The sequence below is a fragment of the Cupressus sempervirens genome, chromosome 1 (assembly GCF_028749045.1).
Source record: "Cupressus sempervirens isolate cs-2001-9-10 chromosome 1, ASM2874904v1, whole genome shotgun sequence".
NCBI lineage: Eukaryota > Viridiplantae > Streptophyta > Pinopsida > Cupressales > Cupressaceae > Cupressus > Cupressus sempervirens.
Window position 1 is genome coordinate 27141750 of NC_143118.1, and position 72089 is coordinate 27213838.

Here is a 72089-nt window from a genome sequence, read left to right on the forward strand (position 1 = left end):
TTAAGCATTTCTACATTACTCAGCTTCCATTGTCTTTTAAACACTTGGCATCCACTAAAGTATCCCTCACTTAGCTTCAACTAAAATTTCTCTTCACTTGACTTCTACTACTAACTTGGTTGCAACTAATCATTTGGCTTCAATTGATTTAGGAAATCAACTTGGCATGTATTGGAATTTCACTCGGCATCTGAAGGCAACTTGACAATACTTATGAAATCTTAAAATTTTAACTTTGCATCTCTATTCATGATGATCTATCCTTTTCAACACTTGCTTGTCTTGGAACTGATGTATGATAAAACTTTCTATTTTAGTCCCACATACTTTATTTTACTTAGTTGGATGAAGTGTGACCACTTGAACTTTTAGGTGAAGTGATCCCTTCATTTGATGTGCTACTTCCATCTTTCTTCTTTCATGTCTTATTCATTTCTCCTCTAACGTTTTCAACACCTACCTTTTCTTTTGCTTTTTTGAACTCTGAATTGGGTGCCTTTGACCTTGTTGGGTAGTTCCTATTGATGTGACTAGTTTTTAGACAACTAAAACATGTGTTTTGGCTGAGCCATCTACTATAGTTTTTATTGAAATGTGTTCTTATGCAGTTTTCAAGGATGTGTCCATATTCCTGATGGTAGTGATAGTTATACCTGGTGTTGTAGTCCCAATTATAGTGATGTCCATGATTATTTCCCCATGATGGTTGATTAGGTGTCCACATGGGCTTTTATCTGCACTCAAAATCTTTATGTCCATACTTCTTACAATTGTAGTAGTGACCTTCAATTCTTGGTGTTTTGATAGTCCTAGTCCTATAGTCATGTGCTTGATGTCTTTGCTTGTTGCACTTGTGACAGTGACCCATATTCTTATGTTTTTCATGCTAATGGACATTCTTGCTCCTGCACACATTAGACTATGTCCTTTTTTACCACAAAAATGACAAGTAGGTTTAGTTTTCTTACCTTTGTCACTTCTTTCTTCTATAGTCTTGGATGACTCTCCTTTTTTAGTGTTGGTGTATCCTAGTCCTGAAGTGTCATTACTGGCTCTTGGTGATTTCAATAGTTGTTCAAAGTATTTGATGGCCTTGTTTGGTTTGTTGAAGCTCTCTACAATTTTCTTCTCTCTTTTCAAGTCATTTTGTAGTTGTTCATTTTGTATCTTCAGTGTGGAGATCTCAATATCCTTGACATTCAGTTCATCATGTGCATTCATCATCTGGCTTAGAGTTTCTAGCTACATGTTTGAAATTCTTGCAAGCTCAATTGACTTTTCTTCCAATTTTTTGGCAAGGCTTCTCTTGTCTTCTACTATCATAGCCTTATCTTCAATGGTTATTTTCTTCTATTCAGTTACTTCACAAAGCATCATGGCTTGTGATTCTTGTTCAATCTTGAGAGTTTTGATCTCTTCTACTTGAGCTCTATTTTTCTCCATTAGGTTTTCTATTAATACATCGAACTCCTTGGAATCTCCATTTGCAAAAAAATTTGAGTTGTCAATCTCCTTGTATTGTGTATCATTCTCAACTATGGCAATTTCTCTTCTTCTCTTTAAAGATTTTCTTAGTTCTTCCCTGGCTTCTTTGAAAGTATGTAAAGAAAGTTGTATATCAATCATCTAGTTTTGTATGACCTTCCCAAGTTTTTAGACTTCCATTTCCAAATCTTTTCTCCAAGTTGTAAGGCTCCTCCTTGTGAGAACTAGGCTCTAATACCAATTGTTGGAATTCACAAATGGGAAGATTTACTTCTGAGAGGGGGGTGAATTATAAGTAACTAACTTTAACCTTTTAAAAAATTTAACTGAGATCATTCACATGCATCTAACATATCTACTTAACATAAAAAATAAAGACATGCATGAAAATAGATAACACAAGATTTTGGTCATCCAGAAACCCTCCAAAATGAGAAGGTAAAACTAGGGTGGGGATGACACCCACAAATCATCACTACAACAATATGTAACTATTTAATGTTACAAAGTTTGACCACTTCCAATGGTCTACCCTATGAAAGGCCTGCCCTGTTAAAGGCTTTTCACCCTATTAAAAGTGACCTGGTTAAAGGATTTACAAATAGTCACTTGAAATGTTACCCTATTAAAGGATTTAGCACCTTGTTGAAAGGCTTATAACATGGCTATTAGACCAACCTATCTCCATGGGATTTTCATTCTTAATACAATGGCTAGTAAGTATTAGAATATGATGGCCTGATGACTGACAATCTTCAATTGTTGATTCCAAATCCTTGTTCAGCTTAGTCTGATATGATCCTTCCTAATCTAATATGTCTCTACTTGAAGTCTTGATACTCTATTCTAACCAACTAAATTCTATAATGTAGCTCTTTCTCTAAGTCTTGTTAGAAGTTGTAATCTTTCCTTGGTGTGTTTATAAACCAAGGTTAGAACTCCTTTCTTTATTGTTGTAATATATTAGGATATAAGCCAAGGTATCCTAATATTATTTTCTTTTTTGTCCTTTTTCCACTACATCTTATTTTGTCATCTAGTGGAATATGTGAGGACAAATATTTATTGTAATTTCTAATTTTAGATTATTCCTCCTTAAGAGGAATCTCACACTTGTCCTCACACACTTATGAATGGTGGCATTCATATACATGGGAGTTACATTCTAACTCCTCTCTCTCATCTCTATTTAAGAGATGACCCTCTTCTCTCATTTCACAATGAGGTTTCTTCCTCTTCTCAAATATTGTATGATCCATTGCTCTCTTGCTCTCTCTCTTTTTCTTCTTAGGCTTTTCATGCCTCATTCATAATGTCACAAGGGGTTTTCTTTGCTTTCCCCTTTCCAAATATCTTGTCTCATGATTTTGGATCTTGAAGCTTTCTCTCTCCTATTTTATGGTAATATCTTTTCATGCATTAACTCACTTAGATTCTTTCCTGGTTTTTTTCTTATTTCCATATTTCTTTTTCCATTTCTAACATGGTATCAGAGCCATTCAATCTTTGTTTTTAGTTTTTGCATGAAGGTATGATTCGAAGGAAACTCTTGAGAGAGATTTCACTAATTTCTTCTTTAATCTTCTTAAGTTGGAAGAAATTAATTTTTTTTTTTTTTTTTTGGATTTGGCTGGTTTACCACCAAACCCGATTAACTTCTGTTTGCTCTAATTTGTGTAGGTTAATTCTTATCTTCTATTAGTTTTCATCTAACCCCCTTTGGAAGGCTTGCCGGCAAAGGATTTTCCTTATTAGAAACTCTGTGCTCTTTTGATATCTGTCTTGCCTATCCTCCCTTCTTTTTTGTATGAGGATGGCATTTGTCATTGCAGAATTTTTTAAAAATTCTCATAGATTGCCATATTCTCCAACTGAAGCTTTTCATTATCTTGCATGAGTAGAGAGTTTTCATGTCGCTCGTGCTAAGATTTCATCTGGGTTCTCTGATTCTAGAATCAGAACTTAATCTAATTGGTATTCTAGGTAGGGATGTTAGAAGTTTAATTGTAATTTCTGCAAACCATGGCGAGAACTAGGTTCACAAAGTAGGATGCGACAAGCACCAAGCCTGCAACCAATTGAAAAGAGTGTGTCCCACTTAGGGAATTTCTCTTTGTGGTTTGTGCATAGAAATGAATTATAGATTGCAAGCTTTTCAAATGTTGTCTTTGATGTTCCTATTTTAAAGTTCTCATACACCATTGCTACAAGAAATTTTTTGGCAAGTATTGAACAACTCCTCATTATTTGAATATGTGGAGCTTGAAACATTTCATGTATTGCAACTTCAATGTCTGCCATGCCAACCAAATTTTTCAATGTACCCACCCCACTGTGTTCTTTTTTTGCAGTCTTTGGAGAGTGAGAGAGCACTGTTGGACTTGGAATTTTGCAAGCTCTGTAGCACATCTACATAACTCCAATGCTTGACGAGCATCACCAGAAACTGCTGCAACCTTTCGTGAAACAAACTCTATAGCCTATTTTTCAAAAGCCTCAATTCCATTCAGCCACCTAGTAATTATCTCCTGCAGTTCCTGGTAAGAATAGGGGCCAAAGCACAATCTTTGCATTCCCATATGACTTGCTATACGTGGAAGCAATTTCTCAGGCAGATCCATTGTATTTGCTATACCAATGTCTATCAACTAAGAATGGGCTCTAGTTGGCCAATCAAAAAGGTTATACAGAACCGATTGATTTCTAGTAACTAGTAAATCAAGCTCATCTATTAGCAGAATACAGGGTTGACATCCATCCTTGCTTGTCTATTTTGATTTTGAGAAACGCTGATTCAAAAAATGAAGGGTTTTTTTTTTCCAGCTTAGTTTATGCCTAGTCAATGCCTCATAGAGAACCTTGTAGAGATTCTCTGGCTGGGCAAGTTTAAGCCCATTTATCTCTACAAATCGGTAGGGCTAAATAACCTTAGCATCAACTTTAGCCTGGATCTTCTTCATTATTGTTAAAAAAGTTGCTATCTTTCCAGTCCCTGGCACCCCATGTATGTAAAGACATCGACCCAGACATTGGTTACCAGTTGCTAGTGCTCCCATCAGAAATCTTGTTATCTCGTCTATTTCTCTGTTTCTGCAAGGTAGTGAATCGAGAGAAGTAGCCAGCATAAGATTTGCCTTTGCTCTGTCAAGAGCAGTTTGCCTGCGACACCTTGTGCTATCTGGAATTTTCTTTGTCATTATTTTTTCTAGTCCACTAATGCATCTCTTGTATGTATTCACAACCTTTATAGACAGTGAAGACTTCTGGCTGCATGGAGTCTTAGCTATTGATTTTACTTTTACATGCTTTTCCATAAAATCCTCTTCTTCATCCTCAAAGTCATCTTCATCTCCCTCGGTGCATTACATTCTAAGAACAGCACAAAACATGTAGCCAAAATAGAAGCTCTCTTAGCGCCAGAGAAAGCCATTGCTAAAGATGTTAGCTAGGGCTAAAACCGGCACCAAAGATCGCAAACCCTCTTAGAAGCAGAGATCACCAGAGCGAAAATAGCAAGAATAAGAACAATCAGTTTTCAGATAATGTTAAGTTTATCTGCCACTTTGCTGTATTTATCTGTGAGAAATGATAGAGATTTTGAATATCTCTGGGCATCATTATGAAGTTTCAATATTCCCACTCTGTAGTTTATAACAGCTGTTCTGACAGTAACTATTTTTGAAAATTTTGTTTGATTCTTTTTTTTAAATTTCAGAGCCCTATTTCAAGCATACCCTCAGCAGAAGCCTCGCTGTTAGAGTAGATAATCCAAGCAATTTTTTCTTATATTAATATTTCTTTTAAGTAACATCTTCTTTTAATTCTTTTTTATTCTTTTCTTTTGCCATCAAAATTGTGGTGTAAAAATGATATCACTGAATTACTATTTAAGACACTTTGTCTTTATTCATCATATTCATTCTTCTTGATATATTTTTTATAGATGTATCGTCTCAATGTTTTTTGTTAAAGGTAAATATTATGACTTATCGTATATTTATTTAAGTATATATGGGTGCACACATATATATCCAAATAAATATATAATTTCATTTATGACTATTATGATTGAGAACTTGTTATATACCTTCACAAAATGAATTGAGTACCCATGTTTACCCTTAATGGAGTTTTATACCTGATATCTATATTTAGTTGATCTTCCTTAAATCATTTTACTTAATTGGATTATGAGTAATCTTACACATTTGCCTTCATTATGATATTTTGATGTGCCCATAGTTGCACTTTTATGCTTTTATAGCATCATTCTATGCCCATGTTGGCACTTTATGGTTTTATACCATTGATATACATGATTTATATGATATTTTTTTTGAGTTGCATAGGGAGCCAATTCTTTCAAGGATAAATATGTAGGTCCCCTCAGTATAGCTGATACATAGTTTCCTTATCTGGCCCATGGAGTATACCTTCATCCTATATTGGTGTGCACTCATTTTATATGGAGTTTCCCTCCATTTGGTTCTATTGGTTCCACTTTGAAAGATTAATATTTATATGGAGTTTCCCTCCATTTGATTCTATATGCTCTACTTTGAAAGGTTGATATTTATGGAGTTTCTCTCCATGTTGTTCCATTTTTGTTCCTCAATGCGAGGATGATATTTTATGGGAATTTCCCATTTCAATCTCTTTATCTCCTTGGTGTATGCTCCTAGTTGTGATTTATTCATGGTATGACTTCCTACACTTTGCTCATTTTTGAGTGTATAGGTGACAAGGCTACCATATCTTGGAGCACTCCAATAGTGAAGAATCTATTTGAGAAAGTTGTTTTGACCCATCATATTTTTTTTCCTCGTGGCAATGAAGTTGCTTGTCCATGATGGATTTCCAATTTGAAGGCAATATGTTGTTATATCCTCATAATCCATTCTTTTGATTATCCTAACAAAAATCATGATAATTCTACTTTGATCAGCATGTCTCTCTTTTATGTTATTTTCATATATTAATGTGATAATGATCTGCATACTTTATTGCTTAGATCATGAGTCATGCATGTTATGGATTGATCACCCATTAACTTACAGTGGGATGATTCATTAAGTGGACTGTCTATATCCACATGATTGATGCAATGTTGATGCACGTATCATTAGTTGGCCTTGTCTGTGGTCATTTGTGCATTAGTATAATATTCTTTTCATGAGAGCATTGATCAAGCTTTTTACTCAATTTGTCCTTGTTGACAATTTTTTGAGCATATACTTTATCTTGATATCAGGTTATCTCCATTGTTTTGTGGTAACATGTTTTACTCATTGTTTCTCTATGAGAGTTTTATTATCCTTATTCAAAAGGATTTTGAATTTGTATATATGATGGCATTCTACTTGTGGATATTTGTCTTGTTTTTTGTTCTCTACTTTTTTTCAGGTGATCCATCAAGGAACCTTCTCAAATTTTCACATATGAAGATGTGTCTATGCTTCCACTTGATCACATTCAAAGGACTCATGTACTTCTCTTGGATCTGCAAATGTACCATATGGCTTGAAGACAATCAAATTACTTCATATTGAAGATTAAGTTGCAAATTTTTGTAAATTATGGGTTTAATACCCTTTGATATAATTACCCCAAGTAAAGATTAAAGGGGGGTGTTAGAAGTTGTAATCTTTCCTTGGTGTGTTTATAAACCAAGGTTAGAACTCCTTTCTTTATTGTTGTAATATATTAGGATATAAGCCAAGGTATCCTAATATATTTCTTTTTTGTCCTTTTTCCACTACATCTTATTTTGTCATCTAGTGGAATATGTGAGGACAAATATTTATTGTAATTCCTAATTTTAGATTATTCCTCCTTAAGAGGAATCTCACACTTGGCCTCACACACTTATGAATGGTGGCATTCATAGACATGGGAGTTACATTCTAACTCCTCTCTCTCATCTCTATTTAAGAGATGACCCTCTTCTCTCATTTTACAATGAGGTTTCTTCCTCTTCTCAAATATTGTATGAGCCATTGCTCTCTTGCTCTCTCTCTTTTTCTTCTTAGGCTTTTCATTCCTCATTCATAATGTCACAAGGGGTTTTCTTTGCTTTCCCCTTTCCAAATATCTTGTCTCATGATGTTGGATCTTGAAGCTTTCTCTCTCCTATTTTATGGTAATATCTTTTCATGCATTAACTCACTTAGATTCTTTCTTGGTTTTTTGCTTATTTCCATATTTCTTTTTCCATTTCTAACAAGTCTTTACACCCTTCTGAACTTCGCTAACATTCTCCCATAAACTCTCACTCATACATTCCATATATCTCTCTTGCACTCACATGAATTATGGAGTTTCATCATCTTTTTAAAGGCTTTAAAGACTTAGGGTTAGGTATGAATCTACGATCAATATTCATTCTTTTTTTCCTGCTAAATTCTTTCACTTTTCCTATTGGTTGCATGCTTTCTCCATTTTTCTTATTGGTTGCATGCTGATTACATAAGGAATAAAAAAGATTTGATCTTATCTTCAAGATCCTTTGAAATTTATCTTGATTCAGCTCAAAAATTATTTACATTTGATTTTTTGAAGGCACAAACTCATATGTTGATTCTATGTTACTCAACACTTACTAATTGTTGATGCTCGACACATATAGCAATTCTGTCTCGCTCAGTATCTATAGTAACTTTGCCCTAGTTGGCATCACTTATCACTCGACACTTGATACTTTCTCAGCACTTGAAGTTTACTTGGCACCTATTGAATTTCTATCTCAGCACATACTATAGCTTGGCATCTATATTATACTCGACATCAACTTGAGAATTGGTTAAGTGTGTTGACACTCAATTGTCAAAACCAATCTGAGACTAACAAATGTCTAGTATAAATTGAAACCACATAGGATGGCATAATGTGTCCTCCTGTTTATTTATTACTTAATATAATATCCATCATGAGTTTAAATTATATTTTAGTTTAATGTTCTTTCTTACATGCATTTATTGTGATACATAAGGATTAACATCTTGAGTGCACTCTTATGCTTGCAAATGCATCTTGGCTATAAAATGTCTCTCATTTTGGGAATAAATTGGATATTATTCTCAATTATCTCAATGATTATTTATCTCTTTAGTTTTCCTCCCTTTTTATACTATGGTGTGCACATATTGTATACTTGATATGACCACTATGTAGGTATAACATCGTATCATTCAATCTCCCTTTTCATATCTCTATGGATTTGCATTATTTTATGATACATTCTTATTTTTGGCATGTGATACTTTGTTTCATGCAATATATGATTGTCTTTTCTTAACAATTTATTTTTCAAACCTTAAATATATATGTTTGTCATTTATTATTCATTTATAGTATCATTCTTTCTATATAATTTACTTAATATGTGATATATTTTCTAACATATACGTTACACCTTTTGTAGTTTAGAAACATATACCCTCAGGGGCATTTTGAATTCATTCTTGGAGGGCAAGGTTACTTTTAAATTTGTTCTCTTTTTTCTAAGGGTCAACTTTCCTTAATACAATGGCATTTATTTATCATGTGACATTATTTTCCTATAAAATGTTGTTGTCTTGATTAATATTTATTCTTACATACAAGAGGTGTATGTTACAAATCACTGCCTCTTCTTTAGTTATAGAACTATGTTCATTATAAACATTTTCGCTTACTATGTGATTTAAAGTCTACCATCCATCCTTAGGAATCCCTATTTCACCTAGAGACGAGAGACTAAATGGGTACATTTTTATCCTCCTCTACCTTTTTTTCTAAATCTCGAAGATTTTATCTTTGTTCAAAAACTCCTTTTGAAAGTAAATGTATTGTTAATAAGATATCTTCCTTTCAAGGGTCTCTTCTCCTAGGAAAAATATCCTTTCACAATTATCTATTTTCCTAGCTTGTAAGAGTCCATGCTCTTCACTAAGTTTATGACATTCATTATTATTTTAGGATATCTCCTTGTTTGTATAAGTATGCATTATTTATTCTCTTCCTTATAATTTATATGGATACATGACCATTATAATGAGGGGGGAATACATACAACCTCACTTGTATTATATTTATGCAATTTCACTTTTTGTTGTTGTTGTAAGCACTCCTTGATGGGTATAAGTGATCCTTGATCATCTCTAGGATTTATATTTACATACACATATCTCTATGGATAACATACCTTATCCATCCATAGAGAACACATATAAAATAAATCCCTATGGTTAAAAATAGATCAATTCATGGTGAGTGCACATACACATTTTTTTAATGGATAACAGAGCACAATTGATTCATGAGTGCACATATACATGCATGAAAAGTTTTGTGGGATTGGCTATTATACACATAGCTTGCTAGATGATTTAATCTTATCATTTGTTTATTTTTGTGGTATCTACTAACAAGTACATAGATCTACTAGACTATTTAATCATATCCCTTTGTTGATTCACTGTAAGAAACACAAATATTACCAGGTAAGCTAATCGATTTTGTCTTTATCTCATGGTAGTATACTTAAATCATGGTAATAGAGTTAATCCTTGGATTTCATATCATATTTTGTGATGCTCTTATTTTTCCTATGTGATCATTTATGCTTTTGCAATAGCTCGCTAGACATGATATTAGTGGGTGAGGCATTTCTTGGTCAAGGTCTCTCTTGCTAGTTGATTTGGAGTTTTTTTTAGTACTAATATATTCATGTGTATGTGTCTTTTGTTTTTATATTTTATTTCTTGTACCCTTGTGCATGGATGTAGAGTAAGGATCTGTAGTTTAGGGGATTATGTCCTTAGACTTAGTGATGTTCCATCTCTTTGTAATTTTTTGCCTCATTCATCATTTCTCTCTTCTTCTCCCTCTTGCTTTAATATGAGTAAGAATTTTCTCATAATCCCACTAAAGTAGGGGTTAAATGTGCCATATTAAAATATAAGCACCTTATTTTAAGACCTTTTAGCATTCCTTAGTGTGGTTTGGCACATTAGAACCTTCTTCCAATCTTGCTAAATTCTCTATGTTGGAACTAATGTCTAAGATTGGATTCCTATTTATTCTCCCAACCACATAAATCATTCTTAAAATGTATTTTCAACTATTTCCCCACATATTTCATCATTTTTTCTTGATTCAACATCATTTCTTGGATCCAAAGCCCATATCTAGGCCTTTTATCCTATAGGTCAAGGATGAGCACAATGCTCACCTAGGATAAGGGAAAGGGTAATCCCTTGCCTAGGTGATAAGGTATTCCCTTATACAGATGATATTTATAAATAAATTTTGTGCCTAATGTCAAATATTAATTTTCTTAGCTTCCCGAGTCATCCCTTCTCAGGGTTTGATGTAAAATTGATGTAAAAAAAGAAATTATCTCCTCATGTAGGCATATTCCATATACAAAATATCCATGCTAGAGATATAAAGATGCATTCAAGGAGTTCTCAAGCAAGAAAGCATGACATCATTCATCCAAGTATTCAAGATCTTCATCAACCATCATGCATTCTCACTCCTAGATATAGCTTCATAATGGAGTTTGGCCATCAAAGAGGAGTTATAATTTCACACAAGAATTTAACATCAAGGCATATAAAAAAACATACATACATAAGGCTTTTACTTACATTATATCCCTTCTTGGTTTTTATGTTGATTCAAAGCTACTACAATAACATACTTGATCACATATTAAACATAGTTGCATCAACATTGACATGATATTATACATTGTTCTATTTTATTCTATGACATGTTAGCAATAATTTATCATTTTAATCTCAATTAAATTTTGGTTCCTCAGCTTATGCTTGAGTGAGGCATGTTGTAATGTAGAGCCTAATAAAACTTGTAGGTTTATTCGGTGTGGTTTCCCCCCAGATTATTTCTATGGGGGTTTTTGGGGGGTAGTACCCCTAAAGCCAAAAATGACTCTATTATTGTAAAAGGTGTCATCTATTTTTTTTCTATTGGACTACTTATTCTAGCCCTAATTTTGTAAGTGACAAAAAGCTTGTATAAAATGGCTTAAGGTTAGGGATTTCATAATGTATGATTATATTGTAGTTTCTTACCGTGGTATTGAGTTGTAAGGGATTGTGGATTGTAATCACTAGATAGTAATAATATTGAACTTGTTTTTGGTAGATGTAGCCTAGGGATTGGGTGAACCACATTAAATCCTTGTGCCTTGTGTTAATCCTAACAAGTAGTATCAAAGCCAAACTATTGTCATTTTTTCTTTACCCAAACTATCATCATTTTTTTTAGCTATCCTCTACAGGAAGATCTCACGGTTGAGTGGGAACGATGGAAAATGAGGGTAAGATGAAGGTTGAGAAGTTTAATGGGAAAAATTTTTAGTTATGGAAAATTCAAATGGAGGACTATCTTTATCAAAAGTATTTATGGTGGCCATTGAAAGGAAAACCAAGAAATAGGAAACTTTGACAAATGAGGAGTGGAAAATTTTAGATAGAGAGGCACCTCGAAGTATTCAATTATGCCTAGAACAATAATTGACATTTAATATTACAAAAGTGAAGATGATGGAGTGTTTATTTAATATGAATATGGCAAAAGGTAGATCTATTGGAGAACATTTAATGAGTTTAATATTGTAACTACTCAATTATCTTTTGTAAATTTTAATTTTGATGATGAAATTAGGGCTCTCTTGATTTTGTGTTTTTTGCTTGAAAGTTGGAATGACTTGGCACTGGCTGTGAGTAATTCTATTTTTGAATCTAATACCCCAAAATTTGATGATTTGATTGGTTTTATTATGAGTGAGGAAAGTCATAGAAAAACCTTAGGTGAATCTGCATCAACAAGTGTTTTGAATGCACAAACCAAAGGTAGAGTGACTATGAGAGAGTAATTCTAGAAATAATGAAAAATCAAAGGAGAAGAGGTCTCAATCCAGAGGACCAAGAGATTGTTGGTACTATGCAAAACTAGGGCATAAGAAGAAAGATTATTGGACTCAAAAGAACAATGAAGGACATAAACCAGATGAGAACACGGAGAAAAATGTGGTAAGTAACAAATCCAAAGAGGATGTTTTTCTTTTTTCTTTAGAGAGTGTTGATGATTCTTAGGTTTTATATTCTAGGGCTTCATTTCATGCTACACCCCATAGAGGTTATTTTATTGATTATGTCCAAGGGGATTTTGGGCTTGTTTATTTTGGGGATAATGAACTTTGTTAGATATTAATTTATAAAATGGGAATCATTGCCTATGACATGAGGTAAGACATGTTCCAAAACTAAGTAGGAATTTAATTTTAGCAGGGAAACTTGGTGATGAGGGTTGCATAGTTAATTTTAATGAAAAAAATTGGAAGGTTTCAAAAGGTTCCCTTGTAGTAGAAAAAGGTGTGAAAATAGGTACCTTAAATCTTTGTACAGGTCATATTGTTCCTTATACTTAAATTATTTCAAATAAAAATGAATGTTCAAGACTAGTTGTTGCAGTTGAGCAGAGAGAACAAACAATTGTTGTAGATTATGATACAACATTATGGCACAATAGACTTGGTCACATGAGTGAGAAAGGTATGAAATTACTTCATTCAAAGAAATTTTTACCAAGTGTGAAATGTATCAATATGAAATTATGTGAAAGTTGTGTGTATGGAAAATAAAAGAGAGTGAGTTTTATGAAGAGTGGGAAGGAAAAGAAAAATGAGAAATTAGTGCTTATGCATATAGATGTATGGGGACTAGCTCAAGTATCTTCTCTTGATGATTGTCATTATTATGGTACATTTATTGATGATGCAACTATAAAAGTATGAGTTTATTTCCCTAGACATAAATCTAATGTATTTCAAACTTTTAAGAAATGGAAATGCTTGGTTGAAAATGAGACTGGTGAGAGATTAAAATGTCTCAGATCTAATAATGGTGGTGAGTATTACAGTTATCAATTTGAAGATTATTACTCCAATAATGATATTCAAAAACATAAAACTATTCAAAGGACTCCACAAGAGAATGCAGTGGTTGAGCACATGAATAGGACAATAATGAAGCATGTAAAGAGCATGAGGTTTCATGTTGGGTGGCCGTTAAACATGTGAGAAGAAGCTATGAATATTAATGTATATTTGATTAATAGAGGTTTTTCTACTCCTTTTGGTTGTGGTATTCTAGAGGAATCATGGACTAGTAAGAAGGTTAGTTACTCTTTTCTCAAAACCTTCAATTGTGAAGCATTTCCATATATAGATTCTAAAAATAGAGCCAATTTGGAAGCTAAGTCAAAAAAAATGTATATTTGTTGGATATAGCATTGATAAATTTGGTTATAGGCTTTGGGATCTTGAAAATTGTAAAATTGTAAGAATTGGGGATGTCATATTAAATGAGAAATCATTATACGAAGATCTATTGCAGCAACATGAGAAGAAAGAAAATGATTGTGTAGTGTTGGATGATACTCAAAAGGAATATTTTCTAGTAGTCCATCATGCTCTATAGTGAATGTTAGATGGTTAACAAGGCTAAGTAGACTCCAAAATGATTTTCTCCCTCTTTGTGCTTTATTTTACTAATTAATGCTAGTGAACTTGAATGTTATGATGCAGTTGTGCAGGTGGATACTAAGATTCAATGGTAGTCTTCAATAACAAAACAAATGTACTCCTTGTTGAAAAATTAGACTTGGGATTTATGCAAGTTGCATGTAGGTAAAAGGGCTTTACAAAATAAATGAGTTTACTAGTTGAAAAAAGAGGATGAAGGTAAGAAAATATTTAAAGCTAGGTAAGTTGTAAGAGGATTTTCACAGAAAAAAGAGCATTAATTTTGATGAGATATTTTCTCCTACTGTTAAAATGACTTCTATTTGTATTATTTTAAGTATCGTGGCTATTGAAGATTTTCATTTGGAGTAGCTTGATGTTAAAATAGCATTTCTTCATGGTGATTTATATGAAGAGATATAAATGGCACAACCACAAGGATTTGAGGTCAAAAGTAAGGAGAACTTTGTGTGCACATTGAAGAAACGCTTATATGGCTTGAAGCAAGCACCTTGACAATGGTATCCTAAATTTGACAATTTTATACATGAGCATGGTTACAGTTAGTGTCATTTTAACCATTGCATTTATATTAAGAGGTTAGATGATGAAAACTATAACATTTTATGTTTATATATTGATGATATGCTATTAGCTATGTCTAACATAGATCACATTTAGGGGCTGAAATGATAGTTAGCACATTCATTTTCTATGAAGGATTTGGGAGCAGCAAAACAAATTCTTGGTATGAAGATTTGTAGAGATAGGAAATGTAGTGCCTCTTGTGTTTGTGGTATGGACTTTGTTATATTTTGATGTGAGAGATTCTTGATACTCTTGTTGTGTTACTTTTGAGATGACCTGATGGTCGAATTTTATACTTTGATTTTATTATCATAGATGTTATACTATTATGTTGTTCAATTTATCATATTTGCATGTTGATGCCATTTTTGAGATGATAGTAGGTCTATGATGATATCTGGTTATCTAATATTTGGACATATCTTTGATTCTATTATGTGATGGATTTTATGCTATGGTGACTTACTTCATTCTTGTTTCATTTTGCTTTGTGTGAATGTGAGTAATGTAAATGGATTATTTAAGTATAATTGATTAAATGGTTAAATTAGGTATTTAATACATTTATTTCTTTGGCTATGTTATTATATGAAATTGCACTTGATCGTGTGTTTTAGTGTGTAGAATTTATATCCCTGGTAGTGGCACATGGAGTTAGTGATTCAGTTGTTCATATTTTACCAATGTCATCCCTGTATGGTCGACGTATCCTTAATTAATTGTTTAAATTAAACCTTTCAGTGATTATTAAGTCTGAACTCATTTTCATTATGTGACTAAACTAGTGAGCATGTCTGTGCATTTAGAGGTTTGCATTGTCACGAAATTTGTTAAGGAAATTTCTATGATTTTAGGTTTTCGAGCTTTAAATTTTATTGAATTTAATTTTTGGTAGCTTTTTCATCGATGAATTCCTATTACTAGGAATAGTCTATATTTGTTTGGGTCGATTCGGAGTCTAGCTAGTCTAAATAGCTATTTTTCCTAATCAATTATTCACTCAAAAAGTGAATAAGTATTGAAAGAGGAATTTAATACCTCACTTCTCACTTTTGCAAAATACAAAATTGAGAGCTTTTTTGAGAATCCTCTTCTGAAGGATCACATTTTCATTTTTTGTGAGAGCTACAGGTGTGAGATCTTCGTGAGGTCAATCTTGTTGGATCCGCCTCAGGGAGACCTTGTTGTGTCATGATTTTTGGCAGTTTCCACAGGTGATTTGTTTTATTGTGTTGTTTCCTATTTCATCCCCTTTTTCTATCAAGTAGGGCTTTCCTATTTTCTTGTTTTAGCTTTGTTTCTTTATCGATTTCTAGTAGTTGTTTGTTTAGAGTTTGATAACTAGTGTTCCCCTCCATTTCTATTTGTTTGTTCTACCCAGTTGGTTAGGTATGAACATTTTTCTAATTTTTGGGATGAGGGTTTGGAGGTTTGCACCGTTATGCTGGTCATTTTTGCATATAGTATCCAAACCCAAAATTTATTGGATTTTTTAGGCTTTTGTGCCCTAAGACCAAATGGGTTTTAATTTCAAAGTTTTCCAATTTTGGGGGTTTTTACCTCATTTTGTGGGCTGCCTTATTTTCTTGGGTTCTCTTGGCATGATGTTGGTTGTGGACCTAGATCATCTATTGGGATGTAGTTAGATCATTATTGCAATTTTTTGTTGCATTGGGCTGTGTGTCACATATATCCTCCTGAGCTTATTTTTGGTTGAGTGATATTTTTCTTGTGTTCTCATCTAGTCCTTGTGTAATGATCTTTGTGATAGTGGTGTGCCACACATGAGTATGTACACGTACATTTTTTGGGTGATTTACGAGGCTTGATCTTCATTGGACTTGCCAAAAGTTATGATCATTTGGGTTGGTTGGGAATATGCATGCCTACAGGTACTCATCATTGGATGAGCATGGGTAGGGTAGGGTAGCATATGGAGGGGGCTTCTATCTCATAGCATGGTGATCGTTGCCTAGTGGGTTAGAAAAGGAAGTTTTAAATAAGTGATAACTAAATAAAATACTGGGTGGTAATAAAATTTTAGATAAAAAATGTTTAGTGTGAGAGCCTTCAATTGGGGAGTTGAGCTACATGATTTGAGCTTGGGCCCCACAATGCCAAGCAACTCTCCATGATGTCAACACCTACATAGTAGCCCATTGAGTGTCTTACCAAGACCTATAGTTTATACATTGCCTCTGGTCTTGGTTTTAGTCATCATACTATCTATTGTGAGTGTTAGCCATGGATGTTTGCTTTGTGTGTTTGTGGTTGGATCATTAGCTCCATTAGCATGGTGGGAGTGGACTAATGGGTTACACATGGTTGGGAGGCATAGCTACCTTCACCACTACTAGGGACTAGTGTACAAAGATGGTCTATTATCCCAGTGCGATCGTGGTTGGATATTTTCACTTGGTACTTTGGGTTTTGGAGTATGCTTTCTTGTGATATATGCTTTTATTGGAATGCTTCTATATCATGTTTAGATGATGTTAGTTTTGATGCATTTCCTTATTATGATTTTTAATATATAATGTTATGATGCTATCTTCTTAGTTGGAGAATCTATTGCTTTTGGTTTAGCATGTTAGATTTCCTATTCTTATGATGTTATTATGCTTTAGTAGTGATGTCCTTATAAGATAGCTCCAGCTATCTAGTTGATATTTTGGGATGTTAAGTGTAGGGGATGGCTAGGGCCTTTGAGGTTTCATGATGCTATTATAGTTGGGAGGAATCATGCACTTATTTTGGTTGTTTTAGTTCATTGTAATGGTTTTTTAGTACACTACAATGTTACCTTTAGTACCTTTTTTTACTACTTTTTTCAAATTTTTGGTGTGGTTTCTGTCTTAAAGTTTAGCATTCAAGTGTCTATGCCTCAATTGTTGGATCCGGTACTCCCCGATGTGGAGGAAATTTAGTTCTTAATCTTTTAACTTTTTGTTTCTAGCATGTTTTTTTGGATCCTTGCACAAAATTTCACTTTCTCATGTGAAAATATAAAATTTTTCATGGTGTGATGGGTTTTCTCACACTACTTTTGGCACTTCCTTGCACAAAACCCCACCCCAATTTTGAGGTGTTTTGGCTACTAAGCCAAGTACTTCCTCATGCCATTTGGTTCATTTCCTCACGTGAAAGATAGTTTCTTGTATGGCATTCTATACTTCCTCATGCAAGATTTATGTCTTCTATTGGTCCTTGCATGAAAAATAGGTGGCATCTCCACTGGTTTTTAGGGATCAATTTTTTTTGTTTTAAGTATCCTTTAGGTTTACTAAATTTTCCATGCTTTGACAGATCTTAGATTCTTTGTTCTGTTGTCATCTTTGGCCTTCACTTCTTAGTTTGTGTGTGTGAGTTTAGTAGTGGCATTTGGAGATTGACTGGTTGTTAGGATTGTGGTTAAGTCTTCCCTTGCAATCTTTGTGATCCTAGTATGTTGAGTGTTGAGTACATCCATACTTTTTTTTAAAAAATTTATCTTGGCTTGTATTGAATCCTTGTTCCAAAGATCTATGAGTGGGGCATTATATCTAGTATCAAATCCCATGTTGCAACATTGGGATCTCTCTGTTATGCTTCCACTATGTTTGTGTTTTCTGGTTGTGTATTATTATCTTATATTTTCTTATTTTGATATCTCCTTGTGGTTCATGCTTATGACTCTAAGCTTGTGACATTTGTTCTAACCCTTATCTTGTGACTCCATAGTGATGCCTCCTACACTTAGACCTAGTGTTCAAGGTGGTAAATAAAGGAATAATCATGACGAAGAACACCAGGAAGAGGAAATTTAGGGTCGAGAGGGAGAATAGGGTAATAATGAACATGGTGGCATTGGGGCATTAATGTCGATGCTACAAGAGATCCTAGCTCGCTTAGGACCTTGTGCTAAGGAAAACCAATGTGACGATGGTTGAGAAGAGGAATCTCATCATGGAGATTCCCATAGGTTTGAGCATAGGGAAGAGGAACATAACCATGAGCATGAACATTCTAGTACACCACCTAAGGGAAGAAGGCATGGATGGAGGGGTCGTTCTTGAGATGGTGATGTTTTCACTTGGGTTGAAATGATTTGAGAACTTCAGAGGTCCAAACTACCATTATTTGATGGCCAAGGGGTAGGACTCAAGGCTAAGACCTACTTACTAGACATGGGGCATTGCTTCTCCTTACTACCTTATGGGAGCAATGTGAAGGTCTATTGTGCAATCACATAGTAAAGGGAACATGGTTCTATCTAGTGAGATATGGAGTGCACGAAGTTTCATATTGATGTAGCAAATCTCATTTGGGAGATCTTTGAGGAGAGGTTCAAGGAGAAATTATTTTCTCCACAGTACCATGAAGCTCGTACTGATGAGTTTCATGATCTCAAATAGGGGAACATGACAATAGATTAGTATGAGAAGTATTTCCTTGGGTTGAGACAATACTCAGGTTACCAATATTATGAGGCACTCCTCACACAACATTTTTTTAGGGTCCTTTGACACTCTATCATTGGGGATTTCCATGTTCACCAGCTAAGGACACTTGCCCATGCCTTGGAAAAGGAAAGAATTCTAGAGAGTAATGTGACTAGAGGGTTTGACAACAAATCTAGTTCTAAGAACCAAAGTACATTAAACTTAGGGTAGGATGCAAAGTTCACTCAGTTCTCATGGAAGGTCCAAACCTAATCAGTACCCTCTCATGGTGGATATTATCGTGGGAATCAAAAAAGGGGTTTTGGAAAAAGGATGGAAATTCATCAAGTACCTCTAGAAAGAAAGGAGATGACCAGAGTCATTGACAAAAATGGTAGTAGGACCACCCTCCTTAGAGTGGTTATCAAAACTCTAACAAGGGTAGTGCACCTTATCCTAGTGTTGCATAGGATGGTCATGGAACAAGTTCCAGCTTTGCAACAAACTATTATTCATGTGCCTAGCCTGGTCATAAATATTTTGGGTGTCCTATCAAACTGTCTATAGGACCTAGTAAGAGTGCAGCCAAATTAGGGCCTATTGTGGGAGATGCTAGAAGGAGCCATTGAGTCTTTGCAACAATTGATAACCGTCAAGCTGAGCATCAAGGTATGGTAGTCAAGGCTAGAGGTACATTTCATGGTATTTCAACTTTAGTTTTTTTTGACTCGGGTGCTTTAGATTTTTTTATTTCATCATCTCTTGTTTAGTGATGTGGACTAGTGGTAGTATGTCAAGTCGATAGGTGGTAGGTTAAGTTAGCTATGGGTTCTAAAGTGGTTGTATACTCATTGGTCAATGGTTGTAGTTTAGATTTGGGGACCTTCACCACCAAAGTGGATCTTTTTATCATATCTCTAGCATTATACAACATTTTTTTGGGCATGGATTGGTTAGCCACCCATCAGGAAAATATAGATTGCTACCATAAGTCGGTGTAGTGTGTGGATGACATAGGTGGGTAAGTGGAAATTTTAGGGGTTTAGAGACTAATCTCACTTTGGATGATCTCATCTAATTAGTTGAAGTGGAGTGTGTGAAAGGATTGTCAGTTGTTTCTTATTTCTATCAGTGATCTTAAGCAAGCTAAGAGCCATACAGTGACACTTAATGATCACCCACTCCTTTGTGAGTATGCAGATATGTTTCCTAATAAGATACTTGATATGCCACCACAGTGTGACATTAATTTTTGGATTGATCTTGTACCAGGAGTAGAGCCAATTTTATGAGCTCCATACTACATAACTACTCAGGAGTTGAGTGAGCTTAGATTGTTGTTGGAGGAATTTTTGTCCAAGGTTTATATTCATCCTAGTGTATCCCCATGGGGTGCACTAGTCATCTTTGTATTTATGCATCAACTACCGACAGTTGAATAAGGGCAATTGAATAAGGTGATGGTGAAGAACCAATATCCTTTGCCGAGGATAGATGACTTATTTGATCAAATGAAGGGAGCACGAGTGTTCTCAATGATTGATCTTAAGTTAGGATACCATTAGTTTCATATCCAAGAGGTTGACATTCATCAAACATCTTTTTGTACATGCTATGGACATTATGAGTTCATGGTTGTACCCTTTGGGTTAACCAATGCACCATCAATGATTATGAGTTTGATGAATGGAGTATCTTGCACGTACCTCAATCAGTGTGTCATTGTATTCTTGGATGACATATTGATCTATTCAAAGACTATTGAGGAACATGAGGTCCATTTACATCAGAGGTTGTAGTGCTTGAGAGACCATCAGTTGTATGGTAACTTGAGTAAATGTGGATTCTTCCATTCGAAGGTAAAGTATTTGGGGCATATCATCACTGGTGATGGAATTCTAGTGGATCTAGAAAATATTTGTGTTATCATAGATTGGCTAGTACCCATTAATATCTTAGAGGTTTGTAGTTTCATGGGATTGGCAGGTTACTACCATCACTTTGTGAATGATTTCTCACGAATGGCTCATCTCATCACTTCTCTTCAATGTAAAGGGAAGAAGTGTATGTTTGGTTAGACCAGTGCAAGATGGTATTTAATGCTCTTAAGGAGTGTTTGACTAGTGCACTAGTCCTTGAAGTGTCTAATCATGTAGGTGATTTCATGGTTTTCACAGATGCTTCATTGGAAGGCGCAGGTGCAGTGTTGATGCAAGATGGTTGAGTGATTACCTATGAGTTTAGAAAAATCAATGACCGTGAGCTTAACTACTGCACTCATGATTTGAAACTTGTGGCCATAGTGCATTCTCTAGCTCATTGGAGGTGTTTTCTTTTGGGACATAGGTTTGAGTTGCATAGCGATCATATGAGCTTATAGTATATCTTTACTTAGCCAAACTTGAATGCACAACAACATTGCTGGATACAATTCCTCTGTGAATATGAGTTTTATGTTTACTACATTAAAGCAAAGGAAAATGTTTTTGGGGATGCCTTCAGCATGAGGTGACATGAGATATCGGTGTTGTCATTGGGAGTGGATTTGTGAGGCCATATCTTGGAGGCCTTGCCTAGTGACACGTGGTATCAGGAGGTGAGGGCAGAGATCAAGTTTGGATGTACCCTTGGTGGAAGATTTTTAGGTTATTTTCTTGAGTCTGATGGACTATTGCAACACTTGGGGCATATCTATGTACCTATTTCTGGTGATTTTTATACCTTGGTTTTGTCAAAATTGCATCATGCACCATATTCCACACATCCTAGTGTCAAGAAGATGCATATTGATCTTAAGTAGTTGTACTTTTGGGTAGGGATGAGGTGCAATATTTTTTATTTTATTACTCAATGTCTTGAGTGCCAAAGAGTGATGGCAAAGAATCAGCATCCAATGGGTCTTTTGCAACCACATACCATTCCAGAGTGGAAATGGGATATGATATCCATTGATTTTATCACAGGATTGCCTATGTCATCATTGTCATGCCCTAAATTTAACAAGGTAAAATGCAACCAATTTTTTTTGTTCCTAAAGAAAGGAAATAATAGATAAGTTTAATACATACTACATCAAATACGTTATGGAAAGCTGACGACTAGGTAATGTTGAGATCAAGTCTCAAAGTTGCATGAATAGTTTACTAGAGTTATAGGGTTTTTAGTTTTTTATTTTAAAAAAACTTGATTTGGATAAGGTAAATGGGTATGGTTAAAGTATGCATAAAATATTTTTCCCTTGTTTCAAGGTTTAAGAAAATAGTTGAATTATGATTACATTTCATTAAGCTTTAGAGTTGGTACTAAAAACACATTGCACTAGATCAAACCATAAGTGGTTGTTCTATAGGAACTCATAGCAAGGTTGATCGAGTTCAATTAATTAAACCATAGGTTTGTGATTTCAAAGGTATGTCCTCAAGTCAAGGGGTATTTAGAGTTTCCAAGTTCCCAAATTGAATTTGAGATAGTCAGGCACAATTTAGTAAGGTTAGAATCATAAGTTTCACCTCTAGACATTAGGGTGGGAACTCACCTCTCCTTGACACATTAAGGTTTTAATCCAAATTAACAACTTAATAAACCTTACTTAACCATATTTAATCACACATCATTATGTTTGATCAATTATATGAATTACATTAGCTGTTAATTCGATACCATACATGTATTGTAATATATTAGATCTATCCCTTGGAGGAACTACATCTACACTTATAAGTTAACCTATCAATTTAATAATACTTGGTTTCCATTATGAATAAAACTAATAGAATTTATTAAGACATCAACTACTTACCATTAAATCAATTTTGACACAAAAATCATCTTCTACCATGGAGCTAAAATGTGTCCTAGATGTTATTGAGGAAAAGTTTGATTCAAAAGAGCCTAAGTCCATGTGTAGTACCTATAGTGTTGGCACCAAAGAAAGATTGGGAGTGGAGAATGTGTACAAACTCTTAGGCTAAAAATATAATAACCATCAAGTATTGGTTCCCTTTTCCAAGAATAGATGATCTTATAGACTGTTTGAGTGGAGCTTAGTACTTCACAAAGATAGATCTCAAGAGTGTCTATCACTAGATACAGATACAAGAGGGAGATGAGTGGAAGACTACATTCAAGACCAAGGATGGTCTATATGAGTGGTTAGTCATGCCCTTTTGACTCACCAACATGCCAAGCACCTTCATGCGGCTTATGAATGAGGTACTAAAGGAATTCTTAGGAAAATGTGATATTGTTTATCTGGATGATATTTTAATTTTTAGAAAATCTTTGGATGAACATTTATTGCACATTCATAGTGTCCTTAAAAGGTTGAGAGAAGAGAAATTATTGATTAATTTAAAGAAGTGTAGCTTCATCAAAAAGGAGTTAGTCTATTTGGGGTTTTTTATATCAATTGAGGGTTTCAAAATGGATCTAGAGAAGGTAAAGACCATCCTAGAATGACCTACTTCAAGGTTTGCTAGTAAGGTGAGGTTAGTCCATGGTTTGGTTAGTTTTTACAAGAGGTTCATTAGAAATTTCAGCAGCATATGTGCACCCCTAACTAAAACAATGAGGGGGGATAGAAAAGAGTTCAAGTGGACTACAAGAGCTGCAAAGAGTTTTGAATTGTTGAAGAAGAAGGTGATAGAAAAACCTATGTTGGCACTTCCTAATTTCAATAAAGTGTTTTAGGTGGATTGCGATGCTAGTGGTAGTGCTATTGGGGTTGTATTGAGCCAAGAAGGTAAGCCTATTGCCTATTTAGTGAGAAATTGAATGATGCAAAGAAGTATTATGTTTATGATCACGAGTTATATGCAATAATTCAAGCCTTAAAGAAATGGAGGCATTATTTATTTCCAAAAGAATTTTTCTTGTATACTAATCACCAAGCATTGAAGTACCTAAATAGCCAAGGTAAATTGAATCAGAGACATTTGAAATGGGTAGAGTTCATGCAAAGCTATACATTTGTGTTGAAACATAGAAGTGGAAGGTCTAATAGGGTAGCAGATGCATTGAGTAGGAGACATTTTTTGTTGAAAATAATGTAGGTTGAAGTGGTTGGGTTTGATAAACTCAAGAATTTGTACCCTAAGGATCCTAATTTTTCTAAAGCATGGAAGGCTTGTAAAGAACTTGTTACTCTAGACAGGACCAGGTGGCTAGATTATTTGATTCGGGATGGTATGCTTTTCAAGGGCAATCAATTATGTATTCCAAGGAGTTCTATGAGGGAGAACTTGATCAAGGAGAAACACAGTGGAGGAATGGCAAGACACTTTGGTCAAGATAAGACTGTTGCCATTATTAGAGAACATTATTTTTGGCCTCAATTGTCCCACAATGTGAAGAAGTTTGTGCAGAGTTGTCAAGTATGTCAAGCAACCAAAGGATTTAGTCACAATACTAGACTCTATTAGTCATTTCCTATTCCATCGAATCCTTGGAGGACATAAGTATGGATTTTTTTCTTGAATTTTTGAGGACACAAAGGGGTAATGACTCAGTATTTGTGGTGGTTGATAGGTTCTCCAAGATGGTACATTTCATTCTATTTGTGTAAATAAATATTTACTTATTACACTTACTTAAGTTTACTTAGGTTAATGCATTAGTTTATTATTTTGCATTATTTTATTATTTTTATTTGTGAGATACTTAGGAGTTTGAAAACCTTTTGAGTTGTCATGTTGACAACACAGGAGTACATAACTCTATTTAAGCACATGGTGTCTACAACACTGTTTTGTGTGTCACACCTTTGTAGGCTTATCCTCTCATCACCACACTTACTTTTGTGCTTAATGGAGGATAATCCATATCTTGTGGACATGTGCTTGGTTGTATGATACATCATGATGCTAACTTCTATGCATTCTAGAAGCTCTCCTGAGGCCTTTATATTCAGGCACTCCTAGTGTACTCTTGATGAACTAGTTATTGAATACATTGTTATTCTAATCATACTCTGTCTACTTTGGTCTATTGTGTGCTTGTGATTGAGTTCTTAGTTCCTAGGTGAATTTTTTCCTTAGGAAAATTCTTACATGGTATCAAAGCAACTTGGAGATTTTCTCATCACAAGCCGTTCGAGACCTCCTGCTTGCTTCATCACCTCAGCCTGAATCTGGAGTGCTGCAGAAATAGGGAGTGTCTAGCATCAGATTTGACCTCGCCATTGCGTTCAAAATATTGAACCGGTGAAAATTGACTATAAACTCAGCTACCTTGGTCCAAAGTTGATCGTGAGGCAAAAAATTTTTGCAAATCAAAACCTAGAGGCCCCGATTTGCAGTACGGGTATGGTCTTTTTTGCAGATTTATTTGATTAATTTAGATCTGCATTTTTAATTTTTCTTTGCATTTTTATTTTTTGTCTAAGTATTAGAAAAAATTCAAAGAAATTTTTTTTAGCAGACCTGAGCAGTGACACCCCGGATCTACCAATTTGGAAGGAATTTATTGCGTGTAGAATAAATTTGGTGTAGAGGCCATACCATATTTTGTAGTAGGGAAGAGAAACTTCCTAGTGAATAAATATGTCTTATAGACTAAATTTTGGCTAGTCATACCTCCAACACTGGCAGCCACATTACATGAGTCGAGATGAGCTCTTTGCTTGATGTATGCAGGTTCACACTTTTAATCAGCACATTTCATGCACCCACTGTCAATGTGGGATAAATTCCACATAAAATCTGGTTAAGCAGGGGTTTCTCTGGCAATAATCTCCAACCCACATTTTGATTGCTCTCGCTTCGATGCAAATCATAAATTCTCCAGCACCCACTGCAATTTTAAACTATCAGTCGAGCTATTAAACCTCGACAATCTGCATCCAAATTTCAGTGAGGGAATTTGGTGTTCTCTAATGACTGCATACTATTTTTTGCATTTCCCATTACACGGCCTGACTGTCATACTTCAGCAACTCTGCAGGTTCTCGACGAGTATTCTCCGACAGGCACAGAGCTCCTGGCTGTCACCAACTTTCCCGTTGACTATTAGAGTTCGATGACCCCACGTGACTATTTCTTTTCCGATAGAAATAGTTGAAACCTCTGGCTTGCATTTTTCTTTAACACAATTATTTTTCTCGCCTGTGTAGTGGGATGTACTCCTGCCACTGTGGATCTCCACGCGATGAAAAACACTACCACATGGTAGTCTGGAATTGCCATGCCACCTGTGGACAACTGGCCCTTTTCCATGTCAATAGTACGATCTGACATGTGTTATTTTTTGTATAGTACAAAAAAGTTCAGCCAGCAACCCTGTCATCTGCCACGTCAGTACATGGCATATTTTTTGTTGACATCATCTTTTCATGGTGTTAAAATTGATACCCATCTGAACGTCATTCTTGGTCATTTTTAAACTGCAGTGATGGTTGTTTGACAGTCAAATTTAGACTCGCAGTTTCTCCTCCAGATCCCTCTCTAGATTGCTTTTCAGTTTGGCAACCTGACTTTGTGAGCTCCTAACTTGGACATTCAAACTTTGATTTAGTTGTAATTTTTTTGAAATCAAATAAAATTTCTTGAATTTTCAAGTGGTGGTGTTGTTTTCTAGTTTTGGTGCACAAATTTTGCAAAAATTGCATTTTTTGGCAACTATACCTACATAATCCTGCATTTTGCAACTTCAAAAGCTCCGTATGGGCACATTTGGTCACTTTTTCAAGTTCTATTTTTTTTTAAAGTGTGTATTTTTTTGTCTACTTTCTAGATCTGAAGTTAGATTCTAGGGTTGTGTGGACCAATTTCTCACTTTCAGAATTAGGCCTTCTTTGGCATTGTATAGCTTTCATTCTTTTTTAAAATTGTTGTAAAACTAAGCTATAGTGCTTAAGTGATATATTTCAGCCTCATAAGGTAGTTTTAAAAGCCAAATCAAAAAGTCTACTTTGTTCATTTTGACAAGTGGCCCATTGTAAATGCACTACTTATAAAATGCCAACATCATCTCTTTTGGGGGGGTCTTTTGATTGAGTGAAAAGGGGGGGGTGTACTATGTTCTTTGTGTCTCTCTATTGTGCTCTTTTCATTTCTACATCATGGGTTTTAAATGTCCTCCTCTAACTTCACGCAACTATTCTACATGGAAAGATATTGCATGGAGTAGATTAATGGAAAAATGATATAGTCTTTATGTAGATGGTACAATTACTAAACCTACTAATGCTAAAGAACTCATTAATTGGAAAAAGACAAGACCAACATGCTTTAGGTGTTATCAAGAGTTGTGTAAATGGGGATCTTCTCTTTCACATTAAAAATTGTTCAGAATCTAAGGAAGCTTGGGATAAACTTGAACAGTTGTATGGTAAAGTTGATGAAGAAAAGGGATTTCAGATTGAGGATGATCTACTTCTCTTGGATCCTAAGAATTATGACACAATTTAGGATTATATCATTAAATTCAATGAGTATAGGCCACTTCTCAAAGATTGTGGAAATCCCATTAAGGATGATAGGTTGATTCATCACATCCTGAAGAAACTACCTTCTGAGTATGCCAACTTTGTTTCAAGTTTTAATACTCACAGGTTAACCATGGGATCTGCTTACCAGAAGCCTTCCTTTGATGGATTTGTAGACATGTTGATTGTTGAACAATTGCACTTGGTGGATTTTGGACTTCTCAAGTCATCTAAGACCAAAGCCTTGGTGGCCAGTGATGATTCCAAATCTAGTCAAGGGGGAAAAATCAAGAAGAAGAAGAAGCAATGGAAGTAGAAAACACAATCTAAGACACAACATGACTCCTCTCAACAAGGCAGTTCTTCTTTAAACAAGAAGGGAAGTGATGAAAAAAAGGACAAACTCTTTTGTGCATACTGCAAAAAGCCAAATCATGACAAGCATCATTACAAGACAAAAAGAATTGATGAGTTAGAAAATCTACTCAAGAAGAACAAGATTCAAGTACCAGGTACTTCCACGAATTCTACTCCTACCTCTTCAAAAGGTAAAGGTCAAGCACTTATGGCCAACACAAGTTCTTTTTTGAAATGGATACTTGACTTAGGTGCCTCCTACCACATGGGTTCTTCAAGGGAAGATTTTTCTTCATTGAAGCAATCAAAGGTACCACACATCTTCGTGGGAGATGATACTAAGATGGAAGTTGAAGGGAAAGGACATGTGGAAATGGACAATGGAGAATTCAAAGATTTTCTCTATGTTCCAAATCTAAGCTCCAATCTCCTATCAGTTTACCAAATCACTCACCTTGGAGATGGTCATAAGGTTAAGTTCCTTCCAGATTCAATGATGGTGCGAAGTCTCAAAGATGATTCATTGGTAGTGGTGGGGAAAGTCAATGATGACAAGAGGTTATAATCCTTCTCCCACTTTGTGCCTAAGAGTCCTTCTCAAGCCTTGTTAACTCACTCTACTACTCAAATCAACTTATGGCATGAGTGGTTTGGTCACCTTGACTTTCGCTCTCTTCAGCAACTTAGCTCAAAACACATGGTCAAAGGTCTACCTAACATCAGCTTTTCTAAGGGAGAGTGTTCATCTTGTTTAGTGGATATGAATCTCAAGGAGAAGCATGATAAAAGGAAGTCTTCTTGAGCTCTAGTTGTTCTTTAGCTAGTTCACATGGTATTAGCAAGACCCTTTGCAGTGACTTTAGTCAGTCAAGGCCACTACATACTTACATTTTTTGATGACTTTTCAAGATTCACTTGGGTCTTCTTTATTCATCATAAGAATGAAGTGGTACATAAGCTTCAAGATTTCAAGGCTCATGTTGAACACAAGTCAAGGAAAGCCATCAAGGTACTAAGGGTGGACTATGAAAATAGATATGTAGACAAAAGACTTAAGAAATTTTACAGAATTGAGGGGATTGATCTTCAAAACTCACTAGCATTTAGTCTACACAAGATAGATGTTGCAGCTATGAGGATTAGGAATCTCAAGACCATGGCAAGTTGCATGATAAAGGCCAAGTCTCTCGATCCTACACTTGAAGTTGAATCCATTAATAGTGCTACTCACATACTTAGTAGGTCTCCTCATCCAACCTTAGATGGCAAGACTCCTTTTGAGGCATGGTGCGGCAGAAAACCAATTGTGAGTCACCTTAGAGTCTTCAGTTGTCCAGCATGGGATAACCTATCTTTCAAGAGTTGCAAGGCACCGACACCTAGGCCTTGTACCTTTATCAGTTATGAAGACAATGTGAAGGCTTACAGACTTATGGATCTAGAGACACATGAGATCTTTGTGGAGAAAGATGTTCACTTTGAGGAAAGTTGTCCTAGCTTGTCCTCTACTCCTCTCCACACTTCATACACAGTGGAAACTAATAGTGACACCAATGATAGTGCTTCAATAGGTTTAGACATGTGGGGTTCTATCAAAAATTGCAATGAGAGGTCACATCAGTCCAGTTCACGTGCTTACATTGCCACATTGAAAGGTCCATCACAGCATGGTACATCTCATCTTCTAGCTCCAGCTTCATTTGACTTGGGAGACAGACTTGAGGACTTACATCTTCTCATTGATGATGATTCTTCTACAGTTGTTGCGAGGGCTCACTTTGACCCTCAATTCCATTCTCTACATGATCAATCTTCATAGGTTGGCATGATTATGGATCCTTATGAAGAGAAACTAGTGGAGGGCTCTTTGTCAGTTGAGGAGATAGATGGTTTAGTGGAATAGGTTCAACAGACATCCTTGCCATATCTGCATTCATTCTTTTTAGCATAGTTGGAAGGGGTGAACTTCAGCATCAGTACAGGAATACTTGAATAGGTTTTAGGGCCATCACACATCTTTAGGATTGTACCTTTGGCATTGTTTCTTCCTAAGGGGAGGAACACCATTCTGCATTCATGGACTAGCTTCTTCATTAGAGTAGCTTTCACTTGTTGGCATTCTTATTTTGGGGGGGGAGCCTATTCTGTCTCTCTTCCTTCTCTCATTCTCTTATGTATATACTAGATGTCTTTCGTAATGGGGGGGTCTTGATTACGCCATCCATCGATGCATCCTTACTTATCTCTCTTTTTGGGAGAGGGTTTTTCCCATGAGGTTTTCCCTCTTTCCTCACTTTATGAGAGATTTTCATTTTCATTATGTACATGGGTACCTAACATGGCCTAGTAGTGAGACCCATTATGCATCTTCATCGTAGTTTGTAAGCTTAAGGGCATTATCCTAAGTTGCACTTAAGGGGGGGTGTTGGTGTAAATAAGTATTTACTTATTACACTTACTTAAGTTTACTTAGGTTAACGCATTAGTTTATTATTTTGCACTATTTTATTATTTTTATTTGTGAGACACTTAGGAGTTTGCACACCTTTTGAGTTGTCATGTTGACAACATAGAAGTACGCAACTCTATTTAAGCACATGGTGTCTACAACACTATTTTACATGTCACACCCTTGTAGGCTTATCCTCTCATCATCGCACTTACTTCTGTGCTTAATGGAGGATAATCCATATCTAGTGGACATGTGCTTGGTTATATGACACATCATGATGCTAACTTCTATGCATTCTAGAAGCTCTGCTAAGGCCTTTATATTTAGGCACTCCTAGTGTACTCTTGATGAACTAGTTATTGAATACATTGTTATTTTGATCATACTCTATCTACTTTGGTCTACTGTGTGCTTGTGATTGAGTTCTTAGTTCTGGGGTGAATTTTTCCCTTAGGAAAATTCTTACACATTCCATGCCACAAGACTAATGATGTCGTACATATTGCAGACTTGTTTTTCAAAGAAGTAGTGAGACTTCATGGTCTCCCAAAGAGTATTGTTTCTAATAGAGATACTAAATTTGTGGAGTACTTCTGGAGGACTTTATGGAAGAAGTTGAGGATGGAACTGACGTTTATTCTACACATCATTCATAGACTGATGGACAAACATAAGTGGTAAATAGAAGTCTAAGAAATTTGTTGAGGTGTTTAGTGAGAGATAAGCCCAAGGGATGAGATTTGATTCTACCACAAGCAAAATTTTCTTACAATAATTTTATAAATAGAAGTACTGGTAGATCACTATTCCAAATTGTATGGGAATAGTCCAAGTACTACACCAAAGCTAAGAAAGATGGAGCAAGGAGAGAGGACAAGTGTTGAGGCAAAAGAATTTGTTGAACATGTCAAGACTCTACATGAGGAGGTACATGCACGTATTACTAAGATGAACCAATAGTATAAGGCTAGGGTAGATCAAAAGAGGAGATATAAAGAGTTCCAAGTAGGGGATTTGGTTATGGTATACTTGAGGAAGAAACTATTTCTAGTGGGTACCTACCACACGCTGAAGATGAAGAAATTTGGACCTTGCAAAATTTTGAAGAAACATGACTCAGGAAATGCGTATGAGGTGGAGTTGCTAGATGGGATTCACATTTCTCCTATCTTCAATATTGCAAACTTAAAAAATTTTCATGATGATGGTGCAGATGAGGGGTTGATGCTAGAGCCATGTCCAATTCCTACTTTGATGAAGGAAGAGATTGAAGAAATTCTCGATAGTTGTGTGGGTCAGAGTACCAAAAATAGGTAGTATGAAGAATACCTGGTGAAGTAGAAAGGATGACCAATAGAAGACTCAACTTGGATATCTACAACAGAGGTTGCCCATTTGGGTTTCCCTCTACCAGCTATAAAGTGACAGGGTCACTTTTTAATCTACCCTAGGTGTCTGATGTGGGAGCATCTAGTGGTGTAAGGGCAATCTCATATCACCCAAAAATATGCTTAATTTTAGTTTCTATTTAAAGTGTTTTCATTTTTGGATACCCATTTGGGTCAAATAAAGATTCCAACTCTCATAGTTCCACTATTGATTTCTAGGTTAGAGTTTTGAGTACGTTGGGATACATGTCAATGTAGAAAATGGGTTATTTTTTAATTGAGCCATAATTATGATAGTTAGAGGTTGTAATTTTTAGGGATGATTATATTTGTAATTTGAGACACTCCAGAAAAAGAATCAAGTCAAAAGGCTTTATGGTTTGAAAGTTATTGTAGTTTTAAGTTGCCTAGAGAACTCCTAAGAGTGTTCCCAAGTCAGATTTGAGGCACTAAACAACCTTTTATAGGCCCAAGAAATGTGGGGAGGATAAAATCTCATCCATAGGGCTATAGAGTGATTTAATATCTTTTCAAAAATGTAAATGGTTCATCAATCAGAGTCCTGGATCAAAAGTTATGCCTCCTGGAAGTTGGACTACCATTTCTGGATTCTTCTAATTTTAACACCAGCTTCTAACATAATTTCTAGAACCTTCTATTTTGGTGGTGGATGCCAAATAGCATATTCTAGAATATGTTCCTAACTCTAAACCTAATTGGGACTTATTTAAGAATATTTCTAGCATTGTAAAGGCAGTTCTTGGTGGAGTTTGAGAGAAGTACTGTGAGGAGGACTTTTCTCCAGGATCTGACCATTGTAAGCCCATAGAGAATGTCTTTGAGTTTTTTTACATGTACTGAATGCTGTAGTATATTTTACTAATAATAATATTTCCCCTTTTGTTTCTTGTTACATTCATTCTGGTTGTGGATTGTGCCTTCATTAGGGGACTAGTGTGCAAAGATAGTCTATTATCCCAGTGCGACCATGGCTGGATGTTTTCACTTGGTACTTTAGGTTTTGGAGCATGCTTTCTTGTGATATATTCTTTCATTGGAATTCTTGTATATCATGTTTAGATGATGTTATTTTTGACACATTTCCTTGTTATGATGTTTAGCATATGGTGTTATGATGTTATCTACTTAGTTGGAGAATCTATTGCTTTTGGTTTAGCATGTTAGATTTCCTATTCTTATGATGTTATTTCGCTTCAGTAGTGACATCCTAACTATTTAGTTGGTAGTTTGAGATTTACACATGGGGGATGGCCAAGGCTTTTGAGGTCTCATGATGTTATTATGGTTGGGAGGAACCATGCACTTAGTTTGGTTTTTTTAGCTCATTGCGATGTTGTTTTAGTATAGTGTGATGTTACCTACAATACTTTCTTTTATTGCTTTGCTCAGATGGTTGTTACAATTGTCATCTTATAGTTTGTCATTCAGGTATCTATGCCTAAATTGGTGGATCTGGTACTCCCTGGTGTGGAGGAAATTCAGTTCTTAGTCTTTTAACTTTTTGTTTATGGCATGTTGTTTTGGATCCTCACATGAAATTTCACTTTCTCATGTGAAAGTGCAAAAGTTTGCATGGCATGTTGGGTTTTATCACACCACTTTTGTCACTTCCTCATGTGAAACCCCACACTAGTTTTTAGGTGTCTTGGATACTAAGCCAAGTACTTCCTCACATCATTTGGTACATTTCCTCATGCAAAAGATAGTTTCTCATGTGGCATTTTGTACTTCCTCACACGAGATTTCTATCTGTTGTTCGTCCTCAAATGAAAAATAGGGGGCATCTCCACTAGTTTTTAGGGATCAATTTTTGGTGTTTTAAGTATCCTTTAGGTTTACTTAATTTTCCATACTTTGACACATCTTAGATTCTTTGTTCTATTATTGTCTTTGGTCTTCATTTCTTAGTTTGTGTGTGTTAGTTCAATAGTGGTGTTTGGAGATTCATTGGTTACCAAGATTATGGTTATGTCTTCTGTTGTGATCTTTGTGATCCTAGTATGTTGAGTGTCGAGTACATCCATACTTGTTTTTTTTTTAAATATCTTGTTTTGTATTAAATCATTGTTCCAAGGATCTCTGAGTGGGGCATTATAGGAAACATAAAAAATTTACTTTATCTTAGGTTGATTTTATAATGAAGGTGTTGCAATGTTTCTCTATAAAGAATGCTAAAGATGTCAGCAAACCTTTACTTGGTCATTTAAAATTGAGTAAGAAGATGTGTCACAATACACAAGAAAAGGAGGACAAAATTTCCAAGGTATGGTATGTACTATGCTAGATATTGGACATGTAGTGGGAATCGTTAGCAAGTATATGAGTCATCCTAGAACTGAGAATTGGAATGTCATCAAATGGATTCTTAGATATTTGAGATGAACATCCAGTAAGTGTTTACATTTTGGGGGCTCTACTACTAATTTACAGGGCTATGTTGACATAGATTTGGTAAGGGATATTGATACCAAGTGAAGTACTACAAGTTATGTATTTACTATTGATGGGACAACAGTGAGCTAGGTTTCTTAGTTATAGAAGGTGAATGCTTTAGGAAAAGTATGTCACTGCTATAGAGCCAACCAAGGAGACAATATGGCTTTAGTTTTTCATGGAAGAATTGGGCACCCACTCTTGAAAATAAATTTTCAATTGTATATTGGCATTGATGTTTACACAAATGTAAATATTAACCAAGTAGTATGGAGTTTGAAGTATTAACCTTGTATATCTTAGTATTAACTAAGTAGTTGGTTAATAAAAGGATTCATTCTTGCAATATTGACCAAGTGGTTGGGCATCAAAAGGAGTATAGTATTGAGTGAATGGTTGGGCATCGAAGGAGTCATAGTGTCAATTGAGAATTCAATCCTAGTATTGACCAAGTGAGAGAAGAATGCATGTGCTAATTAAATAATCAATTAAGGTTGACTATATGGATGTTTATTGATGTTTTGAAAGGGTATTCAAGCTGACTTTTCCTAACTTATGATATATAATAAAGGTCAAGTTGTGAAGTAAAATGGACAAGTACAATATGAAATAAGATGGATATGTGAGTGAAGGAAAAGCAGAGAAGGAAAGTGTGCAAGATAAGCTACAAAGAACATCTAATCAAGAAGGATCTAGAGGTCAACACAAAATAGAAATATGAATCTGCAAAGAAAGTTGCTTCATAAATCAGGTCAAAATTGATGCTGATTTCTAACCATTTTAGCAGTAAAGAAATCTCTCAACATAGTTGACTTAATAGTCATTTTGTAAATCCTCTAACAAGGTGACATTTCAAGATTGAACATACTTAACAATATCTTTTGTAACCTTTAATAGGGTAGGCTCCTAATAGGGCTCCCTTCAAAATAGTGAAAATTATTGTGACTAGTTGCAAGGTGTTTTTTCCCAAATTTTGTTTCCACATTAAATCTTGGTGTCATCTGTGTTCATGTTATTTTCTTAATTTTTATGTTTTTGAAACTAAGTTACTAAAGGTTTAAAAAAATTAATAATCTTAAGATTGCTTTGTTAACTAAGTGACTATAAAATTTTAATTTTAACTAAGCTAATCAGTATTTTGTGATTAGTGGAAGTTTGCATTGACATCTAAGGAAAAAGAATTTGTTTTTATGGTAACTAATTCACCTTTCCCCTCTTAGTTACATTCTTACATTTCCAACAATAGAGGGATGATTATTTTTTCATAGATAGCTAGAGTGTCATTCATGTTGTGAAGAACTCTTCTCTACATTCAAAGACAAAACACATACAATCGCAGTCCCATTTCATTGGGTCAATTTTGGATGATGGACAATTAAAGCTGGAGAAGATACATACATATTATAATCCAATAGATATTTTTACCAAGATAGTAACAAGGGATAAGTTGCAATCCTCTTCAAATTTGGTTGGTCTTCTAGCCTGAAAAAATAAAAGAATAACAGAGTCTAAGGTGGTTTAATATTTTAGTGGGAACTACAGGTTTAGCGATGCTATGATTAGTCTCCAAGTGGGAGATTATTGTGATTTTTTTGTGGAGTTTGATTAGTCTCCTTGTGGGATATTCTTGCAATGTAGAACCCAACTAGACTCGAAGGTTTATTCAGCATGGTTTCCCCCTAGATTATTTCTTTGGGGATTTTCAAGGGTAGTGCCCCTAAAGCCAAAAATGACTATACTATTATAAAAGGTCTCATCTATTATTTTTCCATTGGATGACTTATTCTAGCCCTAATTTTGTAAGTGGAAAACAACTTGTATAAAATGGATTAGGGTTAGATATTTCATAATGTATGATGATATTGTAGCTTCTTGTGGTGGTATTGAACTATAAAGGATTGCAAATTGTAACCACTAGATAATAATAATATTAGACTTGTTGTTGGTGGACATAGCCCAAGGATTGGGTGAACCACATTAAATCCTTGTGTCTCATGTTCTATTCTATTATTTTCTAATATTTGTTATATTTGCATGTGGTTTTTGTTTATATCCATGGTTAATCCTAACAAGGCAAGCCTTCCCCACCAACCAATTTTACCCCTCTATTGCATATAGGTGAAGTGTTGATTTGGAGTTGAGTTTTAAGAACATATTTAAGGGATATAATTATAGGAATTTCCTAGTCCATATTTTATTCCAATATCTAACATTTCAAGGTAAGGAATGAGGTAATATCTAACCTTATAGTTTTAGTGACAATACAGTTGGTGGTCCAATAGTTTAGAGTGTAGATCTAAAAAAATGACATTAGTTATGGTTACATGTAAGGGAAAATGTCATCCCTAACCCTAGGTCAAGGTTGAGGTCATCCTTGGACAACCAAAAATTCCCTATCCATCTTACAAATATACTCCATCCCAATGTAGATTTTATAATTAATGGGGGCTCAAAGCACAAATTAAAATATTTTAGGCTTCTGATCGGTACAAAATCAATTATTAATCTCAGATTTTTTTTGACATATGAGTGACAATACACTTAAGTCATTTACTAGATATAACTTAGTTCATGCTGAAAAAGTAATGTATGTCAAGCATAAGTTGTCAGATAGTATAGTGTCGAATCACTCAAGTGTCAAGCAGATAGTTTATGTCGAGTGATCTAGATGTTGAGAGATCAATAGATGTCCAATTATGCAAAGGCCAAGTTACAACATTGAAGATACAGTGGATGTTAAGCATCAGAGACTTCAAGTGCTGAGTAAAATAGTTTTGGACATAATTATTTGTAATGGCACAAACTTCCATGTAAACCACTTTTAGTCAACTTAAGGATTATTTTGTGATTCTAGATGATAAGAATGAATCTATGTTGAGGATCCCTATGAAGTACATGTAACCAATCAATTAAAGGGATGGATTAAGTAGAAAAATGGGTGAATCACAATCATTGATTTATACCTAACCCTAAGTCACCTAGGTCTTCTTAAGGAAGGAAAACCCTAAAACATTGTATGTGTGCAAAGAGAGAAGTTTTCCTGCATAGAAAAAGCATTTATGGTGGCTAAAGAGTTATGAATCAAGTTATACATTATAGAATCAGTGAAGGAGAATAAAAGAAAGGAGTTAAAGGAAAAAAGTGATAAATTTGATCAGAGAGGATTAAGGATACATGCAAAGAGGTGATATGTTATCTAGCAGAAAAGTGCTAACTATAGTATCATTACTGAGACATTCCAACAGGTGAATCGGCTCAATCTCTTAATAGAGAAGTCCTAACAGGTTGTTGTAGATCCTTTAACAGATTACTTACTTCATTGTAAGTTTAAGTCCTTTAATTAGGCACACTTTTAATAGGGTGTTGAAATCCTTTAATAGGGTAAGATCTAAAAATCTTGTAAGCATTCAATAGGGAAGACATTTCACAGGGTAGATCATAGTTTATGATCAAACATTGTAACCTTCATTAGATACAATTTACAACTGCAATAGTGAAGAATTGTGGGTATCATCCCCACCCCAATTTTACCTTCTCATTGGAGGCATTCTTGGTAACCAAATATCTTGTGTCATATATGTGTTGAATGTTTACTTGATGTTATGCTATGGATGAACATGTTTAGTTTGGTATTTCAGTTTACATGCAAATTGTGAGATGGATGTGTGATGAATAATTTTATGGTTAAAGTTTTGAAGGATTGATTCACCAAACCACCCCCACCCCCCTCCCCCTCCCCCCACCCACCCACCCCTTAGAGTTTACTTTCCCTATTGTATTTCCAACAATTGGTAACAGAGCCTTGTTTTTTAGAAAGGAAAGTTTTGCAACTTTGAGGAAAGATCTTGAAGATGAAAGTCTACAAGTTGGGAAAGACTATTGAGAATTAGAAGATTGAAATCTAGCTTGCCCTATATCAATTGAATAAAGCAAGAGATTATTTAAAGAACTCGTTGAAGAGAAGGAAAGAGATAGCTATTCAAGAGAATGAAATACATAACCAAGAGGAAGATACTACTAAATTTTTTGTAGATGGAAACACAAATGAGTTTGATGCAGCAGTTGCAGATCTCATGGAAAATAATGGTGCCCTAACTAAAGAGGTTAGAAATATTAAGATAGAATAAAAATTCCAATCAGTATTGCTATGAGAGGTGACCAAGCAAAAAAAGAAAGTTGAGGAAGAAAAATTCATGATTGAAGATGATAAAAGGATACTGACCAACAAATTGGAAGAGAAGACATCAAAGGTAAATAGGATTGATCACATATAGCTGGAAATAATGAATCAAATGATGATTTTCAATCATGAATTGAATGGAAAGGACATTGAGATAACAACTCTGAAGTTGCAAAATGAACAACTGAAAAATTATCTAAAAAGAGAAAAAGAATTTGTTGAAAGTTTCAACAAACCTAATGAAGCCATCAAGTACTTTGAGAAATTGATAAGATCTCCTAGATCTAATAGTGATACTACTAGATTGGGTTACACAAATGTTGAAGAAGGAAAACCATCTAAAAGTGGTAAACAAAGAAGCAACAAAGGTAAGAACTACAAACCTACTTGTCATAATTGTGGAAAGATTGGTCATACAGTAAATATTTGCAAGAGAAAAAATGCAAATTAGAACCCTAAGAAGAAATTCATGGGTAACTTGTTGGAAATTTGTTTAGCTCTCCCCTTGGAATTCATGACAAGGGCTTAACTGCCTCTTGGGTACTATAAATTGAGTGGTTGTATTGATCATTGATAGATCAGTCTTTTGGTGCAACAGCAACCCCACTCTAACAAGTGGTTTATGAGCTTGGTCATAGGTTCGAATCCTTAGACCTTCGGGTAACATTGAGGGGGAGATTATTGGAAATTTGTTCAGCACTACCCTCAAGATTCATGACAAGGGTTTAACCACCTCCTATGTACTATAAGTTTAGTGGTTGTATTAGGTATTGATAGATTAGTCTTTTGGTGCAACAGAAACCCCATTCTAACATAACTACCACAAGTACATTAATTAAGGACATCAGACACATGAATGCAAGACCAAGACAATAAGCACACAAAGATTTGAAGGTTACTGCTACAACTATAAGAAGTATGGACATAGAGCATATCAATGCAAATCCAAGCCTAATTGGTCATCAAACAAGCAAGCTAAGGTAAACCATGTTGAAAGATCCTACAATTGGGATTACAAAACAAGGTATAGTTGTCACTATTTTCAAGAGTATAGACATGTTGCCAAGAATTGCACTAGAACACATTTTACAAGTGACTACAGTATATGGTTGAGTCAAACTACATGTTTTAGTTGTTTGAAGACTAGTCACATCAATAAAAATTGTCCAACAAGGTCAAAAGCACCTAGCAATGAATTCAATAAAGGAAAAGGAAACGTTGGTGTTGAAGAAGTCAAAGTGAAAATGAACAAGACATGAAAGAAAAAGGAAGATTGCAGCACATCAAGTTCAGATGGGATTACTTCATCAAATGGATCAGGTGATCACACCACCCTCAACTAGGCAATCAAGAGGTATGTGTGGGACTAATATTTCAAAGTTCAATTATACATTAGTTCCAAGGATTCAAATTTGAAAAGATCATTTATGCATGAAGTAAGATGTAAAGTATTGGTTAGAACTTAGAAGAAATTTATAAGTTTTCATGTTGTTGTCAAGCATGAAAAGTTTCATTATTGCTGCCAAGTGAAATTTTAGTTCATGTAGAGCCATCAAAGGTGATAGTGTTGGCCAAGCTCACTGTGGTTACTGAGTGTGGTAGGAATTACATGGAAGTTGAGTGAGTCAAAATTTCTATTGGAGCTGAGCTTACAACTGTATAAGCATTGAGCATTTATTGTGAAGTTTCAAGGGCTGGTCATTTTTAACTCATTTACAATCATTCAAGATTGAAGAGAGAATGAAGAGCATAAGGTGAATTAGAGAAATTAATTCAAGCATTTTCATGTTGAATTCAACTACTACTCACCACCATACGTCAAATTTTCAAGGTATTTATTGTGTACTAAGCTACACTATTTGAATTTATGCAAACCCTAAATAGTTATAATGGCATCTATCTCTTTTGCTATTGTGGTTAAGGAAGGAAAAGAAGTTTTAAATATTCAATTTATTAGTAATGAGATTAACCAACCACATTTTCAAGAAATTCTTGATATTACAAACAAGGGAGACCCATCTAGTGCATTATCTATGATATCACCACAAGCTTTAACGATACAAGATGTAAAGTGTTGCTACACTTGTAAGGTAAGGAGTATAGGAGACATGGAAATTAGATACTTGTATAGAAAAATTGTGTGAAAATAGAGTGTTGCAAGTAGAAAAAAAAATTGTAGAAAGAAAAGGGTTAACTTGTGCTCTAGATGTTTCTAACATATTCAAGAAAGAGTGGATTAAGATAGTTCTTAGTAGAATACAAGACAACTCTATATGGTTAGAAGACAACCCTATCAAGATCACAAAGAGGATTATTCAAAGAGTAGCAAGGTATCCTACCCTAGATAGAACAAACACTATGAGAAGTGATGCAAAAGAGGCAATTGAAAAGAATACATGGGCAGTATGGAACAAGAGAGAGATGACCATACATGCAATCATTGATACCCTAATTGCATATAAGTTCCTTCAATCCAGTAGATTGAATAGTGTACCATGTATAGTTGCAGATTTAAGCTATAAGATAGTAAAGAAGGACCATTCTTACGACCTTAATGAGTTACAACTCCAATAGTTATTAGAAAACTTGGGAGCCATAAGAAAGAGAAAAGGTGCACAATGCAAATTTGGTTCAATACTTGTTTGTATATTTTTCTATGTGCAAAATAATTTTCCCTCATTTGGCAAAGTTGCTTGGAAGACCAATAGGTTTGTTGCAGTATAGATTGGAGAATAAATAGAGAAACTTGGAGATAATTTTGAGACTGTAATGAAAAGTTATTTTGAAGACTTCAAGAAGTCAATAAAGAATGAGAATACTAGTATCACTAGTAGAGAAACATTACCATGATATTTATTTTCTAGTTGATGTTGATTTCACTTATGTTCAAGCTGATGTTCGAAGGGTTAGATGGCTTAGGCCATTGCCTTAAGATATTAATGTGGATGAGGCATCTGCATCCATCACTACTTTACTGGCAGGGGAAGTAGATAAGAAGGCTACTACATTTGGAAATTATGATGTGGCCAAGTCTAAAATCAAAATGGACTTGAAGACAACTTCTATGATGCAGAAGAAGAACAAAATTGTGAAAAAGCTTAAGAAACAATTTGGGGAAGAGGAAGAAGGAGATGAAGAAGAAGAGGATAATGGAGATGATGAAGAAGACACACTTGCCCAAGCCCCACTTTCTCTAACATAGGATCAAGGTGAGGACCAAGGAGAAGAAGAAGCAGAATTTGATGAAGGTATCGAGGGAAAAGAATCCAATGAAGCACCTATTGATATAGAAAAGAAAAAGAGAAAAGAAAAGAAGACAGCAATAAGAAAACCCAAGAATTTTGTGAAACCTTCACAAAAAAAGCCTACAATTCTTGTCACTAGGGCTAGAAAAAGAGCTACTGCTAAGATGACTCAAGAAGTTGAGAAGCCTAAAGGAAAGAGAGCTAGAACCACTACTAAGGAAGATGAACCTGAGTAGAGGTAAAGGAGGAAATATATAGCTCCAGTTGAATCACATGAGGAGAGGACTATGTTAGATGACTATAATCAATTTCAAGTGGTAAGTCACAGTCCCTCTTTTGATTTGGAAAAATTTTGTGATAATATAAAAAATAATTCTAATTTATCAGGGTTCACACATGTTGAGTTTGACAAACTTGGTAAATTAGTAATGAATAAGGTTGAATAATATGTGTATAAAATGATGGACACATTCAAGAATACCCCTATTGAGCTTGCCAAGTGTTTACCCAAAATCCTATATGATAGAGTTGAGCAAAGATGGCAATTCAATTCAAATACTAAAAGGAATATTAGGGAGACTACTCTTGCTAGAGTAATGCCTGAATTGGATAAGTCATCTATGACTAAGGTCATTAATAAGTATAAGGGGAGATTTTCTACAAAATATAGAGATTTCAATATTTTATAGAACAATATTAAGGATTTTTTCAAACATAGCACCTAGATATGAAAGGTTATCTATGGGTTGCAGATAGAACAAGCTATTGAGCAAGCACCTATGGAAGTAGGTGAAGACAAAGTTGAACAAGAGATAGTTGAGATAGAAAAGGATGAATTTGTAAGGGAAGGACATGAGAAAGGAACTATAAAAGAAGTAGATATAGAGGCTACAACTGATAAAGAGAAACAACAAGATCAAAATGTACTAGAGGTACATATGTCAAGTGTCAATCCCCCTCATGTGGACAAACTGGATCAACAAGAAGAAATAGTAAAGATCAAGGATGTATCTGACAACACCACTCAGAAAATCAATCTCTTAATAGAGGAGGATATGAAAAAGATATTGATTGATACCACCACCAAGGAAAAATTATGTAGCTATCCTATATTGGTAAGTGTGGACGAGATTGAGAAGGTAGAATTGGCATCTTTAGGGGAGAAATCTCAAGAATTATCCATTTTTCCCCCTCAATCTAAAGAAGTACAATCTATAATGCCTATTGGAGTATATCAAAGGAATAACACAATGTCATCACATGTCAACAAATTGGTGCAAAATGTTTTAGTACATATAGTTTCAACAATTGAGAAAGATGGGACACCAATCCAAACAGGTTAGGAAGCTAGTCCTACACCTACAACATTAGCACAAGGTGATACAAAGATCATAGAAAAGGAGAAGGATAGGACTAAATATTTAGTCTTGACTATAAAACCAAAGGAAGTGATAGCAATTCAAACACTAGTTACCCTACAAGGTATTGCTACTCCTATTCCTAGTCAAGCACTTCATAGGCCAAGTGTAGAAGCTACACCATTTAAGTAATCAAGCTCTAGTCCTAGTACATCTCAGTTTGATGAGGTTGGTGATATCAACTTAGATGAGGTGATTGAACTACCAAAGTTTGATCTTGCATCAATCACCATAGAGAAAATGAGCATATTACAGGATGCTCTAGCCAGAAAGAAACACCAAGAACTACTCAGAAGGGAGCATAGGCAGAAATAAGAACTACATGAAATCAAGGACATATTTCTTGATGCATTCATCCTACCTACACCTGATGAAGAAAATCCAATCATTGAGTAGTTAGAAAATATTGTGAAGAAGGTAAATGATGAAAGCCTAGATACAAATGTCAAATTACTAGAATGGTCTGAGAAGAAATTTCACACCAAGGTAACTGAGAAGATATCTAGTGTCATTACACTTAGTTAGGTTACATTAGCAACCAAAATTGATGGTGTGAAGAAGGTGTTGGAGAACATTTTCTCTCTTTACACCAAGTTGTATGATGTACCTTTGTTCACACAAGAAGTGCAGAGATACATTGACCACCTAGAGAGATATTTGAAGTCAATAGGTAAAATCCTACAACAATCTACTAGTCAAAGTTAGTCTCATTTCAGAAATTTTTTTCAGCACAACATCAGTTAGTAGCTTTACAAGCTCAAGATGCCAACATTTGAGCTATATTGATCAGCATCCAGTCCATGTTGACCCCTCACATAGAGGTGTTGCACAAGGAACTTTCCTTTGCAGAAACATTGATGAAGAAAGATCCTCATCTTTCTACTCATGAAGGCCTACTTAACCTTGCTACCGAGTTAGCCATTCAAATCTAATCTCTAGAGGTAGTGTGTGACAATTGGGATGCAGCACTAAAGCTCATAATGGAGGTCCATAAATCATTCTTTGACAAATATGCTATTTGTGTACCACCCATGATGTAAGTGTCAAAAAGGGGGAGAATGACATAAGGTGAGAATGAATAAGTTTTGGGGGAGACCAAACAAAGGGGGAGTCGGTACAGAAACAAAGCCAACATAGCAGTACAAAAAATTTACTCAACAGGAGTATTCAAATTCAAAAAAGGACAATCAACTCAAGGAGAGTTATAGAATTTTAAGATATGACTAATAAGTCACAAGTTTTGCAAAATTTTGAAGTTTTAAAATCTTGAATGTAAGCCAAGTAATGAATAGAGATTATCTAAGTTATGCTCATAAGTTAAGGTTATTTATGCATGACCAAGTATTTTTTCCACTCATGTCAAAGGAGGAGATTGTTAATCTCAGATTGGGTTTGACATATGAGTGACAATATACTTAAGTCATTTACCAGATATAACTTAGTTCATGCCAAACAAGTAATGTATGTGGAGCATCATTTGTCAATTAGTATATACTGAGTGAGATATATAGTATGTGCCAAGTAACTACTAAGTGCTAAGCCACTCAAGTGCTGAGCAAATAGTTGATGCCAAGTGATCCAAATGTCAAGTGATCAATGGGTGCTAAGTCATGCAGAGGCCAAGTTACAGCATTGAAGATGTAGTGAATGTCGAGCATCAAAGACTTCAAGTGTCGAGTAAAATAGTTTTGGACATAGATGTTTGTAATGGCACAAACTTCTATGTAAACTATTTTTTATCTGACTTAAGGATTTTTTGTGATTCTAGATGATAAGAACAAATCTATGTTGAGGATCCCTATGCAATATATGTAGCCAATTAGTTAAAGGGATGGATTAAGTAAAAAAATGGGTGAATCAAAATCATTGATTCATACCTAACCCTAAGTCACCTAGGTCTTCTTAAGGAAGGAAATCCCTAAATATTGTATGTGTGTGAAGAGAGAATTTTTCATGTGCAGACAGAGCATTCATGGTGGCTAAGGAGTTGTTAATCAAGTTATACATTATAGAATTAGTTAAAGGAGAATAGAGGGTAGAAGTTAGAGAATAGAAGTGATACATTTGATTAGAGAGGATCAAGGATACATGCAAAGAGGTGATATGTTATCTAGTAGAAAAGTGCTAGCCATAGGATCATTGTTGAGACATTCTAACAAGTGAATCGGTTAAATCTCTTAATAGCGAAGTCTTGACATGTTGTTGTAAATCCTTTAATAGGGTGCTTACTTCATTTTAAGTTTAAGCTCTTTAATAATAGGGTGTTTAAATCCTTTAACAGGGTAAGATCTAACAATCTTGTAAGCCTTTAATAGGGAAAACCTTTCACAAGGTAGATCATAGTTTATGATCAAATATTGTAACCTTCATTGGATACAATTTACAACTACAGTAGTGAAGATTTGTGGGTGTCATCCCCACCCCAGTTTTACCTTCTCATTGGAGGGTTTCTTGGTAACCAAATATCTTGTGTCATTTATGTGCTGAATATTTATTTGATTTCATGCTATGGATGAACATATTTAGTTTGGTATTTTAGTTTACATGCAAATTGTGAGATGGATGTGTGGTGAATGATTTTATGGTTAAAGTTTTGAAGGACCGATTCACCCCCCCCGGCCCTCAATGTTTAATTTCCCTATTGTATTTCCAACATCAATTAATTGACCTTCTTCCTGTATTAATTTTAATGGTACACACATTCCTATCTCTAATACTTATATATCCCTTTATAGATCATATTCACATACATTTTATCACACCTTTTTACTTGGGGATCAATGCCAAGGAACCCTCCAAACTCACAAGGGTGCTTTAGCTCTCTTTTTTTAAAGGGTTTAGTCAGATCTACTTTGTGGGTTTAGTCTTATCATATTGATTCAGTAATGTTTAAGGATATCTTATGAATTATAAAAGGCCCTATGGTAATGTAAATGCTATTTAGATCCTATATATCCTAGAGGAGACTAGGTATGAGATATCCTTTCCCTTTCAGTTTCAACTCAAGGATGTATTATTTATAGTGGGAAAAAGATTTTAAATTGAGCTTTTAGCCACTTGGATCATTTCTACAAATGTTTTTACCCAAAAATAGGCCCTCTAAGGATAAAATAGAAAGAAAAAAAAAGTGTATAATAAATGGACATATGGAATTTTTGTTTATCTCTAGGGAGAGGAGCATACTCTCCTTCTCCTTTACTTCTCCTAAATGTGCTAAGAACGTATTTGTTTATCCAAAATTATTTGGAAGTCACAAGTTAAGTACTTGTAGGTTTTTAATTGCCTCAAAGAGACAAGGGCATACTTCCATACTACCCAAAAAAACCTATAAATTATCTTCCTTGTTAGACTAAGTGATTATGAAATCCAACCATTAAAGATAAAATGTTTTTTTGAACCTCCTAGGTAGCCTACAAAACCACATGTAAGTAGTTTGAATATTTCACAATTTCTTCTTTCAACATCTTGCAAGATCAATCATTAGTAGTTTTTGTATTTAAGTCTTCATCCCATTTCCTATAAATGTTACTAATCCTTCTAATCTAAGATGTTTCAGGAAATAAACAGATTAGTAACATAAAATATTGTAGGAAACTTAAATCCTTTTACAACATAACATAAATGACAATAATAAGTCACAAATAATTATCTATGGAGGTGGTGGTCAACCATATAGTCAAAATTCATAAAAATATACCCAACATATGTTAATTTTATACTTGCACAAGTTTTGAGGCACATGAATATTGTTCAGCGTGTGTAAATGTTGAGCTATAAAATTCAAAGTTAATCAACTATGATTGAAATAAATCAAAATTTTGACAATATTTAGTTTCATAAAAATTAATGTCTGACAAAAATCCAAGAGTATAAATTTTAATCATAGAAAATAGATTTAAAGCATTAAAATGTTTGTCATGTCTATTAGAGTTCATATGATAGTTTATGTCGTATACGAGCCAATCTGCACATATGGAATACTATGTAGACAATGTTCTCAAGTCACAAATGCCTTTGCATAAAGTAGAGATGAAAATGTGTAAATAGGTTTACAAATAATGGAAATTTTCATTTTTTTACAATTTTTTAAGGACATGGGTCCCACTAGGCATGCCAAACTATGTGCAGTTGAAGTTGTACAAATGTTAGCAAAATAAAATATTCAATTCACGTTAACTTGAATTCATGTTAGCACATTTAAAGTGTGTAACCTACACAAAAACTTATACTATAACCTCTGATGAGCTAAAACAAGTGCACACGAGACTTGATTGTTGTTCTCTTAGAGATTTTGTAGGTTTTCTCTCAACACAATATTCAAATCCCACTTGATTGATAATGGATGAGTAATTTTAAATTCAAAACTCCTTGTGTAATTAAATATTACTAATTACCAATTAATTAAGTTTCTTCAAGATAATGCATTTGTATATTACATGTCATGCACTTTCATTTTAGAACACAATATATAAGATTTCCATGTTAGGTAAATTTATTTGGTATCTCACACCTCCTTTTGTTTAAGACTCACTTTTAGTGCTCTTGTTACATTATCATCCTCTCATTTTTGTATATATTGTAGATAATTTATTGTTCAAAGAAGAATAATCCACCTTTGGTGGACATTAGATTACACCTTGTGTGACTAATAGCTTATCTCTTGTGCCACTCCTATTTATCATGCATTACCTATATATTGTATCATTTTTGGGTCTATGTAAGGGAAAATTTCATCCCTAACCCTAGGTCATGGTTGAGGTCATCACTGGCCAACCAAATCTTCCCTACCCACCTTACAAATATAATCCATCCCAATTTATATTTTATAGTTTCTAGGGGCTCAAAGGAGAAATCAAATCATTTCAGGCTATCGATCAACACAAAATCATTATTTGAACTTCTTCCTTTATTGATATTAATGGTGTACACATTCCTATATCTAACCCTAGTATTTCCTTTTATAGATCATATTCACATGCATTTTATTACAGCCTCGTACTTGGGGATCAATGCCAAGGAAGCCTTGAAACTCGCAAGGTTGAGGTCATGTGCTTTAACCCTTTTCTTTTAGAGGATTAGTTGGATCTACTTTGTGGGTTTAGTCTTATCCTCTTGATTCCATAATGTAATAATAGAAGTTCCTAACATTTTATCTTTTATAGAGGTGAACTAACTAGATTCAATACTAAGGTTTCTAGCAAGTGAATATGATTAAGGATATCTAATTAATTATAAAAGGCCATGTGGTAGTGTAAATGCTATTTAGATCCTATAGATCCTAGAGGAGATCAAACATGAGATATCATTTTGATTTGAGTTTCAACTCAAGGAGTTATTATTTATAGTTTGAAAAAAATCTTAACTTTAGCTTGTTCCCACTTGGATCATTCCCACAATTTTTTCCCTCAAAAATAGGCCCTCTAAGGGTAAAATGGAAAACAAAATTGGATAAAAAATGGACATGTGGATTTCTTTTTAACCTAAAGGGATAAGATCATACTCTCCTACTCCTTTACTTCTCCCAAACACACTAAGCACATATTCATTTACCCAAAATTATTTCGAAGTCACAAGTTAAGTACTTCTAGGTTTGTAATTACCTCAAAGAGACAAGGGCATACTTCCCCACTACCAATCAAATCACCAATAATTTATCTTCCTCATTAGACTAAGTGATTATGAAATCCAACCATTAAGGACACAACCATTAAGGACACAATGTTTCCTTAAACCTCTTAGACAATCTACAAAACCACATGTAAGTAGTTTGAATATTTCAAAATGTCTTCTTTCAACATCTTGCAAGATAAATCATTAGTGGTTTATGTATTAAATTTTTCATCCCATATCTTGTAAATGTTATTGATCCTTCTAATCTAATATGTTGCATGAAATAAATAACTTAGTAACATGAAATATTGCAAGAAACTTAATTTTTTCAACAACATGGGACAAATGAAAATAATAAGTCATAGATAGTGATATGTGCACATGACGATCAACCATATAGTCAAAATCTAGAAAAGTACACCTGACACATGTTAATTTTGTACTTGCACAAATTTTGAGGTACATGAGTGGTTCAAAGTGTGCAAATGTTGAGCTATAAAAACTAGAGTTAGTCATCTATGATTGAAATAAATAAATAAAATTACAACATTTAGTTTCATAAAAATTAATTTCTAACAAAAATCCAAGGGTAGAAATGTTAAAATATCATAGGAAATAGATTCAAAGCATACAAAATAAAATCCTTTCCATTAGAGTACATGTGACAATTTATATGTCAAATACGAGCCAACATGGGCATATGAAAAATAGTGTAGACAATATTGTCAAGTTGCAAACCCCTCCACATAAAGCAAAGATGATATTGTGTAACTAGGTTCGCAAATAATGGAAATTTTCAAAATTTTAAATATTTTAGGGTCATGCATCCCACAAGGCATGCCAAAGTGTGTGCAATTGAAGTTGTATCTATGTAAAACTAATTTGAACATACAAATGTTAGGAAAATTACATATTCAATTCATGTTAACTTGAAATTATGTTAGCACATTTATATTGTGGAACCTACATAAAAACTTCTACTATAACCTATGATGAGTTAAAATGAGTGCACACAAGACTTGTTTGATGTTCTCTTAGAGATTTTTTTTGGTGTTGTCTCTCGACACAATATTCAAATCCCACTTGCTTGATAATGGATGGATAATTTTAAATGCAAAAATTCTGGTGTAATTAAGTATTACTAATTTAAAATTACTTAACTTTACTCAAGATAATACATTTGTATATTGTTTGGCATGTAGACACATAGAAGTCTAAATTTCATTTTAGAGCACAATGTTGGAGATTTCCATGTTAGGTAAAGTTAGATGTTATCTCACACCTCCTTTTATGTGAGAGCCACCTTTAGTGTGCTTGTCAAAACATCATCATCTCCTTGTTTTATATGTTGTAGATACTTCATTGTACAATGAAGAATGATCCACCTTTGCCTTGTGTGACTAATAGGTTATCTCTTGTATCACTCCTAGTTATCATGCATTTCTTATATATTCAAACATTTCACCATTATACTTGATGGATCAATTGTATTCATTATTTTTTAATTATTAATTATCATTAAATTCAATCATCTAAGGACCATATCATTTCATCTCCCTTGTTTTTCTATATATTGAGAATTTTGGATCCTGGCATCCAATTCTTTGCCTTAGGCAAATTATTACATGGTATAAGATCCATAGAAGATTTCATTGCATAGCCATTAAAGAGTTTTTTTGCTTCAAAATTTAGAGGGATATGATTTACATCTAGAGGTTCAACATCTTGTGTGAGTGTCTAGAGTAAGTATTGACCTTACCATTCTGTTTAAGAGGTTGTTCTAGTGAAATTTGACTTTAAATTTTCCTGTATTAAGAAAAAGTCAAACTAGATACTTTTTTCTTTTTTTGTAAATAGAACTTCGGAAGCTTGATTTACAATTTGGTACACTATTTCAAAAACAAACAATTAATTTCCATATTTTGAATTTTTTAGAATGTTTTCTTTTATCGAACTACAATTCATTATTTTTTCTAGAAATTATTTGGGTGGAGTCTTTTATTGTCTATGTTTCATTAAAAGGAAGAAAGAGGCCAAGAACGATTTAATTAGTTCCTACTCCCTCCAATGCAAAATGTATAAAAATAAATTTTCACTTGATGTCAAAAGTTGTTATATATCCCCATGGGCAATGAGGCTTTTAGTTTGGTGTGCTCTCTATTTCTTGGGAATATAAAATAATATTGGTTCCAATGCATAATCTATGTGGGGTTAAAATTTTTGAAATTAGAAAAATTATTTAAAGTTCTATCAACAATCCACATAACTATAGGAAATCAATACATGCACAATGATAATCACAATAATTATGGTACAAACATTTAAAATGTGTAGCTTATCTTTCTACTTTCAATGCCAACCTTATTATTTCATTGGAATATTATACATTTTTGTTTATATATAGCTACAATTCCCTTTATAGCATACATGTTAGAGATTAGATCTGTTGGTAATATGGCTAGGTAGATGTGGTAGAGTTGTCATTTATGGCAACACACGTATTTTTCTATTTCATTATGTAATTAGTGTTAAAAAATTGTCTAAGTATTGGATAGTTTGTAGCAGCATAGAGATACTTTTTGTATGTACAGATGATAGAGTTTGAGTTAGCTCTTTCACAATTAAGGAATGATGATCACAATATCATGATGGCATATGTCAACGCCCATGTCTTTATAGATAGTACAACATTAGTTACAGAGGAATTACCAATACAGGTAATTAACAGAGAAGAACAAGGAATGTCAATAAATTGAATTGTATAACTTAAGGAATTATTTTGGTAACAAAATAATTACTTAGTCATGATGGGATGGCATCCTAGATGTTAACCCTGAAGTCATTTTATAATTGGCTAGGTGTGTGGAAGGTGTAAAGCTAACTAATCAAGAGTTTTGTTACATTGTAAGGTATAAGTTAAGATCATATCTTGCGTAGCTGAAGTGTAGTGAGAAAGTGATGTGAACTATTGTAAAGGAAGTTTATATGATATGTGAGCTTTGTATGATGCAATATCTCGTGTATGATCAAAGGATTCAAAAAGTACATTAGTGAGACAATATTGTATGTATATCTATTCTTGTGAAGAAACTTATTCATAGATTGCATGTTAAGTCAGTGGGCTCTTCTTGCATACATTGTATTTGTTCCACCTACTCCTAACAGGGTTGAAGCAACTCCTAATAGGTTTGAGGCTTTTAACAAGGCCTAGTCCTCTAAAAAGGACTTGAGACACTATATGTATTTGATAAACTCCTAACAAGTTCAATATCCTTAACATGGTTCTTTTGTTTAGTGGATCATCTTGTGGGTATCATCCCCACTAGGGTTTTCATTTTCCCTTGGCTAGGGATTCCCTAGTTAATAAATAGTGGTGTAATGAGTTCTCTATGTGTATGGTTTTATTTACTATTCGACATTGTTGGTTTACTTTCTTATGCAAGTTAAAAAGTAATTAACAATACTTAATAGCTTGAGTAAGATCCCTATGGATATGGAATAGTTGAAGAGAAACCTTGAAGGAATCTCTTGAGAAAATTGATCTTCTTATTGAAGAAAGAGATAATCTAAAAGATAGGTATGAGGATGCAAAATTTTACATTGGAAAACTAAAAGACTAAGATTGATGAGCTAAGATCTAGAAAGGAATCGAAAGAGAAGACTAGTGACAATGATGAAGTAGGAACCCTCAAGAAAGAAAATGAGATCTTGAAACATGAATTGAAAATTTTTGAACTTAAGTTGAGTCTTAAGAAAGATGATAACAAAATTGAACCTTATCTAAAATTTGAAAATGTAAATCTAAGATCCCAATTGAGTCAAGTAACATTTGAACTAGATTCTATTAAGATAGAGCATGTAGAATTAGAAAAGTATAACACTATTGTGAAAGGAGAATTGACACAAGCTAAATAGTAGTTAGAGAAGCTTTATTCCAGTAGTGAGAAAATTGATGAACAATTATTTTATCAAAGATCTTCTTATGATAATACAAGCCTTGTATATCTTATTGGAGAAAAGTCAACCAAGAAAATTGAAGTTAGGAAAGAACTTGATCCAGTTGTTGAGTCCCCTAATGAAACTAATCTGAGTAAGTTTGAGTCAAGCTCACCTACTAAAGTATGTAAAGAAGTTGAAAAAATTAATCTGTCTAAGAAACATTATAAACCTAAGACAAAAAAGAAAGTTGAAGCACCTAAGTAAGCTAAATATGAATTTAGAGGTAGATGTTTTAAATGCAATGAAGTTGGTCATATGAAGAGAGATTGCACGAGTAATTCTTTTAAATCGATTACTAATTTCTATTGTTATAATTGTTATGGTTATGGACATAAAGCAATATATTGTAAGAAACCTAAGGTTGATAGTAATAATGCAAATAGTAGAATGTTTAGGCATACTAACCCTATAGGAGATGAGAGAAGGAGACCACCAAGTAGATCTAATGATAGAGAGAAATTTAAGGGTGAAAGGAAACAAGTTGTATGTTACAAATGTAATAATTCAGACATATTAAAAGGAATTGAATAGCACTTGATAGTTAGAATGGAGCCAATCAAAGAAGGAATAAACTTGTATGTTAGTTATGCAATAACTTTAGATACACAGCAAGATTTTGTACAATGGATAGAAGGAACTTCAGCAAGAATTGGAATTATAGAAGGTACAATAATATAAATGATAGAAGAAATTATGGTGGCAGTGAAAATAGTTAGAAGGAAGAACTTAAAGAGCATGTTGATGAATTCAAGGAAGCATTTGTGAAAACTAATGATCTAGAAAATTCTAATATGGTTTTAGAAGCGCAACATTTTGATACAACTGATGGAAGATTAAAGTTAGTAGTTGTTTGGAAGATTAAACTTATTAGTTGTTTAGATGATTAAATTTAGCATTTCCAGTAGAACAAAGTGTCATTTGATCAGAACTTATGGTAGAAAGTGAATTAGAAGTTGTGCAGTCTGCAAAAGGAAGAAGACATAGTGAGAAAGCTATGGTAAAGTGCACAAGTGTTTGTATGATCACCAAGTATAGCTCTTGAAGATAAAGTAGATATGCATTTATTAAAAAGTCAAATTTTAAATTATTTAAGGATTACAAACAAGATTGTGAGTACCATTTGTTCATGTAAATATTTTGCAGTATTTTTGATTGATTTGATAGTGAATGTAAGAGTGAAGTGAAGCATTTGAAGTGCGAAGTTGCAGAAGCCCTATTATGCGATAACTAAGGTATTTTATGAAGCTTTAGTTGGAATTTTAGTATAATAAATTATGGAAAACCATTCAGTATGTGATTGATCAAAATGTAGTCCAGGAAGATGTAAAGGATGTTGGCACAAGAAAAAATAGGAAAATATCGAAATCCATTTTTGCTTGTGCCAACATCCTCTGCATCTTCTTGGACTATATTTATCAAAATCATGAATTATTGGAATTTTTGGAAAGATCTTCTAGAGTTCTACATTTATTTTCTAAAGTCTTAAGCATAGTGCTATGATTTCTTGGCCCTGTCAAAGCCCATAAATGCCCCAAAGGCCTCCAAAAATGCAAAATACTAGAACATAGAAAATACCAAAAAAAAGGATTTCAATATTTTCCCAATTTTTCTTGTGCCAACATCCTTTGTATCTTCCTAGACTACATTTTGATCAATGATGTTAGTGAGAGACCTAGGCATAAGTTCAAAAAGCACCTATTTGTGTCCCTCATTGATGATCCTTTGGAAGTGTTTTCTCAAATCTCACCTAATGTACTTCACCTAGAAGACGTTAGAAGCTACATGCATTACAAATTGGAGAGTATTACTGATGAAGATCTTCACAAGGATTTAGGAGTTATGTGCAATGAGAACCTAACCCTAAAACCTTAGTATGCATACCTAAATGAATTGAACCTGATCAATTATATGTTTTATATGAAATTTGATAATCATGAGTGGGGTAGGATTATCCTAAGTGATGTAACACCCCAACCTTGCTTCCAAACCCCAAGCTCTCTCAAGGCTACCTTAGGTCATTCACTAGACCCACTAGGGCTTCTTCACACCCTATTCTTACTAGGACCTTGCTCAAGAGATCCTAATCCTTCAGTTGGGGCACACCAACAAAGTAACATCAAATTTCTTACTAGCTAGCTCTAGTCCGCTACTAACCCTCAAGTCCATCTATAGCTCCAAGGGTACTAGTTCTTCATCCATGGTTTTTTTAGACTCCTAAAATCCATAACCCTAAAAAATGCTGATTTCATAGGTGCATTCAATCTACTAGGGAAAATACACCAAATTGCTCCAAAAAGGCTACTAGGAATTAGCCCTCCTAAATAGCTAGAAAAAAGATTTCTTGAAAAAAATCTTAACAACCCTGCAAAAAAATTACATTTATGGATACCCTTTTCAAATTACTTCAAGATTCTATGATTGTTCAACCCCCAAACTATCTGTACAACCAAAGTATAGTTTTAGGCCAAAAATGAGGATTTCAAGTGCTTTATCGCTATTGGGATGGAAAACCACCTTGTAAAATGTTCCAAGACCTCTCCCTTGGAATTAAGAAAGTTTAGAACTTCTCCTTACTCATTTTGTGGATAGATTGAGGTGTTTGCATGCTCAATCCCCTCCATAGCTCATTTTTCCAACTATGATTCCTAGCCAAGTTGCATTTGGCTTGCCTAGGGCATCGCTTTAAAAATGTTTTTTGATGCTTCCAAGGGCCCTCCTTCCTGGTACATAATTTACATGGACCTTAGTTCCAATTCCCAAAATACCAGAGGTTTCTAATGGTGGGAGGAGGCCCTAAGATCCCATTTTTCTTAGTGCAACCTTATTTAGATCAGCAACTTGGCAAGAACAAAAAGATTTTCTAAACTAATAAAAAAGAATTGAAATGATCAAACCAACACTACAAAAATATTAAAAAAAATATTTCAGAACTTTTCCAACACAAAAATCAGGCCATCCAATCCTCCTCTATTAAAAATGCCTTCAAATGCATAAAACCGGCAACAAAATACTTGCACAATTCGTACAAATGCAAAACCAACTTGTCCAACCCATGAAAATGATTGTCCTCATCTTTTTAAAGGCTCATCCATCAATTCCATAACTTTTATAAATAGTTAGGATGTTGCAAACTCAAAAAATGCAAAAAATTGCTTTTTGCAAGAAAATGTTGTCATGACAACATTTTAGCAACTTTTGTTCTACATGGAGTTAGACCTCCAAATTTGGAAAAAAGACCAAGTAGACATATAATATGAATAAAATTACTTCAAATAAACTATTCAAAGCCATTGGAACCTTTTTATACCATTTTAGCCTTTACAAGACCTAAGTCACCTAGTTGACAATAGTCGGCAACTTCTAGCAACTTGGTCACTTTGGGTCTTGCCAAGTCTCCTAAACACACCTAAGGACCACATAGGACCTATTATTAGACTAGTGATGTGGCTAGCATCACTAAAAACCAAAAATAAGGAAATACCTAGGTTTCACACTTAGTCTGCCTGGGTGCTCCTGCACCACTGAGCAAAGTTCATGAAGAAATGTTTTGGGTAGGTAATTTACCTATTATAATTGATAATGACTTAAGTCATAAGTTCACAAGTTTAAGAAATGAAGGTTTTAATCCTATGAATGATATAAATGTTAGGAAGACTATTGAATCGAACTTAAAGACAAATTTTGATGGAAGGAACATGAGAGTTTATCTAAATGAGGACATTGGAGTCAAAGTGCTAAGAAAGATTTTAGGATATAAGCTAAATCATATTTCAAGGGTAAATTATGTGCTAGTAGGATTTCTACATGTAGAATATGTGATGGTAGTTGAAAATTTGAAGGTAAATATGTGCAAAAATTTTAGAGTACAATCATTGGATAACATTACTAAATTGAAGAAAACTAAGAATGAAATTTTTAGATTTGAATCTTTGTTGACACATCTATTTTTCTATGCAACCAAGAAATTTCTCATAATGAAAAAGTGGGATAGTAATTAATGTAGTGTGAAGATAGAAACCAATGCTATAGGGTTAGACTTGAAGATGTGAGAGACAAAGACATTGATAGGATGATGAAAAGTTTACAAGTGGAAATAAAGAAAAGATACAGGATCCCTCCTGTTATGGTACAAAAGTACAAAGATGAAATGTGCTTTATGGTAGAAGTTGATACAAATTATATGGAGGCAATATAACCAAGAATGAAATTTATTAAACCTATGGGCTATGAAATGAGTGAAGAATTCATAGAAGGATATGCAAATATTATACTACAATCAGAGAAAGATTCATAATGTCCTAGATGGGGAACATATGATGAGAAGATGAAGGAAGTACATTATGAACTTCATAGCAAAGAAATAAAGAAAAAAGTGGAGAAAATATAGAATCCATTCTAAAGGAATCAGGCATGACAAGACAAGAGTTTGATGAGATCAAAGGTACAGCTTTGGAAATGGAGGCTAGTGGGCAAAAAGAGGTATTGGTAGCTACTCCTATTACCATTGTAGTACCGTCTAAGGAAGTGATGGTAGTAGGATCTACTACATAGATACCTACTACACCTTATGTAGCAGTTATACAAGTTCAACAAGTCAAGGGTTAGTAGAAGAGGAAACCTGATGAAGATGTGGTTATAACATTGATTGTGTAGAGGAAGTATGCAAGATTAGAGAAGGTTAAGTAAGAACCTACACCATCTCCTAAGAAGAGGACAAAGAAAACTGCCAGTGGACCAAGAAAGAGAAGAAAGACACTATATATTAGTAATTCTAAATAGTATGATGAAGAGACTAAAGAAAAAGTAGTGTAATAGGTAGTTCGAGAAGGAAGAACTTCAACTAGTAAGAAAGTCTAGAAATCCAAGGTTGAGAATTTGAACATGCAAATCATTAACAGTGACAATTTTGATCAATTGAATAAGTATTATAGTTTGTACAATAACATGGATACAAGATAATTAGAAAATTCTATAGTGAGGAACATGATTTTGAGAAATAAGAGGTTTGATAGTATTCAAAATAAGATACTAAAAGATTTGTATAATAGGTTAATAGATAGAAAGAGAAGAGTAGTAGAAGAAGATACAAAACTCAAAGAAAATATGATTAAGAAATTTTGTGAAGTCGGCACTGATGTGGATTAACATGAATAAATTTCCACAATCAATCATAGTAGAGAGATGCATATTATGGATTTGATTGTGTGCCATAATTTTGCATCAACATTTTGAATCACACTCAATTTTCCATCATCAAGATATGAAGAGATAGAGGAGATAAATGAGTGTGATTTGAAATGTTGATGCAAAAATATGGCACATAATCTAATCTTGAATATACATCTCTCTACTAATGAGGATACTAGAAGAGTTTTGAAAGGTATTGAACCTTTGATGCAGAATAAAAGAAGAGAGATTCTTCTTATGGGAGGTAACTATGAAGAGGTAAAGAAGGAAAGAGAAGAAGCCATAGTTAAGTATATGACTTCCATGTCTAAGGCCACTAAGGAAAGTGCACAGTTAGAGACATCAAGACCTATGTATATTGAGTCTAGTACACCTCCTGGTGATGAAGAAGAGGTTGAGAAAACTCAAGAAACTAACTCACCTCCTTGCATAGTTAAATTGGGACTGAATCCATGCAAGTGGACAGTACTCATATAACTATCCATGCTAAAGAGAATGATTTTGTAGGATATGGAACCAACATTTTTTGCAATATTACTACCTATTCCAACCTCGATGAAGAGGAGAAGGAGGAAGAAAAAAAAAAGGAAATCAGGAGAGGAAGAGAAGAAGAGAATAGAATAAGAAAAAGAAAAAAAAAAGGACTGAAGGTGAGAAGAGGAAAGAAAAAGAAGAAAGGGAAAGAAAGGAAGAAGAAAAGAAAAAGGAGGATCTAAGAAGGAAAGAGCAAGAAATAAAGAGAATTGAAGATGAGAAAAGAAAATAAGAAGAGAAAAGAATAGAAGAAGAGAGAAAGAAAGATGAGGAAGAAATATTAAGAGAAGAAGAAAAGAAGAAGAAAAGGCAAGAGGAAGAGAAGAAAAGTGTTGAATTAAAGGAAGTCTCACTTATTGTAGTAGCTACCCTAGCACCAGTAACATTTGATGATGATGATGATCATAAGTGTCTAATGAGTTCTTTGAGAAAATTAATAGAGAAGAACAACTCAGTGAATCCTTTGGAAATAACTCTAGCAGAAGTTCTGGAAAGGATGTACAAGATAATGCAAACCACTATGATAGATCTTGATATATAGAAGAAGGAAAAAGAAATAATAAGATCATTTGATGCAAAGTTCACCACCTTGCCTAATATTTCTTTAATACAAGAACAAACCAAGCATGATGCATGATTGTTTGACACAGTATGCACTAATGTTAGGAATTATTTGCAAACTCTAAATGTTTGCATAAAGGAGCTAAGAAAAAGCATATATGAAGGGAAGAAATTGTATGGATGGTGCACATTATCATACAATTACTTGACAGAATTTGATGTACAGATCAAAGGCCAAATGAGTGAGCTTTAAACACTCACTATCAGATTATAGAAACCAAAAGAAAGTATTAAAGATATTGGAGCAGAGATGGAGAAAATTCACAATGCTATCAGAGAAATTAAATCTAATAAGGATAAGGTAATAAGGATATCCTCTATCCTTAAAGAATATTTGTAACCAAAAGTTATCATTTTCCAAAGGCAAATGGAGTGTCTTGTAGCTAAGGCATCCTATGACAAATTTTCCTATACTGACTTGAGCTCAACTGAAGTGACATCTTGTGCACTTTATGCACTCATCATTACTTCATTTACTATTAAAGAGAATTGGAAGAAGGAGCTTGAAAGGCTAAAACTTGGTTCTGTAGATTATATATCCAGAATTTCAAGTTGAATGGCAAAAGGTAACACAATTTTGTCTTATTGTTTTGTCACCTTTGTCATTGATCTTAGAGGGGGAGAATATTGTAAAGGAAAACTGTATAGAAGATAGACATACATGTAAGGAGGAGCTTAGCTATGTATGTAGGAGGGAGTGATAAGAAATGTAATGATCCATCAAAACATGAATAAAATTTTGAAGTTTTGAAGGCCAAATTTTTAGTTATTTTTGTATTTTTTTTGTATGACATCATTTTGGGACTTAGCCAATTTTCTAAAATGTTTTAATCAATGCCAAAGGAAATATGGTTAGGTAGGTGTGGTAGTGTTTTCATTTATGGAAACATACATATTTTGGTATTTCATTCTGTAATCAATGTTAGAAAATTGTCTAAGTATTGGACAGTTTGTAGCAACACAAAGATACTTTTTGTATGTACAGATGATAGAGTTCAAGTTAGCTCTTTTTTAGTTGAGGAATTATCAATCATAGTTTCATAATGATGTATTTCAATGCATAGGTCTATATAGATAGTATGACATTAGTTATAGAGGACTTACCAGTACAGATAATTAACAAAGAAGAATAGGGCACATCAATAAATTGAATTGTATGACTTAAGGAATTATTTTGGTAATAAAATAATTACTTAATCATGATGGGATGACATCCTAGATTTTAACCCTAAAGTCATTTTATAATTAGCCAAGCATGTGGAAGGAGTAAAGCTGATTGATCAAGAGTTTTGCTAGATTGCAAGGTATAAGTTAAGATCATATCTTGCGTAGATAAAGTATAGTGAGAAAGTGATGTGAACTATTGTAAAGGAATTTCATATGATATGTGAGCCTTGGATGATGCAAGATCTGGTGTATGATCAAAGGATTCACAAAGCACAATAGTGAGACAGTATTGTATGTATATCCATTCTTGTGAAGAAACTTATTTGTATATTGCATGTTTGGGCAATGGGCTCTTCTTGCATATATTGTATTTGATCCACCAACTCCTAACAGGGTTGAAGCAACTCCTAATAGGATTGAGGCTTTTAACAGGGCCCATTCCTCTAACAAGGACTCAAGACACTATATGTATTCGATAAACTCCTAACAGGGTCAATATCCTTAATATGATTCTTTTTTTTAGTGGATCATTTTGTCGGTATCATCCCCACTGGAGTTTTCCCTTGGCCAGGGTTTTCCTAGTTAACAATTAATGGTGTTATGAGTTCTCTATGTGTATGGTTTTATTTATTGTTCATTATTATTGGTTTACTTTCTTATGCAAGTTATAAAGTAATTAATAATATCTAGTTGATGGAAATAGTTTGTAGAATACTAATTCACCCCCCCCTGCCAGTATTATCTATTTCTAACAAGATTTTCACACCAACAAAGTTCACATAGCAAGATTCTGGTAGTACAAACAATGAGCCTAAATAATCCCACTTTCAATCTCTAGCATTCCTATTACACTCCACATACAATGAACCCACTATTTTCACTTCATTGGTAAGAGGATATATTTTTTAATCTAAATAGTTTAAAATTTCAGCACCCATTTCATGTGGGATAATTAGTTTGGTCACCCCTCTCACCATTGAGAGTTTCATTTTTTAACTTACTTTTGAAATAATGATATCTCCTTCATTTTACATCCATTTTCAATGTGCTTTTTATTTATTTGGGGTATCTTCTCATTTTCTTTCCAAATCAGGTATTTTGTTGGGTTTTGATGCATATTTTTTTTGGAAATTTTACTTTTTCACAATTATAGCTAAGTAATTCTAATTTTTGCAACTTTAGAGCCTTTGTTTGGGCTCATACAAACACATTTTCATATACCTTTTTTTTTCAAAGTGTGTGATTTGTTTTCTACTTTTGAATTTGGTATCATCTTATATCTAGTGTTAATTGGTAAATGGAAGCACTTTAATAATATGTAGGCCTCCACTTTACGGGGTCACTAAGCCATTCAAATATGTGTGTAAGGGAAAAAGGGGAAATTCCAAGTATGATCATACTTATGATCCAAATTATATTAGCTAGGATCCAAAGGAAGAACAAAGCTAATACTAAATTTGAATTATAAAGAGGAATGTAATACAAGTAAATATACTCTCTTAGACCCTCAATAGGATAATGTAACGTGAAATTGAACTAATTCCTTAAATAAGGTAAATCTAAATGTTATGTAGACACAATTATCCCAATCAAGATGTAAATATAGATTAAAGATATGAAAGGAAATAAAATATAAATGACTCACCATGAAATGTGTAGAGAAAGATGTATTTTTGCTCCAAAACTCGTAGATCTAAACTATAGCTAAATATTCATCCATGGAAATATAATGAAATGATGAAAGGAACAAAATCCAAAAATCTCCCCAAAATTTGAGACTAAAGGCCTAGGTCAACTTGGAAAGGCATCCTACAACCAGGTTGATGTAGTCTTGCTATCTATGCTAACGACTCTAGAAAGCTTGTGAATCCAAATTTGTAATCCTTTTCACTTCCAACCTTCAAAGATGCAATTATCTTTGATATGCGATCAAGTATATAAGTGTAATAGCCTTGAATCAAAGAAACTATAAGGAAATCAAAGAATCCAAAATATCATGTATGGAAATGTATGTGACATGTCATGGATGAATTATAGAAGAACTATAATGGATTGGAATGATGGATGTAAGAAGGAGATACTTAGAATTGGATGCTTGAAAATTATTGCTTGAATAAGAATACCTTAAATACTTTCATATGGAGATGAGATAACTTGAGAATGAGATATGAAAATGAATCCCCCATGCCTCCTTATATACTTGTTTTTAAGTGGGAAAACAACTTAGGCTGACTAGGGATGTAAATTAATTAATTGATAAACTTGACAACTTTCATGCCCTGAACTTCATGATCACTGGGGACTAGGTCAACATATTCCAAGTCAACCTAGTCCTAGTGGATAGGTCAAAAAGGCCACAAAAAACTCTATAATCTAGTGTAGATGAAATTGGAAGATAATGAATAGAATGGGAGATATGATCAAAAGGGTATCAAGATGGTACCTAGAAGACCATGTTGCAAAGAAGAGATGATGAAGAAGAATGAAATGGAAGAGGAGAAGAGAAAAGTATATTGAAACCACACTAAGGAGGGCTAAAGGTCTCAAAATGAAGTGCATCCATTTTGAGATGGTACATTTAGCCCCCACTTTAACAAGAGTACAAGGCAAGTCATACTCTCAATAAAGGAAGGAAGAGAAGAGAGACAATGTCACATCAAGGTAGAGCATCACTAAGATTAAGGACATAATCCACCAAACCTAGGATCCTAACTCCACCCCATTCATAAGGGCACCAAAAAAAAAAAAAATAAAGGAAAAAAAAACCAAAAAGACACAAAAAGGGTTAGTACTAAAAACCAAATCAACTAGTGAAAGAGACCTTGGATAATAAAATGTCTTAGTCACTAATATCATATTTGGAAGACTAGTACAAAATATAAGAGATCATATAGGAAAGGAAGGAGCACCACAAAGGACTATATCCCTCATGGTTTTGACCTACCAATATGAAAGCATAAAGAGAGAGGGAGTAGTTTATTAGTAAGGTTTTTGTTCCTTACCATGAATCAAAATGAGGAAGGATTGAATAGTCTAACAGGTTTGTGTTCCTGATAGTCAATCTTGAAAAATGAAAACTAGGATCAAATGGTCTCGAAAGATTTTATGTTCGAAGGTTATTCCTATGTGCTCGTCAGTGGCTTATGCATGAATTTATGTGTGTATGAGTGTCCACCCGTGCATAAATTTCTTGGTATCACCATGGAGTGATAAATTTGTGTGTGTTACCCTAGGAGGGGTTTAGCAAAAACAAAAACAAAAAAAAAAAATATGTGTGTCCTCGGGATGGAGAAGTGTCACTAATACCCATAGAGAATTTAGAAAATGTCATTTGTTACCCATTTGTGTGAGGTTTATCATATGTGCCTGTGTGTTTTAAAGAGACATAAAGGCACAATGCATAGATTAGAGAGTGACCTATAAACCATACCCAGTGGCCAAGGTTAAAGTACTCCAAGTCATACTCATAATTTTCTTTTGTACTTCATGGAAAAACTATGTAAAAAGAGGGTGTATATAGAGCCCTCCTTAGGATGAATATGTAGCCATAGACATTGTAAGGAAGAGAATCAAGGATAACTACTTCTATCAACAAGGAGCTATCCTTTATCAACAATGTATACCATAAATTGAGCAAAGAATGTAGACTCTTATAAGGTAGGGAAATAGATAAATTATGAAAGGATACGCCACAAATGAGAAGAGACCCTTGAATGGGATAGATCTTGTATACAAGACATCTACCTTTGAGAGGAGTGTTGCGAATAAATATACAACTCCTAAGAAGAGCTAGGATGTACCTATTTATCCTCATATGTAAGTGAAAATAAGGATCCTTGGAAGAGGGATGACAAGCTTTAGAGTGCATAGTAAGGGTAAATGTTTATAATGAACATAGTTTTGAAAATAAAGAAGAGGTAATGATCAAGGAAATGCACCTCTTGTATAAGAGAGAGTCATGATCAAGACACAATTCCTTATAAGAAAAGAATATCACATAATAAATAAATACCATTGTACTAAGGAAAGTTGATCCTTAGACAAAAAGAATATACAAAGCCTTTTCCCCCCAAGTGTGAGACAAGAAATAAAGTCTATGGTAATATTATAGAGCAATGACTCATGAGATATAAAAATGAATCATAAGAAACAACTGATAGTTGTGCACAAGACACAAACATTCCATATCCAAAAAGAAGTCTTATATAATAAAGAAACATCATAGATGATTAAAGAAATGTCATAGGATACCTAAGTCTAAACAACATAAAATGGTAGAAAATATATCACTTATACAATAAACTGTAGATGATTATTAAATAAGAAACATCACTATCCATGGTATAAAAAGATATCTGCTAGGCAATAGACACATGGTCCTGCATGTAATAAAGCTTTTCATAGCCAAAGATAAAAATGTACCATAAAATAATAAAATCTATAGAGAAATGAAGATGAAGGAATGAATGATACCAAGTTATTCTCACTTAGTTAACATTAAATGAATAATAAAGGGATAATGGACCCTTGAGAGAAGAAAGAGAAAGAAAAATCCAATTTATAACAAAGATGCACTTACAAAAACAAGATTTCACTTAGGATGCTAATTCATAAGTAACCACAATAAATGCATGCAAGATGAAACGGAGAATTATAAGAGAATGCTTTTGATTTATACTAGACATGAGATTTCAAGAAAACATAAAATTGCACTTGGGGTGTTAGTTTGCAAGTAAACATAATAAATGAATACAAGAAAATATGTAATCATATAAAAAGAAAAGAAGTTGTCAAAGGAGGAAAAATGGATCTAAGAAGATAGATAGAAAAATGAAATTGGGTCTTGCCACCCAAGTAGGGAGACAAGGGGAATGACTATTATGTTACTCAAAAAGTAGGATAGTGAGCCCCAAAAATATAGGCTAACAATTCACATAGCTTGGAGCAACATAATAGGAATGTGGATATATCAAGTAAAATGATCATAAAAAATAAACCATTCAACATTTCAAGTCATTAGACATGTAACACAATAAATGAATTGAAAGAAAGGATGAAGCATAGATAAAGAAATTCTCTCAGGTTTAATTAGATGAAGATGTAAAGAGAAGCTTTTAGTATGTGTATGTTTTTTAAATAAAGGTGTTGGATGCACAAATTCAAGAATGGAGAATGTTGGTGTGAAATATAGGGTTTCCCAATCTTTAAGAGTTGATAATCTACTGATAGAGTCAATGTGAGTAGGATCCTTGGATCTATGTTTTAATTGGTGAAAATGAGGTCATAAGAATCATATTTTTCAATAAGATCTAGATTGAGGTAAAATATGTCGTGAGAAGGAGGATCAAATTTGTGGTAGTCAATTTCTAAGGCACTCTTAGAAGGATAAAAAAAAATCATAAAGGCCACATGTATAGAAGGTATATCAATTAAATGCAAAGAAAGAGGTTGATCATTTAAATATGTCTCATGAGGAAGTGAATAATCCATATCCTTATCTAAGGATTCATACCAAATAGGAGAATCATTCAAAGAGGGAGGAAACCACACATTAGAGGAAGAATTTTCATGAGGAAGATAATAGTCAATATTCTTATCCAAGGGCTCATCCCAAATAGTAGCACTATCAAGGTTAGGAACATTGTGAATCACTAAAGGTTAACCAACATTATCTTTAGGAAGATGAGCCTCAATGAAAGAACATATTGAAGCATCTTCATATGCATGAAATGGAATGTCTTGAAGATCATGAATGAAGTTTGAAAAGAAAGATAACAACCCTATTGAAGGGAAACGTAATAACTATAAATAAAGTGTAATCTAAAAATGAACTAGATGCAATTTCTTCATTTTTGTATTTTGAAAATGCAAATGTATGAAAAAAATTCAAAAGGAGATCTAAAAACCACCAATGCAAGAAATAGAAAAATTAGACCTAACACACAAAGAGAGATAATGCAATCTAAGAGAGATCTCAAGAGAGAAATATCTAACTCCTAAAGAAGTGGGTAGGATGTTAGGTTTATTGTTGTGGTTTCACAATGCATGCCCCATTTCTCTTAGAAATGAGGACCCCCTACTATGATTTTTGTTTTCTATACCCCTAGTCTAGGGTCTGAGTCTTTTTTAGGGTTCTACCTGGTGTCTAAGCCTAGTTTGGCCCTTTGCCTAAGAAACCCAGTTGTCACAAACTGGATCTTTTGAGGAAAAAGTGAATTTTGGGTGTTGAGGTGTGCACTAGCACTAGCGCACATATCACACCCTTCAAGGTGTGCTAGTGTGTTAATTACACTAGTGTGGGGAGCACTTCCCTTTGGAAATGCGCACATGTGTAGGTGCACACCTCCAGAGGTGCCCTCCATCCTGAACCTATAAAAGCCTAGGACCCCTTCTCCTTACTCACTTTCTCTTCTACATATCTGGTAAGCACACCTCCACACCTTGAGAGGTGTGCTTCCTTTTTATAATCTATACAAAAACACAAAAAAAATGTTAAGAAGGTGCGCACCTATCTAAGGTGCACAGGGTGTGCAAGGTGTGCACCTTTTTTTACAAAAACTTAATAAAATGTAAACAAAATAAAGCATTCACCTTAGTGAAAGGTGTGCACATGCACACCTTTCAAAAACTAACTTTTTCTTAAGTGTAATAAGGGTGCACACATAGCACACCCCACAAGGTGTGCTATGTACACACCCTTTTTTCAACACTTGGCATACTTTGGATTACAAGGGTGTGCACCTAGTGCACCCCACAAGGTACACTATGTGCTCACCCTTAGTGTTGAAGGTTTACTAAAGGGGGAAGTCACACCTAGCACACCTTAAGGGTGCACTAGGTGTGCCAAAGTTTTGTCCATCAGATTATAAAATAGGTTTTTAGGTGTTTTGTGATAATTTTTAGGTTTTGGGTTTTTTTTATCATAACTAGGGTTGGTTTAGGGTTTTGTTTTCAACTTTCTAGACTAATGGAATCCTATTTTAGGAAAAAAAATGGCTTCCTCCTAATCCTCCCTCACTGCAAAGATGGCTCCAAAACTGGTGGTCTTCAAATTTCAAGGTGTTCCATTGAAATCATGCTTCTAGGATGCTCATTCAAAGTTCTAAGACACTAAGCTAGGCCATATTGACTGGAACACATTCTTGGTCCTATGAAACAAAAAAAATGAGAGGCCTGCTATGGTGTCTGCACTTATAAGATCAGGGTTAGTAAACATAGCTTCACACTTGAATTCAGTACAATCTTCTAAGTTGGTTATTGCATTGGTAAATAATTATGTTTCGGAGGAAAGGGTGATAAAAATCATAACTAGAGAGATCATTCTAGATTTGAGGCCTAAGAATATAGAGAAATTTTTCCATCTTCCAAGGGTAGATTAGTACATTAGGTTGACAAACCATCAAGCAAAAAGGTGGTATAGAGAGCATGAACAAGAAGCCATAGAAATTATTAAATCCTCATATCTCATTGATAGGACTCCTCTTGGGTGAAAAGTAGGGAAAGTAGATATGACAAGAGGTTATATGAAAGATTATATCAGATATTTCATAGTGCTCCTAAGCAAAATCATGGGATTACTAGTAGTAGGCCACTTAAACATGTGGATGGTACACTTCATTGAAACTATCAGAATCACAAAGATGCCAATTGACTGGGCCACAATTCTTAGCTAGAATTTGGATGAAAAATTGGTGGTGGTAAAACATGACCTAAGGTTCTATATGACATCTTATTTGGTGTATCTGTTAGTAGCAAGAACAACAGATTATCCAGGGTTATTTAAAAGGGGCAACTTGCAAGACATTGATGCATGGCCTTATGTGGTATACCCCTAGTTGGCGAGGAAAAAGCTCTCAAATCACAGTAAGGAATATAGAATAGTGAATGATACTTTCATCTTTGCAATCATCTAGTTCATTGAGGGAGACTATGCAAAAAATATGTCAGAAGAGGCAGCAAAAAAGATTACAAAAATAGGTGCCTACCACATCCAATCCAAGACATTCACATATTTAAGGGTAGTGGGTACAACTATAAATCCATAGAATCTCCCTAGGTATCCGTGTGGTAGACTCATATTACTAGAGATTGCATGACAACTCTTGTTTGCATATGATAGAGAAAGGAAGTAGCATAAGAAGACCTAGGTATGGCCCATCCCTATAGGTTTGTTTGGTGTCAAATAGAAGCAGGATATCATGACTTTTGAGTCAGAATGGGATCAGTATCCCTTATAGGATTATAATTTCCATCATCCATGTTTTGGTAACATTAGCAAAGTTTAGTACTTGGTAGGAAAATAGTTCAAACATGAAGATGCCATAGAGGATCATTGGATGAATGCAGTAGATGACTATGAGATCCAAATAAGGGATTATTGTAGGATGACTCTTTATTTGGTAGGAAGTGCCTTGAAAATGAAGGTCCCATTAAAGATTGTATAGAACGATACTGAAGATGTCTTAGATCCCTTATATAACCAAGATAAGATATATGATTGGCCTATCATGAATGTCAAGATTGATAGAGAAGAAAATGTAGATATCAATCATAGGGTGAGGTGTATCATCTAGTTAACCAAGCAGTGGATTAAGAGACCATTCAAGCTAGATCTAATTCCACAAATACTAGTTTTCCAAGCTACAACCCATCAAGTGATAGGTAGAGAAGCAAAAGTGATAGTGCCAACATTCATAGCTCAGTCTCCAATAAGGTCAGAAATGGTGCATTAGCTTGGTAGAGAAGTTGGATACTTCAAGGCACAAAAGGGTAAAAATAAAAGGAAAAGAACTACCCCTCGATAAGCTAAGCCTGAAGAGGAGGCAACTCAAGTACCTGAGAACCAAGTGGTAGAGAAAGTAGAGGTTACTTAGACTCTGGATAATCTACCAGTGCCACCACTAGAACAAGGGCAAGAAGTGTCTCTCCCTGCCCAAGACGAAGAAGCCCCTTCATCAACTCCCAAGAAAAGAAAGATGAAAACTCTAGTTAAAAGGACAAGGAGAGAAAAGGTGATAAGAAAGGTTATTCCTTTTCCATTAGTCCCATAAGTTATTCTATAGGAAGAAGAATAGGATTATGAAGATGAAGAGGATAACCTTCCCTTGTGTCAAAGGACTCATCTTGCTAGGGCTACTTAGGTAGAATGAAGAAGGAGCTCCACTATAACACCACCATCTATTCCTGCACAACCTATTTAGGTTAAAACTTCAAAGGATGAGTTACATCAATGGATTGATGAGAAAGAGGACCAAGGGGCTGATGTCTTTAAGATTTCATATTTTGATTTTATGCCATAGGCACTAAACTTGTAGGAGATCAAATAAGGGATACACTAAAAAATCAACCTCCACAAGAGGATTGGATTCAATTTTTTCCTTAGCCACAAGGACCTTTAATTGCTCCATCATCACCAAGTCAATATTTATCTTTCTTGGATAAAAGTTTAGTTACTCCTCTCCCTCCAATCAATGAATAATAGGTGCAACCAGTACAAGAAGAAGAGCCACAATAAAGACTTGTCAATGAAGTATCAAAGGAGGAGAAAATAGATGAGAAACCTCAATAGACTTCCCAAGATATAGAGGTGAGGGTTGTGGACTCAATAGACATAGAGATGCCTGATATAGATCTCTCACAAAAGGACAAAACTCCAGAGAGGAGTGATAAAGGAAAGGGCCTAGCGGTACAAGCTCCCTCTTAATCTAAGAATAAGTATCTGATGGAAGATGCTCCAAGATGGTTTAGAAAAGAGGTTATGGTTAGACACAAAAGGTAGTTGTATTGTACTAAGGAAGAGGGAATGAGAAAATTAATTGAAACTCTCAAGAAACCTGAGCCACCCATGGGTGATGAATGAACATTGGCCTTCGTTATGAGTAATCAAAATCAGAACTTGTTTGCTACTAGTGTAAATACCTATTTATTATTTACACTTTACTTAAGTTTACTTAGGTTAATGCATTATTTTATTATTTGTTTGGTGAGACACTTAGGGGTTTGTGTACTTTTATGAGTTGACATGTTGACAACATAGAAGAAAGCAACTCTAATTCAACACATGGTGTCTACAACATTATTTTGCATGCTATACCTTTGTAAGCTTATCCTCTCATCATTGCACTTACTCTTGTGCTTAATGGAGGATAACCTACACTTGGTGGACATGTGCCTAGTTGTATAACTTATCATGTTTTTTATTCCTATGCATTCCAATGGCCTTTATATATAGGTACTCCTAGTGTACTTTCACATTGAATTGAATACATATCAATATATAGATCGTACTCTTTTTGGTTTATAGTTGTGCTTGTGTTTGAGTTCTTTGATCTTGGGTGAATTTTTCCCTAAGGTAAATTCTTACATGGTATCAGAGCTTGGAGAATCTCTCTTCACATAGTTGTTCAAGACCATTGTTGCTTCAGTAGCTTGACCCAAATTTGGAGTATCGCAGTCATTGGGAGCGTCTAGAGCCAAATGGACCTCACCATTGCATTTGGAATGTCAATTTTATGAGAATTGACTATAAATTCACCTACCCTAGGCCAAATTCAATTTTGAGGCAAACAAATTTTGCAAACTGGAACCTGAAGGCCTAATTTGCAACCTTGGTATGATCTTTATTAGATCTGCAATTTTTTATTTCGATCTACATTTAATTTCTCTGTTATTTCTGTTTCCATTTTACTACAATTTTTTGAAAAAAATCCCTTCGGGCAGCAAAGAATTTTTTTTTACACAGGCACCAAGTAGAGACACCCCAACCCTATGCATTATATTCTGCAAAATATTCCTTCATAGTCGGCGGCATTTATTTGTGGCTAAATTCTCACTAGTGAACAGACCCTACTGCAGCCCAACAACATCAACCTCACCGCAACTTGATTCACTTTACAACCATGGTGGACACTTTTTAAACAATGCAACATTTACTTTCCCATCAATGTGGGACTAAACACTTCACTTCCTAATGGTATTCCACTTCTTGGCGGTAAAAACACAGTTCTCAGGTTTCAAAGGTTTTTGAGCTAGTCAACTCCCCAGCAGACAAACTTTTTGGTTCCCACAATATTGAATCCTATGACATTTGAATTCAGGTTCTTAGCCACCATGAATACAAACTACTAGCACAAAAATTTATCCTCTAATTGTAGAAATTCTTGGCTCCGGAGACTATTTCTTGGTGTCCACACCAATGCCATTGTTGGCCTTCTGTCCCTAGCTGAAACCTGCCTCCATGTGGTACCCCTCAATAGATGACACATAGCACCCACCTAACCCATCCATGTAGTTACCCAATCAACCAGCTAGACTACCAGATGGATAGACACGTAGACTACCACAAGGACTGCCAGCTTACAAGCCACCTTAGCTCCAACCTTTAACTCATCAAAGTATATGATAGCCACGCAGACCCATCTGTACATCTATGTCAAATTTTTGTACCATATTTATACCAATTCCATACTACCACGTCACCAATTCGTATATTTTTGTACATGCTAATGTCAGCGTGATGTCACCAGAGGGGTCAAGCTTGTTGATTTCAGCATTTTAGGGTGTTAAATTTGATAGTCATATGACCATCATTTCTTAGCTTTTTTCAACTACTGCAATAGCTGTTTGACTGCCGAATTTAAGCTCATAGTTTTCAACCTAGACCCCTCTCTAGATGTAGTTTTGATTTGACAATCTGACTTTGGGAGGCCATAACTTAGTCATCCGAACTCCAAATTAGGTGTGATTTTTTTTTTTTTGCTGAAATTTTCTAAACTTTTTAGTGGTGGTGTTCTTTTCTAGTTTTGGTGCAAGGATTTGTCAGAAATTCTATTTTTTAGTGATTGTACCTATCCAATCCTGCATTTTACAACTTGAAATGCTTCGTACGAGCTCATCTGGACACATTTTTAGGTTCAATTTTTTTGAAAGTGCATTATTTTTCATCTACTTTCTAGATCTATAATCATATTATAGGGTTGTGTGGACAGAAATATCACTTTCAAACTTAGGTCCTTTTTTGCATTGTA

The 72089-nt window shown here is 34.4% G+C and overlaps 1 pseudogene; it reads right to left on the reverse strand.

Moving 5' to 3' along the window:
• Window positions 1-3477: 3477 nt before the first annotated feature.
• Window positions 3478-26261, reverse strand: LOC149575995 (origin of replication complex subunit 1A-like; annotated as a pseudogene).
• Window positions 26262-72089: the final 45828 nt, after the last annotated feature.